General features: G+C 34.6%; 1 protein-coding gene and 1 long non-coding RNA gene across 5 annotated transcripts; one reads left to right on the top strand and one right to left on the bottom strand.

Annotated features, from left to right (window-relative positions):
* Window positions 1-4022: 4022 nt before the first annotated feature.
* LOC130046910 (uncharacterized) lies at window positions 4023-6055 on the top strand. Its single transcript, XR_008795973.1, has 2 exons — window positions 4023-5644; window positions 5840-6055. It is a non-coding gene; the product is annotated as an uncharacterized LOC130046910 (long non-coding RNA).
* Window positions 6056-26744: 20689 nt separating this feature from the next.
* Window positions 26745-42005, bottom strand: LOC125646618 (zinc finger protein 436-like). Of its 4 annotated transcripts, none has more exons than XM_048873026.2 (8): window positions 41696-42005; window positions 39113-39222; window positions 30183-30514; window positions 28589-28742; window positions 27918-28004; window positions 27617-27772; window positions 27320-27416; window positions 26745-27208 (listed from the first exon to the last, which is right to left on the bottom strand). In XM_048873026.2, the coding sequence occupies exons 3-8, from the start codon at window positions 30502-30504 to the stop codon at window positions 27197-27199; spliced, it is 828 nt and encodes a 275-aa protein (XP_048728983.1). In that variant the 5' UTR covers window positions 30505-30514; window positions 39113-39222; window positions 41696-42005; the 3' UTR covers window positions 26745-27196. The 4 variants fall into 4 exon arrangements, with proteins under 4 accessions (XP_048728983.1, XP_055996531.1, XP_048728982.1 ...); XM_056140556.1 differs by having other exon boundaries at window positions 26745-27205; XM_048873025.2 differs by lacking the exons at window positions 39113-39222; window positions 41696-42005 and adding an exon at window positions 31008-35361.
* Window positions 42006-72089: the final 30084 nt, after the last annotated feature.

The raw sequence follows: 72089 nt of genomic DNA, 5'->3' as shown, positions 1-72089 counted from the left end.
TGGCCAGGCCTTAAAAGTTGGTCTGGCCTCAAATTGGCCTTTAAAACTGTTATGGCCTCAACCAAAAAATTTTTTTTTGATTTAAAATTTCAATTGATTTCATTGATTTATTATTGGTTTTAGTTTTTCAAAGTCATAACAGATAAATAATATGTTTCTGTTGTTTTGTAAATGTGCACCTTAAAAAAGCATGAACTACCACCAGTCCGATTGATTTTCTTGAATATCGATTGATCAGTTTATTGATTAAATCATTTTCTTTTCCCCTTCATATCTGTATGCACTAGTACATACCAAAAAACGTAGACACAACTAATAAAACGATTGACATATTAACTTCTACGTGAGAAGAACAAAATTCTTGTTGTGACTTTCAATTCGACATTTAGATATATAGACGACGTTTTCTCTATTAACAATGATAACTTTCATTCATATGTCTATTGGATATATTCCTGTGAACTCGAAGACACCACAGAGTCGTCCACTTTTGCTTCATACTTATATATTTTATTGAAAGTAGATATTAACGGCAAACTAACAACTCAACCTTATGACAAACGGGATGATTTCAGCTTCTCCATCGTCATCTTCCCATATTTACGTAGCAATATTCCATTATCACCTGCATATGGTGTTTATATCTCTCAACTGATTCGATACACAAGAGCTTGTTCTGCGTATGGTCAGTTTTTAAATCGAGGCAGGCTACTGACAAACAAGTTAATGGTGCAGGGGTTTCAATAGTCTTGTTTAAAGTCAGCATTTCACAAATTCTATGGTCGTTATAACGATCTAGTTTGCCGATACAACCTATCATTGGGTCAAATGCTGCCTGACATGTTTCATACCGATTGTTAGACCGTTTTTGGCACACTGATTTTGACTACGAATAACTCCGTTTACGTGATCAAGATAAAGAGCTCACGGCGGGTGTGACCGGTCGACAGGGGATGCTTACTCCTAGACACCTGATCCCACCTCTGGTGTGTTCAGGGGTCCGTGTTTGCCCGACGTTCTACTTTGTATTGCTTATAGGAGTTATGGGATTGATCACTGTTCGTTATCTTCACCTTTCATATTGATTTTTTTTTTCTGAATTATGATTGATTTCATTGATTGGTTTGGTTTTTCAAAATTGTTTAACATGAATATGTTTCTGTTGTTTTGTAAATGTGTTTTATCATGAACTACCACAATCTGATTGATTTTCTTGAATATCTATTGATCAGTTTATTGATTAAATCATTTTCTTTTCCCTTCCTAACTTATGTACTAGTATACATAAAAAGAAAACCATACAAAACTAATGAAGTGATTGACATATTGATTTTTGTCCTAGGACAAGCTAAAAGAATTACATAATGTGGTCAATATTAACAGAGAATAATAATACAACAACAAAACTACATATAAATACACATAGCACTGCAACTACACTAATCTACATACGTATTTACTGTATATGAATAAATATAATATAGCTAATGCATGCAATTATTCAAAAAATGTTTTTTAAAATTCATTTGAATTAAAGACGTCATTCAATCAATTCATGTGCGCAACAATTTCAACACGCATTTAAAAAGATGCAATATTATTTGGGATATTTGTGATATTCTTGAAATATGTAATTCTAAGTAACATAATGTAAATAAATTTAAAAAAAAACAACCAAAGGTTACCGAGTTGAATTTAATAGGTATGGACTTCTAGAACATTTCAGACGTGTTTTCTGAAAATTTTAGATCCTCTTTTATTTTGATAGCACAGCCATATTTAGTGACCACCACTTTATAAATTGTTGATACTGCTACTTTTTTAAGGGAATTAGTCACTATTTATGTGGAACCTTGTCATATTTTTGGCGGAAGCTTATTCCAAAAAAAAATATGAAAACTGCATAATGTGGTTATGAATTATGTTTTTGATTCGCCCTTCCAATTTTCACTACACACAAATCATGATCTGCCTAAACCAACAGTACAAGATACAATAGTGTCTATGACAAAATAATCATATCTGATTAATTCATCATTGTATAATTCATATTTTGAAAAATCTATGTTTCAAAAATTTTAAAATTAAAACACATTTTTCATCTTTAAATAATAGGAATGCATTTACTTCCAAGCAGATGCATTGCTATAGTTTAATTGTAGTAATTGTAACGAAATCTTTGAAACCTACAACAGTTTTAAAAGCTTTAAGTGCAAAAAGTTATGTCCCCCCCCCCTATCCCCAGCAAACACGCTGATTCCCTGTGTCTTTCTTGATATAACAATAGATATTAAAAAATTATTTGCGAAACTACACATTTTGGTAGTGTGATACCATTCCTCATTATGTAAGTAAGCATGACCAATTGTATGCACATAAAGTAATAAACACCGTTACTGTAGTAGGTGGTCTCTCACGGACTGACATGATTATCGTTATAACATTTCACATCTGAAGCATCTTATGATAGCCTAATCTCAATGTTAAGTAGCGACTGTAGAAACTCGGCAGGACCACGGGTGATAACCAGTCATAAACCCGCCGAATCTCCTCCAACAGTTATCGTTCCTTACCTGTGTACAGTTTCCTCACTCCTTACTGTGATTAAGACTATTGACACAAGTCATAAAACTCTTTATCGTGATCAACAGTACTATTGCAATATATCGAGCATGATGCCGCATCTGTTGTGAAGGAATAAGCCCAAATCTGACGAAGAACAATTCATTGTCTTAAACTGTGGAACCGAACCCAAGCATCAGCATACACATGTAGGTATGTCACCAGTATTATCATTATGCAGAAACATTGTGTTGGTATTAAGATTTACAAGATCGTCATCACCACGCATACCAATAACCAGCGGGAGATACTCTTTTAATGAAGATCAGAACTAGAGTGACGACAGCTCCGCCCACGAAATTCGACCATTACCAACAGGTTTTCATATGAAATTTGACCATTACCAACAGGTTTTAATATGAAATTCGACCATTACCAACAGGGTTTAATACGAACTTCGACCATTACCAACAGGTTTTAACATGAAATTCGACCATTACCAATAGGTTTTAATATGAAATTTGACCATTACCAACAGGTTTTCATATGAAATTTGACCATTACCAACAGGTTTTAATATGAAATTCGACCATTACCAACAGGGTTTAATACGAAATTCGACCATTGCCAACAGGTTTTAACATGAAATTCGACCATTACCAATAGGTTTTAATATGAAATTTGACCATTACCAACAGGTTTTTATATGAAATTCGACCATTACCAACAGGTTTTAACATGAAATTCGACCATTACCAACAGGGTTTAATATGAAATTCGACCATTACCAACAGGTTTTAACATGAAATTCGACCATTACCAACAAAGTTTAATATGAAATTCGACCATTACCAACATGTTTTAATACGAAATTCGACCATTACCAACAGAGTTTAATACGAAATATTTCAATTTGTTGTCTTGCTTTTTGTTTATTTGCTTTGTTTGTTGTTTTTGTTTTTTGGGGTTGTTGTTGTTGTTGTTGTTGTTTGTTTGTTTTTCACTTTTGTCCTCAAATCTTGTTTTGATACTTGTATCTTATTTTGTTTGAATAAAACGATATTCCTGTACTATGTCTAATCTCCGATATCTCTGTACTATTTGTCTAATCTCCGATATCCCTGTACTATTTGTCTAATCTCCGATAGTCCTGTACTATTTGTCTAATCTCCGATATCCCTGTACCATTTGTCTAATCTCCGATATCCCTGTACTATTTGTCTAATCTCCGCTATCCCTGTACCATTTGTCTAATCTCTGATATCCCGGTACCATTTGTCTAATCTCCGATATCCCTGTACCATTTGTCTAATCTCCGATATTCCTGTACTATTTGTCTAATCTCCGATATCCCTGTACTATTTGTCTAATATCCGGTATCCCTGTACTATTTGTCTAATCTCCGATATCCCTGTACTATTTGTTTAATCTCCAGTATCCCTGTACTATTTGTCTAATTTCCGATATTCCTGTACTATTTGTCTAATTTCCGATATTCCTGTACTATTTGTCTAATCTCCGATATCCCTGTACTATTTGTCTAATCTCCGATATCCCTGTACTATTTGTCTAATCTCCGGTATCCCTGTACTATTTGTCTAATCTCCGATATCCCTGTACTATTTGTCTAATCTCCGATATCCCTGTACTATTTGTCTAATCTCCCGTGTGATCTTCATAAGTGCCTCTTCCTGAACATGTCCATTTGGTTTAGTCCCTGTGAATATATTGGTACATAGCGTCCACACAACAAGTTATGATTTTATAAACCGTCAGAGGTACAGAGAAAGAGAAAAAGGACCAACAATATGTCATATACATGTAGACTATTAGTTGTCATAGTGATTATTAGTTGTTATAGTCTAAGAAGGACAGGCCAATTCATATCTTTTCAAATACATGTATATACATGCTAAACGTTTTAGGTATTTTTTCTTATATGCCAAATACATGTAGAATATTAGTTGATACATGTATATTCTTCGAAGGGTAGACCAATCTATATCTTTTCAAAATTATAGATATATAAGTATTTTTTATGCTAAACTTTTAAGTATTTTTTTTCTTTTGAAGTTGATAGTATATGCTTGTGTAACCGGTCCACATGGGATGCTTACTCCTCCTAGGCATCTAATCCAATTTCTAGTATGTCCAAGGGTCTCTGTTTGGCCTACTCTCAATTTTTAGTTTCTTTTCAGGAATTATGAGATTGATCATTGTTCGTTATCTTTTTTATCCTAAACTTTGATTACGTAACTTTTATACTAGTAACCTTATGATAAAAACAAAACAATGTGTCAAATATCTTATATATGATTACCAAGGGCATTATACAGAACCGGAACATCGTTTTCCTAAACGAATGCCATTTATCATGAAATGACGACATGCTAGTCAATACATAAATGGATAAACAAAACCCATTGGAATACCTTACATCATCATAGCACAGCTTCATAAAATGTATCTAATACATACGCTATAAAACATGTATATAAACAATAGTCTCCCAATCTATAAGTAGTACTACTGTGGTCCATGATAAGTTTGTTACACAAAGTCAAAATCAGCAGCACACCAGTTTTTATGTCTACAAGAACAAGGCAGAGTTTCATGTTGATGTACAGCACATGATCCAGTCATTCTTGCTCCCGGTATTCTTTCAGTCTTTATAAATTTTCCCTGCGCCCCAATATTTCTAGACTTGACAGGACAATGTAATGCATCGCACGCTGTGGTTTGATTTTTGATGTGGTATAGTAGTAAATTCCAATCAATGACATATTTACCGCCTTCTTGATTTCACAGAAATACGCAAAACTGTGTCACTAATGTCGATAGGGTCAATAGGACGAAGTCCCCCCATTCATGCATCTGTCGGGCCCCGCAATTACTTCCCATTCTGACGGAAGTGCTTCATTTCCCAGAGTGTTGTATGAATGAGTTACTTGTAATCTGTTGAATTGGTTTGTTTTTGAATTTCAATCCACGATAAGTCAGCTGCGGTGATGTAAAGTTTTCACGATGTCCCTAGCCTTGTTGTGGAATGAAGTATGAAGTACCACCTAATTACAGATAGGAAGTATGTATTGTTTCACAGTTTTGACCTATATCAGATTTGTACGAGTAGATATCAAATCTAACAGAATTGTCATAACTTTCCCAATAATTAAATTTGGCAAAAAAGAAAAAAAAAAGATAAATGATAAAATGAATACAAAGGGCGTGGGGTTCTGCTCTGCTCTCTTCCATAGTTCTTCATTTGTGATTTTTTCAGGCCATCGGATGTTGAAGATACGCCTGAGACAGGTGTTGTAAAATGTCTGGATCTTCTGCAGGGTTGTTTTTGTCGTTCTCCATGTCTCTGCTCCATACAGCAAGAAGGACTTAACATTGGAGTTGAGGATCCGCAGTTTGGTAGTAATGCGGATGTTCTTTGAGGCCCAAATGTTCTTTAAACGTTTACCATAAAAATAAAGGTATTCAACTGTAATTTCAAAGATTTTTTTCTGAGAGAGAAAAAGAAAGTATAATCTATGGGGCATGTAAAAAAAAATTGCTATCCTTCAGGATGATACATTAAAGCTTGCGCGGGAAGAACGCGCCTTACTGTGACATCACTCTATCAAACTTTTAACTGAATCACAGAGCCAAAAGTCGCGGAATACGGCATACAACTTGTGATATTAAATTCATTTTAACTTAAAAATGAGTTTATTTCAACAACAAAATAGTTCTGCATCAATATATAAACTATAAATAGTTACACAAATACACAATGAAAATAGTTCTGCATCAAAACATAAACTGTAAATAGTTACACAAATACATAACGAACACAGTGCTATATCCAGACCTAATTTATGAATAGTTATATTAATACACAACGAACGCCTAACTATATCAATAGACAAACTGTATGAGTATCAATACACAAACTATTCATAGCTACACCAATGCACAACTTATAACTACATGTATGTCAATAAACTAACTTATATTACTGGTATATACTTACATTGATATGAAACAAACAAAGAGAACTACATCAATATACGACGAATTGATACAGAACAACATAATTAAACCAATACAAAAAGCTGTACAAAGCTACATAGATATAGATTGACCTTGTAAGGTAGAATTCCTTGTTAAAAAAATATAGGTAAACATTGTAAGGTGTATAATACAGAAAAAAGCACCTACATATAGTGTTTATAATGTCTCTCAACTGATTTGATATTCACGAGCATGTTCTACGTATGATCAGTTTTTAAATCGAAGTAGGCTACTGACAGATACGTTGATACTACAAAGATTCTACAGTCTAGTTTAACGTCAGCAATGCACACATTCTATGGTCGTTATAACTATGAAATGTGAAGATAACGAACAGTGATCAATCTATCTGATTTATAAATGCAACGTTTCATCAAGTCGAATGCTGTCTGACATGCTTCATACCAATTGTTAAGCCGTTCTTTACATACTGATTTTTCCTGATCAAGATATAGGACTCACGGCAGGTGTGGCCACCAACAGAAGATGCTTACTCCTCCTAGGCACCTGATTCCATCTCTGGTTTGTCTGAGTGTCCGTGTTTGTCCTACTCTTAATTTCATATTCCTTAGAGGAATTACGAGACTGATCACTGTTCGTTATTTCCCCTTTCATTGATACATATATTAAGGGATACGTCCTAAGGTTGAATTCACGAAAAAATATATAATTCTTACTTAGATATACCTAAACTTATTAAACGCAGATTGTACAAAGAATTTATTGTTATATAAATGTAGGAAAATCTTGTAAGGTAGACTTTAAAAAAAATAATTCATTGCTACAGAAAGATTAGTAAACATTGTAAGGTATATAACATACAAAGATTTCCTGTAAAATGCCTTTTCTTGCATATATACAGCTGAAATATCAAGCAACTATCATATCTTTTTTTTTCTATGTATTTGACGGTTATCATCAAAACGAAATTTTCTCATGATATAACATCTATTCAGATAGATGCATTCTTGAATGTTTTCCAGAATTCTACTTTAGATAATACTTTTGCCATATGTTAAGGAAATTGGATACAAAATAGAAAAAGACCAACTGTTTCCTTTAAGTGTCTTATGCACAACTCAGGACATTCTAAAAATAAAGATTATATTAATTAGATGTGGGAATAACACACACACTCTAAGACAGGTGAATTTGTTTTGTGATGACTTCTACCACACCTATATTCACATGTAATCAGAACGGCACCAATTTCCTGTATCGATGAATAGTTTTATCTGAGGACATGAAATGCCTTCTACTACCATATTTCTTCTGTGGGGAGAAATTTTGAACAAAAAACTAATTATAGACAAGTGAAGATAACGAACAGAGGCCAATTTCATAACTCTCATAAGGAGTACAAAATTAAGAGTTGGGCAAACACTGACCCCTCGACATACCAGAAGTAAAATCAGGTGCCTAGGAGGAGTACGTATCCCCTGTCGACTGGTCACATCCACCGTAATCCTTATGTATTGATTAGGTAAACGGAGTAATCTTTAGTTAAAATCAGTATGTAAAAACGGCTTATTAATAACAATTGGTATAGAACACACCAGCTAACAGTCAACCTAATGAAAGATTTCATTTGCAAATTAGATCATTATAACTACCATAGAATTTGTGAAATGCTGACTTTAAACGAAATTGTTGAAACCCATATAACATGAACTTATTTGTCAGTAGCCTGTCTGCCTCGATTTGTAAAAAATCTTGCGCAGAACATGCTCGTATCGAATCACTTGAGAGACATACATACCATATATGCAGGTGATGATGGAATATTGCTACATAAATATAGGTGCTGACGATGGAGAAGTTAAAGTCATTTATCATATAGTTGAGTTGTTAGTTTGCCTTTTAAGTCTATGTGCAATCAAATATTATTTCAAGTATTGCTTTAATATATCGAATCTACATATGAATGAAAATTATTATTGTTAATAGATAAAACGTCTTCGATATACGGTATCTAAATGTCGAGTTGAAGATCATAGCAAGAGACATATTCTTCTCATGTAAAGGCTTTTGACTAAATTCTACCTCATATGTCAGCTAATGTAAAGGAACACGATTCGTGTCATGAGAATTCCAACAGACTTTAAATTCTCTCCATGTCTTTGTTTTCCACTAAAAGGCTCGTGAATCTTTCAAACAATCTAAATCCTAACCCTAACCCTGACTATGCAGCTACATGATAATTTTTAATTAGTTAATGAAAAGTTTGCAAGTTTTATTCAACATCATGTTTTAAATCATATAATGATAGGCAGACAGAGTTTTCTATCAATAAACATCAAAAGAGCGGACAGATGGGTTCTTTCTAAAAGTGATTCTACTGATTTTGGTGCACTGGCAGATACTGTGCCCTGATTTTGCTTTATGCTGTCGTAAGGTAGTAGTCATATAGCTGTAGTCAACAAAAACAAAATTTCAAAAGAGATAGGAGTATGACTGTATATTGTTCCATTTCTTCAATCCGAAATAGAAATTAGGTAATGGAGAAGAACCCTCAGAATATGGTGCTAGTTTGATTTGATTATATGGTTTACTAGGCGGATCTGCACACACAAGAAGAATTTTCCATTTTGCACTCTTGTATAGTACGAATAGCCAAAGTACATATTTAAGAGAAAAATCTAAAAAAAAAAAAAAAAAAAAAAAAAAAAAAAAAAAAAAAAAGAACAATAAATATCAATCTATTTTGTTTATATATATATATATATATATATATATATAAATGAAAAACAAAGAAATAAATATGCCAAAGTGATATGTCAGAGCCATCTCTATTCACAGAGGTGGCAGGTCGAACAATATTGATGTAAATCTTGGCAATATGCATTTATCATGTAGTATTGAAACTTTCTAATATCCGGAAGTCAAAAGGGGGAAGTTTTTCCGCAATGCTGCATCCGTCCTTGTTGATTACTGATTAAGATACCGGCATTGAATTTAATTTTCTTTAATTTCTAAAAAACGACACTGATACTCGGAAAGACTGACAAACAGTGACGATAAGAACTTATGCTTTTATCTTATTTTTTCACAAAGTTAAAACAAAGGCTGCTAATTGAGGGTGTCCTGCTTATCTATACTTATTGTTTGCAAATATGATATTGCCTCTGTCGTTCATGCCAGTGTTAACTATCTTCTGAAGTCTCCTCTTTGAACGCAATCGACATTAATATCTACATGTTAAAGCTGTTAAAGAATGAACACCTCCCTCAACACAATTCGTTTCCAAAATTCGAAAAAAAGTCTTTTTTTTTCCCTTTTACATTTCAGACTCATCTATGTTCACAAATGACAGAGCTACGTGTGTGATACCATTCATAATGATGATTCCTACCCGCAGCATCATAATAATATCAGAATAATAATAATATAAGGGTCCAGTTGTATAAAGATGAGTTTAACTGATAGTTAATATATCTAGTTTACGCTATATAAATGTACAAGTTTAATAATGGGAAGTTACCTGTCTGTAAAAGTTAACTAGCCGTCGTGTAATAGGGTCCTGAATATTAAGTTAACTGTCTGTAAAAGTTAACTAACCGTCGTGTAATAGGGTCCTGAATATCAAGTTAACTGTCTGTAAAAGTTAACTAACCGTCGTGTAATAGGGTCCTGAATATCAAGTTAACTGTCTGTAAAAGTTAACTAACCGTCGTGTAATAGGGTCCTGAATATCAAGTTAACTGTCTGAAAAGTTAACTAACCGTCGTGTAATAGGGTCCTGAATATGAAGTTAACTGTCTGAAAAGTTAACTAACCGTCGCGTAATAGGGTCCTGAATATCAAGTTAACTGTCTGTAAAAGTTAACTAACCGTCGTGTAATAGGGTCCTGAATATGAAGTTAACTGTCTGTGAAAGTTAACTAACCGTCGTATAATAGGGTCCTGAATATTAAGTTAACTGTCTGTAAAAGTTAACTAACCATCGTGTAATAGGGTCCTGAATATGAAGTTAACTGTCTGAAAAGTTAACTAACCGTCGCGTAATAGGGTCCTGAATATGAAGTTAACTGTCTGTAAAAGTTAACTAACCGTCGTGTAATAGGGTCCTGAATATGAAGTTAACTGTCTGTGAAAGTTAACTAACCGTCGTGTGATAGGGTCTTGAATGTTAATAACAATAGAATGATAACTACACAATGATTATAAAACTAACAGTGGTAACTTTTAAACGTCATCCATAAAGAGTGTTTTGAGCAAAGATTCTAATGCAACTGAGTGATTCAAAATGACCAAGATTCGCAATTATGATATTCATAAAGATTACTTTTACCACCATCTGCGGTATTGTGATACATGTATATATATATATATATATATATATATATATATATATATATATATATATATAAAAGCACAAACAAACAATTATAACACCAGGGAAGTCGTTGTGGCCGAGTGGACTTGCGCACTGGTTTGACAATCTTGCTAGGCGGTGGGTGCCGTACGTCGCTGGTTCGACCCCGGGCTGGGGTGAAAATATATATATGTGTGTGTGTGTGTGTGTTGTGTGCTGTAACTTTTTTCGTGCAATTTTCCTTTGAAAAACCATTATGAGTGAATGCTTTTAGGTGAAGTGCTAAAGGTTTTGACCAATGCATATGACGCTCAAGGAGAAAGTGTTTCTTTAGTATCTGTTTCTGAGAACCTTTGACTTTTACTTGTAATGCCAAAATCTGGACGAACGAACAGTCACTGATTATGTTTGATGCGAAGCTTGGATCGAAAATCAAACCCCGTACTTCCGGTTGCGAAGTGAGCGCCACATAATCATATATTGAAGATGGTACTTGCAATGTAATTAAGTTTGCATCATTATAATTCGTATGTAATATCTTGTTTTACGTTATCATTCCAATGAAAAGTGAAGATAACGAACAGTGATCAATCTCATAACTCCTACAAGCAATACAAAATAGAGAGTTGGCAAACACGGACCCCTGGATATACCAGAGGTGGGATCAGGTGCCTAGGAGGAGTAAACATCCCCTGTCGAAATATTATATAGAGAATATGTCGAATTTCATCCCAGTGATTTGCGTACAAGTAGATTCTTCGTCTTCTTTGACATCGAAAAAACAAACTATCTAATCTTCTAAATAGAAGTGTTTTATTGTATGGCATGTCAAACGTTGCAATATTTGATAGTTTCCATTTCTATTGTATAGTTTTTCCTTTGTATAGTATGTTTTCCTTCTACATTGATTAATATTTCATTTGTAGTGTCTAATTTCCATTTATATTGTATAATTTTTCAATTGTATTTTACCCGAGGGATTGTTTATTTTGATTTGTTATGAAGGATTTCATTGGTCAAGTTTTAGCTTGTGTCGAGTTAAAAATGAGCGTTCAAACGTAAGATAAACTGGTCCCCTATTCCCGTGCAGTACTCGTTTAATGCGAGGTTGATAAGCGAGAAAAAGTTAAACAAAATCTACATATAGATAAAGATAGTTATGAAAAAAGATATATCCTATCATGACTTGATACATGCAATCGATTCGCGTTTTAAACCATTGAAATCCTTTGTAACAAACCAATGTAAACAGTCCTTCGGATAAAAATACAAATGAAAATTTATACAATACAACTAAAAGATCGTACACTACAAACATATGCAATACAAATGACCTTTAACAATACAAATGAATTTATACAACACAAATGAAAAAGATCAAATATTGCAATATTTGAAATGTCATATTATTGTACTCGGGGAATTTCTATTTCATAGAAGGTTTACAACTTAACATTGGCGCTTCGTGGATTATAAAGCGTAAACTTACCCCAGCTTATATCGCGCATACTACAAATTCCAAAATAAATGAAAGCAGAATGTAAATATGAGAAATAACTTTCATCTTAGAAAATATAAAAGAGTATGAACTGCTATACTACGCTTCAATGATTGGCATACTATTCAGGAACAGCGTTCGCTCTTCACAAAGTAATCAAGCCAGGGTAAAAAGACACCGTTGAGATAAATTTATTTGGGCACATCATAAATTTAATTTCATAGAATTGTAATCATAATGCACAATGTTATATCCTAAAAGTATTGAAAATGTAATGATAATTGCTTAGAAAACTTCCACACTAAAAAAATAATTTCTACAGAAAATAAGTATTTTCACATCACTTTGCGAAAGCATTTCAAAAATAATTTCAAAGTATGATAAATTATATCATATCATAAGGAAATCATCAAACTGAACAGTGTCATATTGAAACATAAGGACTAAGTGTTAAATATCCAGATTTAGCTAGGTTTTCTACCAGCATTCCGCAGTTTCCAATCATGTTCTTGTGCAAGGGCAATGTTACAGCGTTTTCCTCGTTGAAAATTTGTTTTTCCTTATTGATTTCCGTCAAAATTTGAACTTCACAACTATTTCTGTTTATAATTACTTCTACAGTACCAAGACACATTTCAATCTCTACAATATTTCCTCCTTCACGTTGAAATTATAAACCACTTACTGTGAAAATCGTATAAACTAAACTCTCACTTGCTCCGACCAACTAAGCTTGTAAAATATTAGTTTTCATGATGCTTTCAAAGTTTTAATAGTATGTAGGCATATTAAAAGAGTCATGATGTTTATTTTTTTAAAATTATTTTTAACGGTGTATGTAGTATGAGTGAAATTTTGAGCGTGTACATTATTGAAGGCGTAAATGTTGCGAATTTTCGAAATGCGTGTACGTCAAAACCAAACACAGCCTTTCATTTCACAGAAAATGCAATTGGGCAAAGAAATAGACCATGTACTCTTCTTGTGTCGAAGATTGTGAATTTTTTTTTAATTACAAAGATGATTTTTCGCTATTCTGTAAAAGGTCGGAAAATATCTTATATGCAGTAATTTCCAGAAGACGTAGGGAAATTACAAAAAATTGACTTCCCAAAGATAGTTCACTTTTTCGAAGGAGAAATCTAATTCAACAAAAAGCCACTAGATTCCCTACAAAAAGTGTATCTCTTATGGAAAATAGATTATCCTATATGAATAAAAAAGTTCGCATAGAAGTTTGTTAAAAACCTACAGCAAATCAATAAAAAAAAAATAATGGGATGTAAATCTTTAATGATGAATATACCTACCAGGTAAGATTAAAAAAACCATCTTAGAGTGGTTATTCAGTGTATGAAAAAATCTTAGAGTGGTTATTCAGTGTGAGATATATATATATATATATATATATATATATATATATATATATATATATATATATATATATATATTCAATAAATTCTTTTTTCTTGGTATCGGGGTAGAATAAAGTCAAAAAATAAAATCCAATACTCAAACTTTTATCTATAGCGCCTTCGCCCTGCGGGCTCGTCAGTAGATTTTTAAACAATGTAAACAAGTTCCATTATGACGTCATCCTCGTGACGTTATGTGGGCAACGTTAAACAATACAGTCATGATTGTGACGTCAGAACATTATACAATGTTAATGTTAGGCACTTTTAAAAATACAGACATATTTAAAACAGTTCAGTCTATAAGTCTATCGATATATATATATATATAAATATATATATATACATAAAATGTAAAGCTTCTGAAGATTTGAAATGAAAGCGCTAAAGCTTTACTAAACGTCTTCGTGTTTCATTTTTATTTTTTACCTATATATATATATATATATATATATATATATATATATATATATATATATATATATATCTCCAAATTGTGTTTTTAAAAAAATCACAGTGTCCGGTATAAAACATCCAAGACACACAAAACGTGCCATACCTTACAACCTCGCCAGAAGAATATGTACCATCGTTAGCGAAGAACCTACCAGAGAACAACGTTTAGGGGAATTAAATAGTTATTTACAAAAACAGAATTATCCAATCAAACTTATAAACGACGGAATCAAGAAAGCCAGAGAACTCCATAGAGAAAATCTTATCAATAAATAAATCCAAAATCAATCCCACAACAAATTCACACATTTTACCGTTTGTTACAACATACAACCCAAGGAACTCTAATGTTAAACCTATCGTTCGGCAACTCAACGACCTACTAAAAACAGATGAAAAAATGGGGGAAATTATGAAGAAATATACTTTTATCAACAGCAAGAGACAACCGAAAAATCTTAGGAGACTGTTATGTAAATCTAATTTTCAGGAAAAGTCCAACAAATTTTTTTTCACCGTTACCAAATGTGACGATCGGCGATGCGGAACGTGCCCATACTTAAGGGAAGGAAGTTCGTTCAAATTTAACAACAAGGAATTTACGGTAAATTCAGATATTACGTGCTCCACCAAAAATTTAATTTATGTCATAACATGTGCTGGCTGTGGAAAACATTATATCGGTGAAACTGGAACTACTCTGCGAACTCGTATACGAGTTCATAAACAACACATTTCAGCACCCGAATACAGAAAAATTAAAGTTAGTGAACATATTGATGTGTGTGGCCACGGACAATTCAGTGTATTTCCGTTTTATAAACTGTATACAGAAAATACTATTTATCGACGAGAAAAAGAAAGACACTTTATTAATGCCTCGTTTACACGAAGAATTTAATTCGCATTAAACGTAAGTTAATGCGAATTAAATCTGAACCGCGTTCACACGGAAATTTTAATGCGCATTAGTTTACTTCGAATTAAAATTGACGTCGCGATTTAATGCGAATTAAATTTACTTCGCATTAGCTCCGTGTGAACGCTAAGCGAAGCTAATTCGAATTAAATGTAGACGCATGCGTAATGGCCAATTTGGGTCACATGCATCATACCCATGGTCAGCTATATATATTAATGTTAGTTTTGTACGAAAAACTAAGCAAAATGATGATAATCACTAAAAACATGTACAAACAGCATGACATTAGATAATGTCAGACGTAAATCTGTGCTCTGCATAGGCATACTGAGTAATACATGTGGAAGGAATTGTTTTTAAATATGACAACAATGTTTTAAAATAGCGATAATATGATTTTCTTTTTTACATTTTTTAAAACATATGCCGCTCATTGTTAATTTTTATACCATATGACGTCATAGTAGACTTATAATACGTATTAGTAATTAAAAATTACGTCATAACAGTAGTCAGCGGAATGGTGAAAAAGACGTTCCGAAGTTTTAAAATTGGGCCCATGAAGAAACAATATATTGTCTAGATTGAATGCTGGTTGTGGGAGGAAATAACAAGTAATTTCTTGGGAACATATAAATAAACACGACAAAAAACTCCTTAGGTGTAGATCAGAATTATGTATGTAGGCCTAAATTGTAAACATGTAGTATACTACATGTAGGCCTATATAGCGTTTTGAACAAAGAATTCTGTATAGATCTACACAATATTCATTAAAATATCTATAAAAATAATTTTCAATAACATAGTCTATTCTTTAATTTATTTCGCGCACCCTTTAATAGAGATGCATACGAATTTAATGCGCATTAGTTTACTTCGCATTAAATATTACCGCCGTGTGAACGCTATTTAATTCGAATTAATTTAATGCGCATTATTTTACTTCGCATCAAATTTGATGCGAAGTAAAATTTAATGCGCATCCATGTGAACGAGGCATAAGACTTTAAAACCGGCTCCCAATAGCTTACTGTGAAATATGTTTACTGTTATTATCTATGACGTCATAATATGCTTAACGTAAAAACCTTTTCCCTTCATTCGTTTATGACGTCGTTATGTACGTGAAATGTTAGGACGCCTTTATGACGTCAGACCATTTCAAAACTATTTTAAAATGTAACGCCTGAGGATTATAAAATGAAAGCGCTTGCATTAAATTTTTAACTTTGTATACTGTTTATTCTATTTCTTTTAATATATATATATATATATATATATATATATATATATATATATATATATATATATATATATATATATTCTAAAAACGTCATAATGAAAAAATGTGACGTCATTTTTGCATACCCGTAAAGAAAAAGGTCATGGATACCAATCACGAGTTGGTTGTCATCTTTGATTGACTGTAATATTTTAACGACAATCAACATTGCTCTAATATTTTGAGGGATATTATCTATAGTTCATACTTTAGAACTAATATTTTTGCTAGGAACAGCTCATATGATAATCTGTTTATCTGTTATCAAACAAAAAACAAGTTCAAAATCATATATTTATATTTAAGAAATGAAACTTATAATTCTTTGTTTGATGCATGTATCAAACGAAACATTGGACGGAAAACTACATCAATGCGCGTAGTGCATTGATGAAAAAGTTTTCCGTCCAATGTTTCGTTTGATACATGCATCAAACAAAGAATTATAAGTTTCATTTCTTATCATTTAATTAGGCTATGTTTTTAAGATAGAAAAACAAATAGTTTCTCCCATCAAAAAGCTTGAATTAACGTTTCTGAAATGGCGCGTAGGAATACATATAGGCAAGAATGAAAACAAAAAACAAAACTGCATGGCTGTGCGTTCAGTATTTCAGAGAAAGCAAAGTTGCTGATACCGGTACTCTCTCTCTCTCTCTCTCTCTCTCTCTCTCTCTCTCTCTCTCTCTCTCTCTATTTCAAACTCCATGTAGATTATATGACTATTAAAGACAAATATCAAATGCGGCAGGGATAAAATATTCATATTAATATCTTGAAAAATTGACAGACCAAGGTTTTTCTGTACACAAAACAAACATGCTTATATCTTATTCCAGTTCTATTTTCAGAGTAGTTAGTGCCGTATCGGGCCTCTGAACAGAGCTGTAGTCCTTCCCCATTCCTTCCGAATACATTTCTCATTTACTACAGTTGGTACTTGGGATGTACCATTTCCTGAAATATTTCCAGGATAAATAAAACTTTTGGAGTGAGTTTAGCGCACGGGATTTTGCCAGCATTTCCTACTGGCTTGTCTAAATCAAAATTTGTAACAACAGTTGAGTGGAATGAACTTAATAAAAAAATTATTGATTTTCTCAACTAAATATCATCATTGCCCTTTAATTCTGAAAGAGTTTGATTCATTAAATAAAACATGCAATGTGAGTACTTTTAAAAAGTTGTCAATCATTTTAGAAAATACACGCATTACGAAATACTGAGAAATGATCGGGAAGATGCATTAATACATATAAAATTAGGGTCCCTACACATGTAAGTGTGTTTTGCACACATTCATCAGTATCAGTGGTATGTTTGTCCCACATACATGTACATGTATCTACTGTAAATTTAAAGACTAAAATGCAATACTGTAGTCTGATTCTTTCTATGTGTACATGCTAAACTGTCAATAACGTGATAATCTTTTTGTCTGAGTGTATAACACGTGACTGGGTGCACATATAAATATGTATATAGGTGTACATATTAACCTCAATAATATGTCATGATAAAAGACCCAGAAGACAGATCACCTGTGTAACAGGACAGGTATGTTAAGTATGTCCATCGTGAGGGAATCATAGGAAAGAAATCCTGATCGACCACTCGAACTTTTCGGGTGTCGTCCATATCTAGGACACACTTTTCTCACAAAAAAGGACGATCCGAATAACACAAAGAATTTGTATTCATATTGACTGCTTACTGTTGAACTATATATCACAAAGATAAACATGAAATGTTCGTGTATATATTTCTATACTATTCACTCATCAATAGTTTTTTCCCCTCCAGTTTTTGTCTTAAAGAAAGGGTTCTATATTTGGTCATATCGTTCTAGAGATACTAGTATCTATACTCCAACAACCTACCCCAAAAAATCAATCAAACAAACAAAAATCCACACATACACACAAACAACAACAACAACAACACTGAAATCTTTTTTCAACGTTGTCACGTATCAACTTCTTCAGACGATCAAACTCCTGCATATGGCGGCTTTAAATTAGCACGTCAGCGGCGCTGTGATCGCCGAGCTAAACATTGTCTGTTGACAGAGGACGGTTCCATTAGCTTCTTTGCCAGACAGTGTTAGCAGATTATACACCTGTACGCTACAGTGTCACCTAAAGCCAATATTTGATATTCTGGTATACACAGAAGAATGTTAAGCTGTGTTGACATTTGTTTAGGTATCTGAACAATCCGGCATGCCGTGTGTTATATTTCTAAAGGCAAAAGTCCTACAGAATCAGAGGCGCCACGTCACATCTTTCATTATCTCTGTGTAGCTTCATAAACTTGGAAAATGATTATTTTTTCCCACATATTGAAAGCAAAATATTCTGAAATATAAAAAACAAGCACGACCCATAAGCCGCATGACTTCGTGATCTGAATGTCAATATGATAAAGTTGACCAATGCTTTTATTTGGATATTTACAACCGTAACAGGGATCTGTGCGTGTATCCTGTAACATGTAAATAAAGGAGTTTTCTCCTTCTGTAGTGCACGAACAAGCATATCATCTATCTATGTTTCGCTAATCCTATAGTGTAATCTCCTCGGCTTATTTAGAACGTGTAAATCAGTGTTAGTGTGAAGACTAACACGGCGCGTTGTTGCTATCGTAATATACAAGTATGATATAAGGAAATGGCGTACAGCCTACACAATGCAATGCAGCTAGGAATCACACAAAGAAAATAGTACATGATTTATCGTTTTAATATGCTCTATAATGATGTGTGTAAATCATGAAATGTGTAGTAATTTTATTTGACTCATTATTACTTGTTCTGTATATAGTCTTTTCATTGACACTTGCTACAAATGAACTTTGTTTACAAAATTAATGATTTATATTTTTGTAAGTAAAATGAGATCAATTTACCACACGGAATTCTTATTTAAGTCCAAAACGGTAGGGACAATTTATATAGAATTATAGAGGGAGGGATGATATATTTCGACTTTTGTTTTGAACATATTTTATTGATGAAATCAAAAGGATTGGGAACAAGTTCTGACAACTTACAAGTCCCTCTTCTAAAATATTACAATATGTCATGCAAGGTAATAATTAACAGGTAAAATATACAATGATTAAACGAATCTACAAGTTTCTTCTATAAATTTATGAACAACTGAAAAAATAGTTATATTAGTTTGCAGAGGTAAATTGACATTACCGCATAATAACAATTTTGTATCAATATTAACCAAGTCAAGCATGAAAAGGCGATTAAAAAGATTATTTCTAGCTCCGGAGTAATTTTTACAAGCAAAAAAGAGATGGTATACATCTTCATTAATATGTCCACATGTACAAAACGGAAAATCTGTAATGTTTCGTTTATAAAGATCATAATTAAGTATACAATTGTATCTTAGCTTTGTATGAATAATGTTGATATATCGTTTTCCAAAAGAGTAAGATGATGGTGGTATTGTAATGTCTGTTATATTTTTGCGGAATGAATTGATTGAGATGGCTTTTCTGGCTTCTACATTTAATAAATTCCACTGTTTTACAGAGTCAGGTACAAATGATGTTTTGAATAACTCTAATCTGCATTTTGGAATGTAAAACTGATCTTTGTTTCTAGTATTATAAAGGGATATATTTTCATGTTTATGTGGAATAATTTCATTTAAATAAAACATGGTAGTCATTTTTGCAATTTAACGTCTACTTTGTAAAGTTTGTCAGTCTGTTTCTAAATAAAGGGATTCTCTAGATGCAAAATTAGGAAGACCAGTAACAATTCTAGCTGCACATAATTGTACTTTTTCAAGCTTATCAGTATCGTGAACAGAACAGCCATCCCAAACAATTGAAGCATATTCAAGAGTAGGTCTAATAAAAGCTATGTACAATTTTGACAGATGTTTTCTACCAATTTTTAAAAAGATTTATCAACTATGGAATCAATGTATAAAGACCAAATGAGGTTATGTGACAATAAGCCTAGATGACGATGGACTGGAACACACTCCAATCTATCACCTTGAAAAAATAATTTCGGTAAAGTATTTCAACTTTTAAACATCATAGAAAATTTACAAGTTCCTTATTTCTTAGGAAGTTTATATTTGCACTTATTTCAATCAAACTAATCCAAATAATGCATATTAACCAATGCATCCATTTTTTTTTCATGTATTATGTGACCTTAGATTACAAATGATATAAAAATCAATTTTCAGAAAGATTTTGGTCATTGTAATTCTCTGTAATTATATCTATGAAGCACTAGATTCCAATAACACTCGATACCTGAAAGTGTCGGATCCACACAGTGAATACAAGCTCACATACAAAAATTATATAAAGGACTAAATTGACCAAAGACACTTAGAAAATTAGATCGTCATATTTTTAGATGACCTGTCCCTTCCTCAGAACAAACGCAAAGATTTACGCAAGTAATTCAAAGATAGTAAAGAATTTACAAAAAAAAAAAAAAAAAAAAAAATGGAAAAAATAAACACACACACAAAACAAATAAAAAACTAACAAATAAACACCCACCCACCCCAAAAACCCTAGCACTAAATCTACAAACGTATTTTACATTTCGAATTACATGTTTATTGTTTTTGGCCTGGTAATCAATAAGCTTTCCCGGACACGACCACGACCTACCAGTCTGAGGGACTGATCCATGATGTGCGAAGAGACAATGAATGACGTAATTTTGCTCAAGGAGGACGAGTTACATGTAATTATTTGTACATGTATATTGTAATCGGTGCAGAAATCAACTGGTACCCAGTAAGATCCCTTATGGATTGCAATGAGTAAAAAAGACAAAAGAAAATTTAAACAAAGAAATTCAAATAGTCTTCAGCTATCCCCCTATTGATCATGATTTGGGCAGAAGGATAGATTAGACTATTTTCAAATCACATAAAAATGGTCAAAGAGTTTTGGTTAATTGAGTATGCTTGACTGGTATTTCTTTTCTGATCTGAATAAGTAACTGAAAACTAGTCTAATATACTCAAACGACTTTGTGATATTTTTATCATATAGATAGATAGATAAATAAATAGATAGATAAATAAATAAATACATGTAGATAGATAGATAGATAGATAAATAAATAGATAGATAAATTCATATAGATAGAGAGATAAATAAATAGATAGATAAATACATGTAGATATATATTTTAAGTAATTACATCCGTTCAGTTTACTCATTGCATATACTTAAGTAATTGAATCCGTTCAATTTACTCAGTATAAAGAAAAACTTGAATAAATCTAAAAAAAATATTGGGTACTTTAAGAACAATAAGTAACTACATAAAGAACGCGTGCATCGTATTGAGAGCCTGGTGGGCGAGTATTCATCGATATCATATTAAGATAGGAAAGTCCCCATAAACTAAACAGAAAGACTAGATAATAAGATACATGTATAAACGGAAGTAGTTTTTGTCATAACTTTTAGCTGGGTTTTTTTTAATCACGTGTGGTGTGTAACACTGAACGGCTACCCTGGGTTTTTATACTCTGCTTCACGTGCTGCTGAACCAAGACTCTCCGCCCCCGCTCAACTTACATGTTGTGTCTACAACTTTCTGAAAATGCGTGCATTATCAAAAACAAAAGTAGAATTGCAAGTCCGACAGTTCGGAATAACTTCAATAAATCAAATATATGGTTCTACAAACATTGTACATCTATTTCATAGGCAACATCAAGCAATTCAGTATATTTGTATTTCTTTACATCAGTTGATTTGATACACATTTATTTCATTTGGAAATAAAATAAGCCCGAAAACGAAATTAAAAGCAAAAAATAGTTATGAATTTGATGAATAAATAAATATTGAAATTATGGGTTTAAAAAAATTAAGATAAAAAGATAACGTAGTAGTTTATATTCATCAAATATTTCTATAGTCCTACGAGCATTGACCACAACTGCAGCACGTTCAAGGGGAAATGCCCATCATTAAAATTTGTAAAGATATTAAAAACAAAGTTTTAAAAAAATGGAAATATGAATACATGTATATGTATTACATTATAAGCTATTTTTGCTGAGGAGGGTTTCCATTTCATGTCTCCCCTAGTTTCCTTTTATAACTTGATCAGCGGCCGTTGTTCCCTTGTTGGATCATCTCATTTCCACCGACAGTCGCTTTAAAGAGGCAGCTGTCTGGCATACTAATGCAGCAGAGTATTCTAAGTATTATTTATCACGTGCACTCATCATCATGAATACAAATAGATATTTGATGTTCAAAAATATTAAAATACCATTGAACACAAGTGGTCAAAGCCTGCTTTCGCGAAACAACAATAAGTAACAACCCATTGAATATACAGATTTTAATGACTTTATCAATAACACTGCAATTTGTTTTATTTCCGCATTGAATTGCAGTTCCCTCAACTTGAGCTGTACTTTTCAACTTAGGGGCGGAAATAGGTTTTAAGAAAATCAAGAAAGCCCAAAGATGATGTATTAGTCGGTATGGTAACCCAAAACGTTCACATATCTTTCTCAAATTTACTCCGCTAGGTGTCTTAAACTGTCAACGTTTGGTTCATTTGAGCAAAGGAAAATAAAATAGCACAGTCTGTTGAAAGCTGTATATGAATATGTAACTTGGTTTGCATGTGGTATCTGTATCTGGTATTTATGTATTTCTTCTCTACTTATGACGCTTAAAAAAATATATTGTTAATGGTATTTGTTGTGGCATGTCAAAAATTGATACAAGTTGGAATGAAACATCATTACATGGAGGGGAAATTTGGCATGAGGTAGTTTATAACGTCTACGTTTATGGGTAATGACACGAGTTTCTGTCTACGATCAAATAAGTCTTAAATGCCTAATTTTACTTAACGCCGCTTCATATACACTTATAATACCAACCCTGAACAATTTAAAAACTATGATTTTCATCTTCTTTGTAGGACGAACACCCAATATCATGTTGTTACAGGACAGAGATGTGTTATATGTATGACTTTGTTACAGGACAGAGATGTGGTATATGTATGACTTTCGGTAGTAAAGCACTAGACACCTCGAGTGTCGTCAATCTTCTTTAAAGCCACGAGCTGGTACAAGCAGCTACTTGTGTGCATTATGAAATATGTCATGTCATTCGCCCGGTCACTTCAGTCGTTTAAGGCGAACAACTGATTACACTTTAGCACGCACCGCACTCACTGGGTAAAGCGCACATCTGAGGATGTAGAAGAGTCTTTTGTCTATTTAAGACTGGCGGTGTTAAGTCCAAAATATAGGAGGTCTCTCCGATTCAAATTCAACTGAAGTCGGCAGCGTCAAGAGCCTCTTCGAAGATATAAAACAGAAGTTGAATTGGAGTGGACTTTTCATGTCTTTTTAGATCATGCCCCTGTGCAATTCGTCCTTATTTTCATTTTAGAAGTATGTAAAAACTAGCTTTCAAGTCCAAATCTCTCTTTACTCAAGCTATCTGTTGAGAGTTTTCATTTATGATTAGCACGTTTTATTTCCAGGGCTTTGTATTTTTGTTTAATACACTTATCCATCAGACGGAGGAGGATCACCATATTAATAAGAGAATCTATATCACTTAAGTTTTCCATTAATGAGGAATTACCTTTTGGTTGAAATCTCTTTCATTTTCAATGACTTGAGATTATCTGAAGGCGCACTTATTTATCATATAATACCATTTACCCAAATTCTGATGTTCATTTCGATCGGTATCTTTCGGGTGCTTTATTAAACGCCTTATCAAAATATGTAAATTTTGACGAAGGGAATTCTTTTAAAATGACAATAGTCGGAACCGCTTCTGAAGAAGTGATTTCATTTTATGATGGTTTGAAGAGAAAACGCGTGTAATTTTGATAAGGTATCGGATAATTGGCTACTTAAATTAGATAATTCTTTGGGTTCATGTTTGCTTCTTGGGGAAAATTTTAGATGACATCTTTTAGTTCTGAGATTCAATTTGTTCTGTCATATTTGGCAAACATCGTACATTTCCGCTTCAAAATATTAACAGTGATTAGCATGATACGGAAATCTTCCGTGGGCGACATCCTCGCTTGACGCCATACTACATGTACAGTTTTAAAAGTTTCAAGATTTGATCACGTTGTGGAAGAATAAATAAAATGGTATTCAATTTATCAGAATATATAAACTGCAATACAAATCAATTATTTAAGAGGCATTGGACTGTGGTCGTCTACTGAATATTTCTTTATGGACTTTACATTAACTATTCGGCCTCCTCAATTTTCCTGATAAGCGACGATCATAGAGGACTGAATGGGTTTCGTTTTTCTTTAATTTTTGTACATATGTATCGTTTTCAAGTGGACAAGATAACAGCGTAATGTGTAATCCTTGTAGACGTAGCTCACATCCGGTAATACAGTGTATTTGAATGTACAAGCGACCCCCGGATGTAGTTTTGGAAACTGTATTGGGCTTTTCTTTTGTCTTAAGTATTTCCTGTCACCGTCGGCCACTCCAGACCAAATTGAATGATCTTTGTGAAAACCAATAGATCGGATTATGTGTCTATTCAGATGCGCGGTACATGCATGTACAAGACGTTAGTTCCTAGCCAAACGTATATTTTCAGGGACGGATCTAGAAAAATTTCCAAGGGATACCACCTTAGATATTTTTTCCGCTCAAAAGAGGAAGAAAAAATCAAATGAGGTGTAAACAATTACCCCAACTCTTGAGCTGCCAATTTGCTTGTAACCGACTTCGTCTCAGGTTAACAGTCACACGACTTTTACATACCGTGGCTTCAAAGTCAGAAGTATGTTGCCGTAAACTTCTAGCTCTCTGTAATCACTTATTCTAGGGACAGTTTTGGAACTACATCGAGTTGAAATGATTTCATCAAATTTTGTTAGACGATAACTGTCCCCGCTGTACCCAACTAAATTTTTTTTTTTTTAATTTGATATGATTCGACTTTTTTGTCAGTAAACCTGCACTTCAACCCCAGGCACTTAATTCATACATAGATCACCCCCTCCTTACTAATACCAGTAAGGAGGGGGTGACCCATGTATTAAACAAGTGCCTGTGACTGCGAAGGAATATACATGTACAACATATGTGTACTGTTGGATAAAGCGAAGAAGAAATTTCTCAAGTTATCTAGACTGTGCATGATGATATACTGAGAGACAATTATATTAACATCCACTTTACTGTATTATCTTTAAATCTTTCAAACCATGCACTGGACATGTAAACCCTTGAATTCATTTTCTGATAGACATTCCCAGAGCTATAAATAAAGACTTGTTTTATCTGAAGTACATTTTGTCGTGTTTTAGGTATGTCAAAATACTCGTATAACCAAGTGCTAGGCTTTGTTTTACCTTAAAATTCCTTAAATCGCGTGTCAAGGCTCTGTTCTGTCTGAGGAGGGCCTTAGTATTCTTATATTTACATTCCCAACTGTATTATTGAACCTCCAATATGTTAATTTCCTGCATATACATCAGCATGTAAATTTCTCACTGGCATGCAAATCATGACGTCAGTGGGCGGGACTATGGAAATTATCATGGAAAGCCATTTGTATATCAATTTTAATTTCTATTAGGCAGTATTATTGATATGTCAATTTCATTTTCATTTTTATTTCAAATATAGATAAAGAAGGAATTACCGTCTAGTTTGTTTGATATGCGAGGTGATGGAAAACGTGACAATCTACATAATTTCTTAGCCGTTATGCTGATATGCAAATTAGCACGTTTTCCATCGCAGTTAATCATCTCTCATACCCAACAAACTAATTCCTTAATTGATAAATCATCTCGGCCTTCTTTTAAGTTTGGTACTGTTCCTAATTGCACAATAGGTCTAGGATGTTTGTCATTGTGTTGAGTATTTATATTATACCCCCTTTAAAACAGTTCTAGACTTTGATTGGTCTTCTGTAGGCCGATGTTCAAAAGTTAGCAACACCTCTAGAAATTTGTTTCATCTGAAGCCTGCGTTACCTGTCTAGAATTTGTGTTGTACTATAGGTATTTACTTACATGATTCCTGTACTCACATGATTAGCCTGTTATGATTGCAGTATAGGACTCGTGATAATCACTTGTCTAGCTATGCTTGAATATCTCTTAAGCCGCGTGGTGTAAGCCAAATTTTCAAAATCGATTGGTTTAGGACATTTTCTATCCCCCAAACAAATAGAATAAATGATATGCTTTTAGAATTTAATTCATTGTTTGTATGTACAATCTCTCTCTCTCTCTCTCTCTCTCTCTCTCTCTCTCTCTCTCTCTCTCTCTCTCTCTCTCTCTCGGAATGTTTTGTATGTAAATCGCATATGAATGAATATGCCATAGACAAGTAGTTCAAAATGATATATTACATATTTATAAAAAACCAACAAAGATGCACTAACAACTTTACCAACAATAAAGTCTCCAACTATAACATAACAAAATTAAGCAGCACAATCCCTTCGGTCTCCACGTCCTGTGTTTTCACGAACTCGGAGATAATTCGCCCAACTGTTTCTGATACTCAGTTTGTAGGAACAGACCGTTTTCTTGCACGAAAGGAAGTTTGAGTCTTCCCGCGCTGAGAAATATTTGAGCACGTGACACCAGAAGCACCAATGAATCCAAGTAATGTATTCCTTCAAGCCTTTATGAGCCCTGCTAAAATTAAATTATAATGGATTGTAGTTTATTTTTTGAATAGGGTATATTGTTTATTTATAAACATTCTTATTAGTCAAAGACCAAACAAAGAAAGAAAGAAAAAATCACCTCGTGCGTCTGTTTGTGCACAGCTAACGTTCTAGCTTGACAAAATCCTTTTCCACACGTAACACATTTAAAGGGTTTTTCCTTGGAGTGAATGTACCTGTAAATTAGGGTAAACTTGAAAACTTCCCTTATATAATTAGACAATTTTTTTCTTCCAATTTCTTTCATCGATTTTGTCCAAAAAGTCAAAAATACAAGATTCTAAATAAATATAGGCACTAGTACTGGAATCAAGAAAGTTAAAAATACAAGATTCTAAATAAATATAGGCACTAGTACTGGAATCAAGAAAGTTACCTGTGATCCCTTAGGTGATCCTGGCGCCGGAAGGCCTTGCCACAGATGTCGCACGGGAAAGGTCTCTCGTCCGTATGCGTCCGTTCATGGATCAAAAGATTGTAGGACTTGGAGAAATGGCGACCACAGTATTTACAAATATACTCCTTCTTTTGCCTGGTAAACAATAAAACAAAAATAAATCTCAAAATCCGTAACCTTCTCGTCACAAAAAAAGGTTTGGGGTCAGACAAATTTAATAGTACAATGCCTTTTCCATGGATTTGTAAATTTGATGCATTGCATGGACATTGTGTCTTACTTCTTGTGACGTCTGCCCCGGCGCTCTGGGATGGAACCACATTTGGATAGTTGAAGAGGAAACTTCATTGGCATGTAAGAGCGCAGTCTGAAACATACAGATCACATTAATGGACAATCTGTGTGTACCATCTTCTTTCATCTTTTTTCTTTTGTTTTGTTTTTGGAATTATACTACTTATAATATTGTTTTCACTCTGCTTTCGTACAGCTAAACCTTTTTTCGTCGATTCATAAAACTTGCCGGATCAATATATTCACCGCATGTGAAAACATGATGCGGAAAGTTTGAAGTGCGTCGGTAGTCACATGGGAAAGCCGCGAATTTAGAGTCGATTTTACCACAAGATATTGCGTGTAGCGAGTAAATACATGATGTATATTACTTCCTTTAAACAGATTACAAAAAGTGCTTGAAATCAAGAGAAGGTAACTCTAAATTTGTTTACGTTTCAACAGTAGTCAAGATCCAGAATACAAAATATTCCAAACAATAAATTTTAAAACTTGCAAGATAACTATTTTAATGATATTTTTCAAGCCCGTACGCGTTGATATATTATATGAAATATGTTACCCTGCATTTTAACAAATCAAGAAACAATATTTCTATTCATTTGAATATCATTACAAATGAAAATGATTTTATTCAATATTGAACAAGAAGCAAACCTTGCTTGCTCCAGATATGAAATGTACTCCAGGGCGTGACTGATGATGAGAGGGTCCTTGTTGACGGGGGATCTGTCTCCAGTTTCCTCTTCTTCTCTTATTACTGACTCTGCCATGTGGTGAAAGTCAAAGGGCTTAGAAGTCTTTTTCTCCTCTGTGAAGGAAACATGACCAAGCGATGTGATTAGATACCTAATATGACATGAAGGTGTTTTAGCAAAGGTCGGTAGAAAATAATGTATGCATACATATTGAAGTTTCGAAAATATTTTGAATTTGGAGGAATTATTTTAGAGATATCAAAGTATTTGGTTCGTCTTGAGTATTGACACATTTTTGCCTGTGACAGAAAAGTTGAAGAAGTAAGTGTTTAATATGCTGAAGCATCTAATGTGAATGCTACTTTATTTCTATGAAAACCAAAGCAACAAGGCTGCAACATGAACTATGTCCCTCTCTCTCTCCCTCTCTCTCTCTCTCTCTCTCTCTCTCTCTCTCTCTCTCTTTTTTACAGACATTTCAATGGCGGATCTAATGTATCTCAATGGACGTATTTGCCAGCGTTGCAAGTAAAGCTTGAATTCCCAGCGGAGCAAGAGTGCATGACACAGAATCACATACAATGAATACTTGTCTCTCTGCTTGACAAGTTTCCCTCATTCAAAATAATTTCCTATGAATACATTAAAATTCTTCTCCCATGTCCGCTGGTAGTCCTTATCTTTAGTAAAAATATTGTTATCAAGTTGTAACATAAACCGCAAACAATTATGCAGGTGTCCGTCACTTTAAATCAGAATTTATAATTATTCTCATTGGTTGTTATTTTTAATATTTTAAGCTTACATTTACAAGAAATTATGTAGCCGCCATCTTGAACTCAGAGGGGGTATGCTCCTTTAAACTAGCTTTTTGGAAAATTTACACTTAAGAAAGTATTTATGACAAGGAAGTTGATTAACACACTCAATTATCTTTAAGGAAAACAAAAAAGATTGGAATTAGATATGTAGAAAATGGTCATTTTCGGCAAAAACTTAGCGCTGTTTTGTTATTTGCCGCCATCTTTAAAGCATGTTAGGAGGAGGAGCATTGAAGATGGCTTCCATAATCACTTAATGATTAAATCTGATCTTTCCTGGGGTGACATCAAACTTAAATATCGGAAACATACCAAGTACCCGCGATAACCAAGATTTTGTAATTTCACAAAATATTGCTACTGACGTTCTGACTGTGTGAAAATTAATTAACTACATGTAAACACAAGCCAAAAAGCATTTTTATCAAACAAAATGTCATAATTCATATCAGGGATATTATTATACATTTCCATCCGCTTTTCTAAATTTAGTAATTTTGATTTTTGTTTTACCATCAATCTATATTTCCATTTTCTATTAGATAAATTTACATGTACAGTGTATTTTGCCCAATACAGTTTATTTCGTGTATGTTTTATATGTTATTCTGTGTAGTTTGAGACCAAGCATTACGTGATTAAATAAATGTTATTTTTGCTGGAATATGTTCTTGTTTCGCATGATGATTTGAATTTTCGTGTACTGCAAACACATGAATAGACCTTTCTTACCTTCAATCGTCATGTCCGAAAAAGAGCGCTTTCCTGGCGAGAGGTTGTCGTCTGATAGTGAGCTGGAGGAAGAGCAGGAGAGATCGAGACCTGTCGTCTGTTGACTCGGTACTCCCAGCATCACGCGCTCCGGGATGAGACAGGAATTGTAGTAGTTGCTGTAGAGGGCATGGTATGTGTTGTAGGGATAATATTTCCACATGTCTCGGGAATAGGAAAGCGGGTGTGTCATGGAGTACAGAGGCCGTGTTGGTGGGGTGTCCTCCAAATGGCGCATGTCGAACAGGCTGGAGTACGGTACGCTGCTCACTGGACTACTCATACTGAATAATCTAAACAGAAAATTTCAATGATAAAGTTGTGTTTCATAAAATGACGCAAGTCTTAAGTTGTGTCCTTGCATTTGTATAGATTTGAAAATCACTAATCCCCGCTTCGCCGCATATCATCTTACTAATTTTTAGAGTCTTTTCAAATTACAAAGTTATTGATTTCTTAAATTTCATTTGCATATCATATTCATAAAAATATCATAAAATATTTTTGTAAAACTGTTTTGATTTGAAAATCTCAAATAAATTCTGGAAATTCAAATATAGATGTAAGATTTCGATAAATTATTTGTGAAAATTAAAAACACGCTAGAGAACAAGAAACTGCCCGGTAAAAGGCATTTAACTCTTTATTTATTAATGCAAGAAGCCCAAAATCAAATTTCAAAAGTTCCTGGAAATATGATTGGTTTATTAAATTATATATATGCAGATATAAGTAAAGTATAATCAAAGGCATTTTTAAACGTAAGATTGAAAAAAAAACACTTACCAAAATTACAAAGTTCAATAAAAGTATATCCTTGCTTATTTTGCTATATAAAACAAGTTAAGTATAATGTTTTAATATAACTGTTTGTCCTCTTCAAGTGAGTGAGTAAGTAAGTAGGAAAGTGTAAAACTGGAAATATATACACAGGCCTATAGGGGGCGTGGATATATCGCATCTCAATGATACTTCCGCTATTATCGCCGAGCGTCGCCTGGTGGCGCAACAAAAAACTTCAGCAGCAACACCAGTTAAAAAAGTTCGGAACGTCTTTTATGTTCGTTTACAAATGTGCTTCAGTAGATTTTGATCCATTATATGATTACCAGATGAATGTTGATCTATAGTACTTATTGGGTGGATAGAAGGTCGTTAATAGAATACCGCGTTAATCTTACTGTTAGCCAATGAGCTGATGAGTCAACAACAGGTCTAACACCTAACCATAAATACAGGTGATAGATTTTGTCTTGATACATTCAGTAAAGTGGCTGTAAACATCTTTAGACAAATTGATGCTTTGACAACAATTGGACAAGAGGATTCGCATTCCACTCCAAGGACAGCGTTATCGCGCAAGTGAAAGGGGCTTTTGTTCAATGCAAATATTGCACTAAATTAGCGCCTAATGAGAGGGGAGTTATCACAGAGTGCCGCCCCTCCATGGCGAGACTGCTCAAATGGTGAAGTTAATCTATTATTAATCGGGATATCAAGACTCTAATCTTGGTACAAGTGTGCAATGCGCTTGTAGAATTTGTATACAAATTAAATGATAAGTTTATCATCGTACATGAACGATGGGACGCGTGCACGTGCTTTATTATCAACAACGAAGATTTTGATACATGTTAATGAAACCCGCCAAACAAGGAACCAACTATGTCCGACTGTCTTTGTTCTAGAATAGTTCGGAGACTTACTCCTTATTGGGAAATCTTTATACTTAAGATTTCCCCTCTTCCCGATATTTCAATCCCTTGCAATATGATTACTAAATACACTTACAAACCTTTTGAAAATTACATAGATCTTAAAATATTATCGAGGCATCGAATTTCTGTTATATAAGATATATATAATAATCCATTCCAGACGACAATAGTTACGTCGATAGTTAGGCAAGTAAATATACAAGAAATAAGTGTTCTAGATTTTCTGTTCGTTCAGTAATATCTTCCATTTTTGTTAATCTGTTGCAGGTATCAAGTTTTGTTATTTTTTGGTTTTGTTTTTAGAAGATGCTGTCTTGACCATCATATAAAATTGAGGTCAAGTAAGACGCTTTCTTTTACACACGAATCATAGCACATTATAAACTTTTTAAATTAAAAATAGTTTATTGCACAGGTGTCGATGATGTTCACGTCATTTTAGAATTCACCAAGTAATTTTTCTAGGCGTAAATAACTCTACATTTGTATGCATATGAATAGCATGTGACTTGGTTACACAATTCCCGTGTCACGAAAAGTAATTGAAATTTATTTCCTCGTGTAACAAATCATTAATCAAATAGTCATTGGTGATTGATTTTCTGAAGGAGGAGTAAGCTTAGACCATAAACCAAACATTTCTTAAGTAGGAAATTTTAAACTTAGATTATTTTATACCTGTTTGTATTTTCCGATCATGGTTAACCCGCTATTTGAAGCATGATTCAGATGATGCATGGGTCTCCCTAAAGATTGAACAGTAATAGTATAGTCTTTACTCTAATCAATTTTCCGGGTTTTTTTTTCTCAGGTCAGAAGTTTTACAGGCAGTTTGTTCAACTAAACAATTCACTTTTACACAGTTCATATGACCTATATGTATTATTATTTGTGAATGTACTTTATAATATTATGACAAGGTTTTCAATACAACATACAACATATACACTTTTTTTTTATTTTACTACAAAGGATATACTATAAAATATTTTCTCATGCTTTTAAATTAAAAAAAAATGTTTAATTAATTATCTAACTATTGATTTCGGAGAGAAAATCATTGGTTACTATGCATTTCGAATTTAGGAAATTATACTTGTTTAAGGACATAATTGGGATTTCATTTGCTACATGTAATATAAAGCACCGAGATTCGGTTTTTCTTTTATATGATTTACAATATGTTAGCTTTAAAACTCCTAATACGGTAATGCTAATTAGTTTTAGATTTTAAAATCTGACATTATAAGATTCATCCAAAATGATACTTTATTCAGTATTTTTCTTTATTCAGTGTTTTTCTTTATTCAGTATTTTCACTTTATTCAGTATTTTTTCCCCTTCACTTTATTCAGTATTTTTTTCACTTTAGGCAGTATTTTCATTTTAGACAGTCTTTTCACTTTAGACAGTCTTTTCACTTCAGACAATATTTTCTTTGAAATCATATAATTTAATGAAGTTTGGAAGATTAAGATGTGAGCATGTTTTAACAAAATAAGACAGATATTAGGGGGGAAACCCCCCACGATGTACAAGGCGTATAAGTTTGCAACAATATGCAGTGTTGGAGTCAAGGTACGACTGTAGTGACGTAACTTGTGGAGTCATACGGATATAATCGACCATATAGACCAAAACACATTGAGGTCTGCAATATTCTCAACCTCGTAAAATCAACCATTGCAAATTAGTTTAGAAATTTTTGCAATCATCGGTCTAAAATATCCCTAAGTATTACCAGTACTGATATTTTTGGCTGTTGGAGTTACCGATACTGATATTTTTGGTTCATTTCGATGAAATTGCACTCTTCGTTTTCTTTTTGAGGTTAATTTCAGTATTTTGTTTATAAACTCTGAAGAAATCGTTTCCATGTCTTAGTGTTCAGTTCAAGTTCTTTATTATCCTTCAGCCAAACGGTTCAATGACTGGGATTACATGGTGGATCAGCTCACGTTAACGCTTCCATTTGACTCTATCAACTCTTTGATAAAGCGACTGAGGAAGAAGACCCTCGATTTATTTTGAGCAAAATCGCGAGAAAAGGGAAATATTTAGAATTGTCGGCACTTGCAGCTTAAATGCGTTGTTTCCGAAATCCTCCTAATTGAAAGTCAACAGCTGCTATATTGTATGTCACGACGTAGAATCACATTTTTTGTCATATATTTCTGGGATTTGACGAGCTCGAACGACGGCTATTGTTTCGAAGTAGTTTAGGCTATTTTTAGCAATTTTCTACATAGTCACAATGGTGAATTTCTTACGCAATATTCAAGTAAAAGTGATTTTTGAAAAAGTAAAGAGGAATATATAAAAACATAGGTACTTTTTTAGATGCTTTGTACGCATATTACTCATTGAAATAAATATTTTTTCTCTAGGTTTAATCTTTCCACTGAAAATAAAAAAGTTTGTACACAGGACTGAATCATAACATTTGTATTATATCTTAAGGTTTCTAATACAACATATGTATCAGCGTGATATAGATAATTTGTATTATATCTTAAGGTTTCTAATATAACTGATTGGATTTAACGAATGTCTATTACTTCTTTATTATTTTGTTTTATCTTATGGCATATCAGAAGAAGAAAAAAACAACCAATTAGTGAGATGTGTATAGCTACCATATTATATGATAATATACAGTTATTGGTATTGTTGATGTCCATATATACGATGCCTTAGTAACCGGAGAAGTACAATATTTACTGAGCCCGGAAGGCTCGGTGAATATAATATTTCGAGGGTAGTTGAAGCATGATATTTACTGTGAATAATTGTTTTATCATTTGATTGCTTAACAATTCTAATTCGGCCATCTTTGTTTACAGCCGGTGTGCAAAATCTAGCCGAACGTGATTAGAGATTTGAGTTTTCATTGGATGACCAAAACATTATAATCAACCTATAAAATAGCTTATAGATAATTTCCTATTTATTTTTTATCCGATTTTGGTAAACTTAATTGTTATATTCACCTCGATTGCACGTAGGGGTGAATATAATATTTTATTCTTACTATTTTGTTAGGATCTCAGCCAGTCAGAAAGCTAGGAAATATTCAATCATATCATAATATTTATGTTTTGATTAAAAAAAAAACCCACCAATATTTTATTAAAAAATGAATAGGATTGGGCAACAGACACAGTCTATTTTAGCCCTCTCCCTACATCAAGGTCAGAATGGAAGTGGAACACAAAAATAGTTATATATATATAAACATACAAACACATACACACATATATGCATACATACATACATGTACATATACACACATACAAGTCATATACATTTAAATATAGAGAAGGCAAACAAACAGACAGATGTACATAATGAAAGAGAACAAAACAAGAAAGATATTAACAAAGTCTAACAGAAAAGAGCAGAATCGGTAAAAAACAAAAACAAAAAACAACCAAATAATTATAATAATTGCATTATTGGCAAGTGTATTCAACTGTATATAATAAGCACTTATAAGAACTTTTTGGCATCTATAATCTACTTTTGAACAATTTCAAAAACTTTTTCATATCTTTAAAACGTAGACATTTTTCACCATACAAAATAAAGGAATAGCAAGTTGCATTTCATTGATATATGTGATTAAATCAAATCTATAATCTGCAAACTCAGGACATTTGAAGAAAACAATGATAAGCATTTTCAGTATGGTGACCACACATATCACAAATAGAATCATCTCGTAAGAAGTGGTCTTTAAGATCTGCATTTAGATTGCTTGCATTGTTTTTAAGTTGACAATACAAATTATCAATTTCCTTTGCGTTTACCATAATCAGAAAGTTTATTAGGTTGTATGCGATACAATTCTTAAGGCAGTTTTAAATGATGAATGTGAAGGAAGATTTCTAATGTGTATAGGCAGATCATTCCCTAATCTAATGGTGGACGGTAGGAAGCTATTCATATAAGATGTAAACCTAACTTGAGGAAGAATGAATTTAAGATTATCATAATTTCTTAGAGTATATGCATGTTGGGGAGGTATGTTTGGTAGCAGTAGGTCCTGTAAATATTGGGGGGTTGGGGGGGGGGGTTGGGGGGGGGGGGGCAATGCCGTATACTATTTTGTAAAATAAGGTTAGTTTTTTAATTTTTCGTCGACATGATAAGATATCCCATCCCAATTCATGATAAAGTGCTGATGTGGAAGAGTTAATCCTCAGTCCGGTAATTATTCGTGTTGCAGAGACTTCCAATAAGTTGGATTCTCTCATTGTACAGTTACCCCACACTACATTAGCATATTCCAAGACGGGGCGAATAAAGGAGTAATATATTTTAACTAAGTATTGACGGTTAAGTGGATATGTTAGCATGCGCAATATGTTTAATCGACTTGATGCTTTTTCATGTACATGTGTATTTAATATGTGAGTTTTCCAACCATCATCTGACTGAAAACTAATTCTTAAATGAGTATGATTATTGACACTATTGACTATTGAACCACTAATAAAAAATCTTGGTATTGGATAAGTAACCTGTTTCCTTGTTAAGTCTAAATTTATTGCTTTATTAGGGTTGAAATCCATGGCCCATTTTTTTTTTTTACCATTGATGTACAGTCTCAAGGTCATTAGTTAGTGAGTTTGCTGAACTAATGATATCATCATCCACAATAACATGAAGGGATGTGTCATCTGCAAATAGTCTAACATGATTTTGTAGATTTTCGGAGATGTCATTGACATATAGTAGGAACAAAAATGGCCCCAAGACAAATCCCTGACGAACACCTGAATTTGTGTCAGAGACTACAGACCAACCTCTAACAAAAACTTTCGCTTCACGAAGCAACGTTTGTCTCTGTGATTTGGATGTTATATTTTCATATTTCTCTATCGTTCCCTCAATATTTTGATATTGTAAAGAATTCCTAACAATTTTTTTTTATACCTGAGCCAAGACATACTTTCAAACATTTATCATTTAATTAAAGTCCCATTCCAACCGAAATAAGGGAGATAACTTCCAACCGAAGACTAAAGTCCCATTCCAACCGAAGACTAACAGCTTAAATTTAAACATTTATTATTTAAAGTCCCATTCCAACCGAAGGCTAACAGCTTCAAAAAAGTTCTCATGTTCAATTTAAACCTTGTTGATTATATTACAATTGTTCGAGCTTCCAACATTTTGATTTTCAGTGTTTATGTTATCTTAAATTATTTAAACTATAGCTTTTCTAGATTATGGGTGTTGAAAATTAATTCTGGTATCATCTAATACTATCTTTCTTTCTCTCTATCTCCCTCACCCAACCGACCCTCCCCTTCGCACACACACGTGTGTGTATGTGTCTGCTATTATTTTCAAACCTCTTTAGACAAGTATGGAATTATTTCACACCAAATTCCTAAAGAAAAGGGTTAGCAAATACGAGTATTCAGCTGAGCGTTTCTGATCGTAAGTAGAGAGTGAAAGTATTGAAACTTACGAATAAATAATGAGGATTCGAACAGACGACACAAACTTGTGGAGCTACTGTACATACCTGTAAACTATACCTGCAGGGTTTTTTTAGTTGAAAGTTTTCAGTTGGAATAAGGTGACACAAGCGTGATGGGGAATTGTGAAAGGAATCTTTTTTTTTTTTTTTTTAGAATTAAAATCTTCAGATACTGAGTTATAACACCTGAATCGTCACAGAAAAAAAATGTTACGTAAACCATGGATCTGAAACTCTCTGATCTACATCATTTTCTCCCTAGAGCTACAGTTCTCAAACTATCCTTCGATAAATTATACTGTACATGTAGATATGTAACGTCTGTGTGTGTACTACATATAGTATAAGTTAGCCTGTGGTGATGTTTCGTTCCATTCAACAACCTATCTTTCTCTCTCTCTCATTATCGTCCTAATAAACTCATTTCGGACCAACTGTTTGATAGTTCCGAGTCTAAATCTACATCAAATATAGCATTATCTCATTCTAAAACGAAAGTGATTAGATAAATAAACAAGTGATAAAAGTAATTGGTGTAATAAAGTTAAGATGTAGTTTATCGGTAACAGGCATAAAATATCATTATTTAACAATAGGTTACAAAACAACCAACAAAAGATGGTGCAAATTGCTGTCCAATCAAACACGCCTTTGATGTATAGAGGACAAAGGTGGGTTGGATTGCCGAATTTTACGTTAATCAAATACTACTTACACTTACAATGTGTTAGACTACGGTAATTGTCGTATTCGAATGGCAAATATTTTGTAAAATTATCAGTTCTTTAAAGCAGTAGAATTGATATCGCATGCATGCTCGATAAATCTTTTGTTTCATCCTATCATATGCCATCGCTAGTTTCTCAGCATTGAAAATTCACATCGTCTAGACCAGGGGATTCTTCGCTCATTGGGAATATACATTTACAATGTTTATTGGGACTATGACACTCCCGAGACACGATGTAAGTGTGTTAATTAGCATAAAATTATCATTACGTCCATGAGTGACTTTCTCACCAGATACAAAAATCGGATACTAATATTTGATGAGCTTTGAAGTAGATTATGCTCCATGCATATACAATGTACATTTAATCGTGGGTAAATTCAAAATACATAAGTGGCGTATAGTCACACGGACTGTGACTATGGGCAGCTGCTAAAATTCAACAGGTGCGCTGTCAGAATAAACAATCAATTGGGTATCATAGAAACTTGAAAAACATACGCAGTTGGCATCAACCATTGTGTATTGGAAGGGACCGTTCAGTTTTCCATTAGTTAATATTGTTGGCATTGTTCACACTAATATCATATCATCATGACTAACATTACCAGTTTTGTTTGTTTGTATAATTGTATTTATGTATATGATATCCAATGAGCCTGGGGCTCACGGAAATAAAGAATCTGAAAAAAAAATTGGTGCTCCCTTCATCTCTCTCTCTCTCTCTCTCTCTCTCTCTCTCTCTCTCTCTCTCTCTATCTCTCCCTTATATTGTATATTATAATAAATCGTTATGATAAAATCATCAACAAAAAGTGAAAATTGGAACACACATCCACATAAAAACAACGTAGTCCACGTTTCTATAGCTATCATCATCCTACAATTTTCTTTCTTTAAAAAATTATCAATTACAAATAAGATAAAATTTCAAAACTAACTAATTACATACCTTTGATGCTATAGGATGTTCTCGGTATGAAATTCTCAATAAGAATGGTGGCTGTTGATGGACGTTTAACATAGAATGACACCTGGGGGTATGGGGTGCCCAGGGTGTACCTAGAGAGCCATTAAAACAAAAGTGTAGGTCAATGACAGTCAAAACAGTAGCAAGGGGACAAGGCTGTATAAAACAATAGACAGGGGGTTCTCTGCTACCCATCGGAGTTTGGTGTTTTGGTTACAATTTGAGAAATCGTGTGTACCGCCAATAAACAAGACTCTGTGGCTTCTGTTAATTAACACTGGACAATTTTTTTTGGAGGGTTTGCTTTGAAAAAAAATGATGAATTTAATTTTACTGAAAGGGAATTCTAATTTTACCGTCGACTACTAAAGAATTATGGCTTCCATTGATCAAAGGTAAAATGAAAGTCCAACAGGTGTCTCAAACGATTAGGCATTTTTATTCTTTGATGTGCCATCTTTTTGCTGTATTCTTTATGTAGGCCTAGTTTTTATTTTTGTGCATGCAGTATATATTGTACATCTGTAATTTTAGGGCATCAACATATTGAAATACCAGTTTGCATTGTGTGATTAGCTGTTAGTCTGACCCCCTATTATGGTTTATACACACACCCACATACGCGCATACACACACACATTTTGAAATATAGAAAAATAACATAAAAGAAACAGAAGAAAAAAGAAAGAAACTACATAAACTTGCTTCAATGGAGTTATGATCCAAATCTTGAAAATCATTAGTATCGCAATAATATATATATATATATAAAAAAAAAAAAAAAAAACCTGCGAATTTATATTTTAAAAAATCTGTTGAATGTTTTTTTTTTTTTTTTTTTTTTGGTTGGTTTTGCTTTTGTTGGTTGGTTTTTTTTTTTTTTTTTTTTTGGACGATTTTATTCACAGTGTAATATAATTTCCTTCTACCGATTTCACTATAGCGTGTTGAATTGCGTGAAGAGCATATGCGTCTCTAGTACGTCCTTAGTATAGGTTTTTACCTCTCCTTCAAATAGAATATTTCAAAGAGTTAATTCTGAAAATAGTAGTCCCATTGCTTTTTAATGTGAATTTATATAATATCACTTTAGAAATATTTCATACTTTCAAAATGAATTTTCTGAAACTTCAGTAAAGATGTTAGTGCGATTGCAGCACAGCGCACAGCTCTTGTTCGAAAAAAAAAAGATAATTGCGGAAGTAAGTATCATACACTAACAGGGTTGGAAAATAGTATATATTGTAGTTTTAACAAAAATGCGGAAATATTTGTTGATATGATCATATGACCAAATCAAACTGATTATTTTAACAGTATTTTCCATCCTAATAACGTGTTCAAAGCAATGTTTTATAGCACAGAAATCATTCGTTGTTCAACTTAAGATCAATCAGAAAAATGATAATGATAAAATGTTACTGTTCTATTTTTATTTATTTTTAAAATCTACTCTAAGTTTCTTTCCATTCTATTTGATCATTGAATTAATAAATAAATGGTTTATATATAAGTTTAGTTAGGAAACTAATCATGTTTACATTTGTACTACTAAACAGAGTACTTTAGAGTACGCTGTTAAAATTTCATAATTTAATGCAATTTAATTGGGTTTTTTTTGTATGTACACCACTTAAATAAACTAGATTAAAATATAATATTGCAATATTTGTCAAAAGTATTTGTTGTTGGTTTTTTTTTTTTGGTTGTTGTTGTTGATATTTTGATCCCAATTATCAGTATTTTGTTCGGAGAAAAAATTGAGCGATGTGACATATTACATCAGTAATTAATTTCATGTAGAATTAACACTAATCGGAATTCATGGTCTTTAATATTCTTGTTTTCTTTTCCTTTTTGTTGTTTTTGGGAGTTGTGTCTTTTTTTTTAACACCCCCCCCCTTTTTAGTTCATCGATTTATTTTATGTTTTGTTTCTTTGTCCTCCGTCCAATTATTTAAATCAATTAAGTGATCGCTAGTTTTAAAAAAAAAAACCCACACACATCCAGTGTTCATTTAAAATGACAACGGTAGCCTACCATAAAAGAAAACCCACAATTACTTAGTCATCTTCATAATTCTTTCATTTTTATTAAATTCCAAATGATAATGATTTATTTTCAAGGAACTCACTCTTCAGTTGACAATATAAAGACTTAATATTTAAAAAATAAAATAAAGGCATAACCTTGGAAATAAAAATGCAATACGCTAATATTTTATGTAAATATGTAGTTAAATTTGATCAGGATCAAACGGTAAACTGTAATTGAAAATAATTCCTAAAATAATGAAAACAAACACAATATATTCCAGATTTAAGTAGGTTAAACTAAAGTAAGAACACCTAAGAACGGCGGTTAAATTGCATTAAATTCTGAAATTTTACCAGCGTACTCTAAAATACTCTATCGTACTCTGTTTAGTAGGACCGTGTTTACATTACAGCATTTATCATTTTGAAATAAGAAAAAAAAAATTTTGTACAAGTAATATACATGTATATCTTTTTGCATGATTTAGAATGGAAAATAAATTTTAAAAAAACTCAAGTCAAACTTACCAATCTTGACCAAACTTAGAAAGTGACTGTTTTTGGAAAAGTGGTGTACAAAGTTATCAGAATGGTGACTTTGCCCCTCCCCAATTCATCCAGGTAATTAGCATATTGGCTGATAAATCACCTGAGCGCGTACATGTATTGACCGTCCTTTGACACCGGTAAAGAGACTACAAGATAAGAAAACCACTAATAAACCATCATGACTCAAATACTGTGGAAATGAAACAAAGAACAAAATATTTTCCATTTTTTCTTTCGGTAAATTACTGTGATAAGTGAAAGTCAAAATTAGAAAAGTGTAAGAATTAATAGATTTAGAAATGAAGATTTCAGTTTTATTCAGCTGGCTCACGGAAACTTTTTGTACAAGGCAGAGATGGTTATAATAGTTCCGAAATTTCATGATTTGAGACATTGATTAATTTTCCAATATATTTTCAGAATATGAAGATGCTTTGTCGGATTTGGAATAGTGATAATTTTCCAACATTTCCGCTTTAAGATGGGACATTTTTTTCCGCCTTGAGCATTGTGCCAGGGCAAAACAAATACGAAGAATCCTCAAATTAAAAAAATGTTCCCTATAGTTTTGTAAAATATACTGGTATATCTATCTCTCTGGAGCTTCCTCCAGGAAAGCAACAATCCAGGCATGTCCTTGTGTGCATTAATTTTAGTCTCATAAAAATCTTTTTGCTCTATTTTTTATCATCTGCATCTTTTATTATCATTTAACAAACCACATCAGACTATTTTGTTTTAATGGAAGTCGGCGACGCAAATGCAAAAGTGAAACAAAAAATTGGGAGACTGATTGATTAAGATGAGGTTATCAAACTTGTTCCCTACATCTTTAGAGTGCAGAAAATTTCTGATATTTAAATAAAATACATTTATAGGTTACACCATTTTAAGCAAGGTGAAAAAACGAGGGGAAAAATTGAAAATATAAATAAATGTACATACTGTATAATTACATGTATATACCTCGTATAAAAAAAACCTGAAGCGGCATTTTTTTTTCACATTTCAAATTCATTTAATGAAATAGAATAATGGTTTACAGTTATATTCAATCGGGGAAAGACAGAGTCTTTTTTCGAACATTGTTTCAGATCATGAGTTCCGAACAAAAATAACTTCCAGTATGACAGATGCAATGGAAAAGCTTTTTTTATCGAAGTATTTGATAGCTAAAAATAGATTATACAAGAGGCAAAATGGAAAAGCAAATTTTACTTTGCACCACGGACAATATAATAATAATAATATATTATTATGTGTATTAAGTATCAGTGAATGAAATTACATTTGAAGTATCTGAACCAAAACAACAACAACAAACAAACAAACAAAAACGCACACACTCTGTAATATTGGACTTGATATGTAGCATAACAAACTCATCTTGCGTATTGTACATAGGAGTTTTAGCTATCCACAAATCCATCCAAAACAATTGGAAGTCGATATTGATACAACAAGAGATGTACTTTAGAATACCGAAGGAGGCAGATGATAATAGATATCATCAAGTATTGTTTTCCCGATTTTATAAATATTTCTCGTATACAATGGAAGAATTGATTGTCAAGTGTGTGACACAAAGATTGATCTCAAGTGCCTTGAAAGTTCACATTTATTTTGATTTTTTGTTTAACAAACAATTTGAAACAAAGTTAAACAGAAACATACATTTGGAAGAAATGCTCTCTCTCTCTCTCTCTCTCTCTCTCTCTCTCTCTCTCTCTCTCTCTCTCTCTCTCTCTATATATATATGTGTGTGTGTGTGTGTGTTTATAGGTGCGCCATTGTTTTATTATACGAGAAGTCTATACGTCATTATGGAAGAATTACAGGCAGTCCAAGCATGTTGACTCAGTAGATTAGGTTAAGATGGCAGTGCGTAACATGTCGGCTGCTACCCGTCTTGTCGTCCGCTACCCTCAACTAATGGAGAGGCCGGTCAACATTGACTCATGTTCGTTCAACTTTAATAAGGTGAAATATTTATGATAATAAACAATCTCTCCCCACATCTTTGCAACCTCTCTCTCTCTCTCTCTCTCTCTCTCTCTCTCAAGATTTCTACTAAGTTATGGATATTGAAAACGTAAACTCAAAGGATACGTTTATCCTTTTCAAAGGCATAGGGTCTAAAATATTGGTAAAATTTTGCATGTTCCAAAACGGTGGCGAAATTAAAGATCATTACTAGAAAATCACAAAAAGTTCTTCAGAATGTTTACAAACACATTGGATACGATAGTAATTACAAAACAATTCCCTGTTCTCATTTTGCCTAAACTGGTACCCTGTTGACCGCATCTCTAAATGTGTGTGTGTCAGCGGGGTACCAGTTTAACATATTGTACTCCAGACAAACATGTTATGAAGGGCTAAAATGTCAAAATGACTTCAATTTCAAAGCGTTGCAGCTATAGATAAATTATAATTAATATTACAGATTTGTTTTTGGAGTTCTTGTAAAATATTGTGATGTCATTTTTGAGATAAAAGATAGACCCTATGCCTTTAAATGTTTTGTACAAAAAAGGGAGATATGTTTCAAAACAAAGTACACGTGCACGAGTGTTCGTTGAATTTCCCTATTTACGTTTTTCCCAAATTTATTCCCCATTCAACGTTATAAAACCTATCCATGATAAGTCAATACGAAATTCGAAATAAATGATATCTCTATCCTCTTGTGTATAAGCGTAAATACACTAGATATATTTAAACCACCATCCACTAAAAGTGCGACTGTCATCTGGGAAAAGAATGATAAGGAATCTCTAAATAATTTTATCATCAGATTTGTGATCATTTTTATCATAGATATAAACAATGTCCCAGTGTCATTCCGGACTCTGTGAGAAATTGATGGCTATCACAGCACAGACAACACCGAGGAAACAGATCGTATCAGCTTCCGAGATGAGTGCTCCAGATATTGAGGGGATTTTAATTTGAATGACAAACATATATTTCCACATTTTCTAAAATATTTACAAATTAGGATTTCGACAATAGAAATGTGAACACTAAAATTTAGCTTTATGATATAAGGAGAGAGAGAGAGAGAGAGAGAGAGAGAGAGAGAGAGAGAGAGAGAGAGAGAGATTATACTTCGGTATGATCCAAATCAATTCAATAGCATTTATGCATCTCATGATTTAAAATCCTCCTCAGTCACAGCATCTGTCACGGACCAGTCCAAACCAATCACATACCTACCCTGATATATCTGTCACAGACCAGTCCAAACCAATCACAGACCTACCCTGATATATCTGTCACAGACCAGTCAAAACCAATCACAGACCTACCCTGATATATCTGTCACAGACCAGTCCTAACCAATTACAGACCTACCCTGATTTATCCGTCACAGACTAGTCCTAACTAATCACAGATCTACCCTGATATATCTGTCACAAACCAGTCCTAACCAATTACAGGTCTACCCTGATATATCTGTCACAGATCAGTCCTAACCAATCACAGGTTTACCCTGATTTATCTGTCACATACCAGTCTTAACCAACCACAGGTCTACCCTGATTTATCCGTCACATACCAGTCTTAACTAACCACAGACCTACCCTGATATATCTGTCACAGACCGGTCCTAACCAATCACAGGTCTATCCTGATATATCTGTCACAGACCGGTCCTAACCAATCACAGGTCTATCCTGATTTATCCGTCACAGACCAGTCCTAACCAATCATAGGTCTACCCTGATAAATCTGTCACAGACTAGTCCTAACCAATTACAGACCAACCCTGATATATCTGTTACAGACCAGTCCTAACCAATTACAGACCAACCCTGATATATCTGTCACAGACCAGTCAAAACCAATCACAGACCTACCCTGATATATCTGTCACAGACCAGTCCTAACCAATCACAGGTCTACCATAATTTATCTGTCACAGACCAGTCCTAACCAATCACAGGTCTACCCTGATTTATCCGTCACATACCAGTCCTAACCAACCACAGACCTACCCTGATATATCTGTCACAGACCAGTCCTAACCAATCACAGGTCTACCTTGATTTATCTGTCACAGATCAGTCCTAACGAATCACAGGTCTACCCTGATTTATCCGTCACAGACCAGTCCTAACCAACCACAGACCTACCCTGATATATCTGTCACAGACCAGTCCTAACTAATCACAGATATACCCTGATATGTCTGTCACATACCAGTCCTAACCGATCACAGGTCTACCTTGATTTATCTGTCACAGACCAGTCCTAACGAATCACAGACCTACCCTGATATATCTGTCACAGACCAGTCCTAACCAATTACAGACCTACCCTGATTTATCCGTCACATACTAGTCCTAACTAACCACAGACCTACCCTGATATATCTGTCACAGACCAGTCATAACCAATTACAGACCTACCCCGATTTATCTGTCACAGACCAGTCCTAACCAATCACAGTTCTACCTTGATTTATCTGTCACAGACCAGTCCTAATCAATCACAGACCTACCCCGATTTATCTGTCACAGACCAGTCCCAACCAATCACAGGTCTACCCTGATATATCTGTCACAGATATATCTCTCTATCGATGTATAAAGAGATATCTCTTTAAATTTTCAAAAAGAGATATCTCTTTAATATAAAGAGATATCTCTTTAGATCCCCCCCCCCCCCACCCGGTGATCATAATGACTTCTCCCTGTTGCATTGTCAGTGAAATGATGTAACCCTATTTTTTAACCACGCAAAATACTTCTAGCCTACAAATGGCGGGAAAGGTTGAAGAGGTGGTTGGGGTAATATTGTCAAGAAATCTAGTCTAGCTCGCATATTTCATCAATTTATTCGGCCGATCTATTTGTGATTGTGTTAGAAAGTGCGCATGGGGAAATGAGACGTTATTTTTCCTGTTTCAATAGAATGATATTTTATTAATTACAGTCATAAAAGTCATGAATAAGATATTTTAAAATTGTTCTATATTGAGTCTTACTTGATTTTTAAAAACCTATTTTATTTTTTTCTTAACGTTCATAAGATGTTAATTAATGATTCTATTGAAGTTTTTTATTACAATAAATGCTCCCCAGGTGAGGAGTGTGCAAGATATAAAAGCAACTCGTTATGAATATGAGTTTCCGGATAGTAATTCAGTAAAATAAGACAAAAGTTAGTAAAAAAAAAAAAGAAGATATGTTCAGTTTAAATTCACTTTTTTGTCTTTGTTTTCTGTTACCTGTACATATATACATTTCACATGCGGTAAAAAGCAAAATCTTCCCACGGGATTGCAGCCATCAGGGTGTTGCTAAAACGCGGAACGGAAAACGAAACGGAACAGAATTTAAGAATTAGAATGATTAATGTAGATAAGATAACGGTAAAAATCAGGGGTGGGGGGGGGGGTCCATTTTGATTAAAATCAACAATTTGGGAATTGTTTACAAGCGATAAAACAACTTTATATTAAAATTTTGCATTATAAATTGATTAATCGAATTTAGTTAAACGTTAGTATAAGAATTTACAAGGCATTTTACAAGAATTTCTAAATTTTGGCAATGACAGGGGTGTTAGCGAGCAGCGACACCTAACCTATGGGTAGAGAATGAAAAGAACACACGTGGTTTATCCCCCCCCCCCGGTGGCAAAACGTCATTAACGCACATGTACATGTATTTACACATAATACCGTGTATGTGTGTACTTACAACAAGGAGTGTGATATGTATAAAACAATAATAATTCATGATCTTATTTAGTCAACAAGTTAAATATCTTTTGTCTGATTTATCATTTTTTTAACTAACAGGAGACTTAGTAACCGCAACACTCCAATCCTAAATAGTGAGGACTTCTGGAAGTTAATTTTTAAACTAAATACTTGTATAGCTTAACATTTGGATTAAGAATGAGATGACTTTTAATTCCATTCAAGTATAAATTCTGTGTTAGGTTTTTAGCTACTTCATATATTATGAAATAAATCTTTTAATTCCTCTTACGATTGGTCGTAAACTTCACCCTAGTTAACATTGGTTTTGTTTCAATCTTTCTTTCCTGCTGTATCTCTTAAGTTTCAACACTAATCCGCATGATATCGGTAAATGTACGAACTTTCGCATAGATTCATCCCAAATGAGGCAAAACTTGTTTCTTCACCGGACTCGTTCGCTTTAAAATTTGATTTGATACATAAATGTATATTGTACCAGGTGTAGAACTAAATTCAAATTCAGTTATCTTAAACATATGTAGTTCGATTAAAAGCACGTTCGATTTAAAAAGGCTATGTTTAGGGGAAATTGTTCAAAGAATTATTTTATCAATCACAGGTCTACCCTGATATATCTGTCACAGACCAGTCCTAACCAATCACAGGTCTACCCTGATATATCTGTCACAGATCAGTCCTAACCAATCACAGGTCTACCCTGATATGTCTGTCACAGACCAGTCCTAACCAATCACAGGTCTACCCTGATTTATACGTCACAGTTCAGTCCTAACTAATCACAGGTCTACCCTGATATATCTGTCACAGACCAGTCCTAACCAATCACAGATCTACCATAATTTATCTGTCACAGTTCAGTCCTAACTAATCACAGGTCTACCGTGATATATCTGTCACAGACCAGTCCTAACCAACCAGACCTACCCTGATATAACTGTCACAGACCAATCCTAACCAATCACAGGTCTACCCTGATATATCTGTCACAGTCCAGTCCTAACGAATCACATACCTACCCTGATATATCTGTCACAGACCAGTCCTAACCAATTACAGACCAACCCTGATATATCTGTCACAGACCAGTCCTAACTAATCACAGATATACTCTGATATATCTGTCACAGACCAGTCCTAACCAATCACAGGTCTATCCTGATTTATCCGTCACAGACCAGTCCTAACCAATCACAGACCTACCCTGATATATCTGTCACAGACCAGTCCTAACCAATTACAGACCAACCCTGATATATCTGTCACAAACCAGTCCTAACTAATCACAGATATACTCTGATATATCTGTCACAGACCAGTCCTAACTAATCACAGACCTACCCTGATATATCTGTCACAGACCAGTCCTAACCAATTACAGACCTACCCTGATATATCTGTCACAAACCAGTCCTAACCAACCACAGACCTACCCTGATATATCTGTCACAGACCAGTCCTAACTAAGCACAGATATACCCTGATATATCTGTCACAGACCAGTCCTAACCAATCACAGACCTACCCTGATATATCTGTCACAGACCAGTCCTAACCAATCACAGACCTACCCTAATTTATCTGTCACAGACCAGTCCTAACCAATCACAGACCTACCCTGATAATTCAAAGAGATATCTTATTTTTCGAATAAATAGTAAAAGGGCTTGCCATAAGTTCTGGCTTATTTTTTTTCATACGCGATAGATTAATGCGCAATGATAAAAATCTTTTATTGATGGGTAGTAGAATGTATGTTGTAGAGAAGAAGACAGATCAGTAGGAGGACACAAGTTGACGGGTCGACAGGCTGATAGGTCCAAAATGTGTCATTACTAATCGGGCTACAAGCGTATAGATATCAAGGAAAGAAACGGTACTCAATACGTTCACCCGCATATGTTTGGAACAAAGTGCGAGCAGTTTCCGATTCAAAAGGTATGGAATATAGTACGATCGAACAGTTTCCGATTCAACTAAAAAGTTCTAAAGTTCAAAACGACAATAAACATTCACCCACGCAAAAAAGCTGTCTATGTAGAGCAGAGTATCACCAGATATGTTGTTACGGTTGACCTGCCCACGAATGATGAGTAGGAAAGCAAAACCAACCTTTGGCATCATGTTTGCAAACACATCAAGTGCCGCTCAGTGCAAGAGCGATAACTCCAACACTGTGCAATGTTTGGTCCTTCCATATTCGTATTCGCGCTTACTAATAGAAAACTATTTTTATACATGTATATATAATTTAATTCTTATCGTATCCTTGTCTCTGATTGGTCAAATTCCAATTGAGGAACGCAGGTTATTTTTGTATAACCTGATCTGGTATAGGGACACATCCCCTTGACAACCAGAAGCCGGAACTATTTTTTTCTCTCTCTAAATTTAAATCGCAGCACTGTTTTCAGCCTTCTATGGAATAGAAAGTCAGCGTGTATAAAAAGATAATTCGGTTTGATACACATACTGTTTTTTCGTTGTCAATTAACATCTATTTGTAAGCTAGGCCCCCTAATCAATGTTGCTAAATCATCTTTCTCTGTATGATGATCGAATAATTTTAAAATAAATTAAAACAAAGATATTATATTTGAATTAATCAAGATTATTTGATACAAATCAAATAGTCCACAATTAATTAAGATTGGCTAATACAGTTCGTACCGTTTACGAAATAAACCTGGTTCGAACTATCTTGCCTCTTACAATTCCGCCTAACGGGGAATGAGTTAACTTTTCATTCTGCTCAAACCTTAGATTCAACACATTGTGAAAAAGGATTTTCTTAATAACAGTCCATTGCCATCGAGCTAATTTATTAACATCGTGCAATCGTATACGCAGCCAAACAATCCTTTACCAGTGCAGCAATAGGATGAAGCCAAAATTAAAAAAAAAAAAAAAAAGAGGGACAGATAGAAGCAATACCGATCGATTGGTTTTTGATTTGTTTTGTCCATGGTGAAGATAACGAACTGTGATCTCTCTAATTCCTATAAGCAATACAATTAAACATCTCTTCCAACAATGGAATCGTCACCACTGTCGGCGATGGGTTACTAAACTTTGGCCTGAGTTAGGCGTTTTCTCGGCCCTCAACCTCAGCGATTTTTATCGTGCCACCTGTGACTCGGACCCACGGTTTAATTTGACGACCTGTTACAACTGCGATGGGTGCTGTGGACCTTTCTATCCTGGATCCCCACGGGACTTGAGTCCGAGACTAGGAGGACAAGGCAGTGAATCACGGCAACGTTATGGTCACCCCCTCTTTTAAATGCAGGAGGTACTCATTCAGCCGGTGATTGAGGTGTAATCTCGGGCGAACGCTACTCGCCTTTCTCAAGGTCAACATGAATAGAATCGTCACCACTGTCGGCGATTGGTTTCCAAATTTTGGCCTGTGCTCGGCCGCTTTGTGGGGAGCGATTTTTATCGTGCCACCACACACGGACCTTTCTAACCGGGATCTCCACGAGACTGGAGCTCGAGACAAGGACGGCATACCAGCCAGGCAGTGAAGCACGACAACGCTGGTCCTCCCCCTCCCCTGAAGGCAGGAGGTACCTATTCAGCCGGCGATAGTCGTCTAATCTCTGACGAAGGCTACCATCCCTTCTCAAGGTCAACATGGTGAGTCGCTGCATTTATTTGATATTCCTTAATATTCACTTAGTTCAAATTCTACCGGCTGTCGTAAAGCACTCACACAACATAGCCCATAGGGCGATACCATACTCCGACTTAGTTTCTGTATGTATCTTCTGGCAGCCGCCATATGTAAATTCATATCCTGGTCATGTCCTACACCACCTAATATACCTAGCATTGCCGGTGCTCTATTATTATGTATCCCTATGGCACAATTTTGATTGTATCTATTTGTATCCATTCATGATTCAAGGTACTTGGTTAACGTAGGTTTCATGACCTTTCATAGGCATGGCTAGCGAGTCGGTCAAGCAAAGGGCACCAGATAGTCAAATCATGCTACAAATTTCAAGGCTTGCTTACTCTTAATTCGTCCCATTCTGTAATCAGTTCATTATGTCGCGTTACTTGTATTTATTCAATTACATGTCATACACAGATGAACCTGGATAACGTTCAGGTATTCCTGATTGTGCCATGTCGGCACTGCGTAGACCAGGGGCTCGAACCTCAACCTACCACGAGGTTCAATTTGCAATGTGGCCAACCACTACATTATCTCGTTAGGTTTACTTGCTAGGCATTATTGGGCCCAAGTTTCAGGGTAGGCATTGCTATTCACGGCCACAGGGGTTCACGGGTTTTTACTACGCACGATCACAATTTTAGGTACCAAGGACCTCACCGGTCAATTTATGCAGAGTTATTAACTTCATAGTACTTATCTATTATTAACATCCCTATGCAATTACGTGGTATTCTTGCTATTTCAGCAATTTGCCTCTTTTTATTGGGAGTTGAACTATGTTCAATCTCCCTGGGTCATCACGCACTTTTCTGCGCAGTAATTTGTATTGATTTGTATAGTGGTCGTCAGCGGGGGTTCTGTGTCAGCTGATTTACTCCTAGGTAAATCAACATAAACTTTTATAAACATCTGCCATTAAATAATCCATGTAACTTTTCTGAATTAATCTAATTTTGATAATTGACATGTAAATAAATGCAATGATATTGTATTCAAATCAATTTGAATACAAGATTTCGATCAAATTGATACTGATATACATAGAAAAATAAAAGATAAGGTTGAAAATTGTCCTTTGTAGCGCAGCGTCACCTATAAACATTGATAGGGAAACGAACGACAACTGCACACAAGCCCTATTGACACCGTGGCGCTAAATATTGAATATGGTGCGAAACCTCAGAAAATTTATAAGAAATAACTCTACAACATTGTGTATGTGTATATATTTGGGTTTTTTTTTTAATGTGATATCAAAAATGCTTGATGTTACATGTAGATTGAATTAAAACACGTAATTCCCAGCCAACAACTTTCGATTGGGATCGGAATACGAAATAAAATTTCTTATATCCGGTGGCAAAGTGAAACTTCTTCATGCTTCAAGTTATTGAATTACGTAGTAATTGCACGTTATACATTAGAGAACTGTTCCTTTTAATAAAGAAAGTCACAAAATAGATACAAAATGAGTGTACCTTATTCATTACTGTTACCGAGCTTTCGTCGACTATAATCTCGAAATGGCGTGTTTCGCTGCGCTTGATGACGGTAAGGTCCACATTTTCTACGTGAGTAGTGTGATATTTGGTTATGAATTTTTTGCGCATACATGGTATGTCTCGGCTAGGAATAATGGAAACTTTCTCACCTATGTATGTAAAGACATATTAATCTCTATTTTTAAAAATGTAGAACACTTTTATCAAATGACAATGTTTGAAAACGCTTAGAGCCCCGATGTCAGAATTTCCTTTTCCAAGACATCAATATGTCAAATTCATTATCCTTTTTGAATAGTATGTACCATATTTTGTACCAGTTATCCATTTTGAATCCCCTATTACAATGGAATTTTGCTGCACTCTGTAATGTTTGAGTGGATGTCATGAGTGTGTGTCAAACAGAAATTTTAAGAGCATGGGATAAGGTGCTGCCATGTATTACTTCACTATCAAAGTTTAACCCAGTTGCCACAATGTTGAATTTATGCTGCAAAATGGATTGGAAATTGCTCTGGTCAAAACACATTGTTTATTTGTCTACAGATGAAAGAGACATGAGGATTCTCCCTCACAAACTGAAAAAAAAATAGTTATGGATCTTGTACATGTATAGTTTATTAATCACTATAGATTTCCAGCATCACAAGTCTGATTCCACTATATGCTTTCCATACTGTCAGGTTCATTCACCCCCTGTTTGAGCCACAGTATAATATCCCAAATACCTTGGCAATAAATAACATTATTTGACTAGTGTTTCATTTTTAGCGGAGTTGCGATGAAGTCGAACTCGGCTTATGATCTGATGAAGTGCCTTTGGGCGGGCACGCATCAACATTTCATTTCCGCACCATAGCTCTTGAGCAAATTATAGGATCTCATTCAAACTTAGATGGATTGTCACCGTCAGTAAGATGAGGAAGCCTATCGATTCTGGGGTCACTAGGTCAAAGGTCAAGGTCACTGGCTGTAAATAGACTGGAATTTGGAGAAAATTTTGTTTTCCGCACCATAGCTCTTGAACGAATTATAGGATCTCAATCAAACTTAGATCGATTAAGTAAGACAAGAAGCCTATCGATTCCGGGGTCACAAGGTCAAAGTCACAGTGGCTATAAATAGACTGAAATTTGGAGAAAATTTTGTTTTCTGCACTATAATTTTTTAACAAATTATAGGATCTCAATTAAACTTAGATGGATTATCGCCCTTGATGAGACAAAGAAGCCTATTGATTTTGGTCAAGGGTTAAAGGTCAAGGTCACAAAGGATTTAAGTCGGCTGAAATTTATGTACGCAAAATTTTGCTCCCTGCTTGATAATTCTTGAAAACTTTTCTGCCGGTTCCCTCTATGCCCATTCCTTGCGCAACTCGGCTTGTGCATTTCCGATGCCCGACAATTTTTAATTTTTTTGCATTTCATTTATTTTGAGTTATTATACAATTATTTACCATTCCATTGATCCTCTACAGGACTGTAGTATACTCAGGTGACAGTTTAGCATATTGGACTACCTATTCAAGTAATGAATCCTTAGAATTAGCTATAACTAGGATTAAACTTGAATGTATATATACAGGGATTTCATGAGAATATAAAGGGGTGAAATTCTAGAAAACAACAACACGACTTCAGTTACTCGAGGAGCGTTGTGGCCCATGGGCCTTCCATTATCCATGTTTGCTGTTGTAACGCTTTGAAAAACAACAACAGTTGATTTGTATCTAAAATCATGATAATATTCAGTTATTTATCCCCCTACCCTTCCAGTACTATCTTTTCTAACTGAATTTCCACAATGTTCAACTCCCACGAGTACTTTAAGTACTTTGATTTTATGTAGTTTACAGATGATTCCGACAACGTACGTGACGTAGAGCGCTATATGCTATTTCGTACACACAGTTTTCAGGTTTGTGCTAGAACCAGCATCACAGCGTACGAGTCGCAGTATATTCTCACCTTGTCGTTCTTTGGATATTTAGCAATTTCCATAGCACAGAGACCCTAGTTCCATATCATTAGTTGCATTTAATTGCAGATTTTGTTTCCGATAATTGTCCACAATCTCAATTTAAGTTCGGACTTGCAGATTGTTGATCGGTTCGTTGTTGTTTATTCTCAATGTCAAGTCTAACCAAAAGTTATTGTTTGGTTAACTTTAAGTCAATCACATTCCATTCCATTTTCATGTAAATAATTGACTGGTTTTGTCTCGGATGTATTCGGCGTTAATTTTTCTTTCCATAATTCATTCAATAGGCATTTATTGGAGTTTGTATGGTTCCAGCAGTCAAGAAACCACGTCAAGAAATGTCATGTTTTGTTTAATATCCCAACTTTTTCCGAGGAGGCGTGGTTTTGAGGGTAGAGGCTTAGGGGTGTTGATGGGCTGGGTAATTTTCGTATATTGGCTCGAGTAATCGGTCTTAATTTTAATTCTTAGCTGAGTTTGGGTTAATTCTCACTGGCTCTGGAACGTTTGGATTAGTTTGACGAATTTATGAGGAATTTCCGGTCGAAAAAGTTTGATCCATTACAGTTTATTGTTATGGCGTCGAGCTTTGCTCGAACGGCATCTAGTCAGCGTGTACGACTGAATCAGCTGAAAAGTTTACGCTACCGAAGGTGTCAGACTATCGATGCTTCCGCGGAAAAATCCCGCGCTTTTTGTAATGGCGTATGAATATCTGTACTGTTTAATGATTTACGACATTTTAAAGTTGTTAATGAGAAACAAATGAAAATTATCACATTGATTTACTTTAACATATAAAAACTTTCACAAAAAATAAAAACAAATCAAATAAAAATTCCAATTTCAATGCGAACTACATTTGCAAAGTCACGTGATGTCTGAAACGATAGCGTGTCTAGACGAAAGATAGCGTGGGTTTTGTTTGTAAACATTGCGTGCTGTTGGCGAAATTTAAACTGAGAAATAGTGTATCGCGGATTATTTATGGTCATTATATTTTAGGGTAGGTAATGTTTATTTGACTGTAGCATTCTCAGTAGAGTATTAACGCATCTGTAGGTTTGCAAATCATTGGTCAACTCGGTATATAAACACTGGCACGTGTTAATGTTATTGTAAACAAACCAAGCGCGGAAGCATTCATTATTATAAGGCTTTCAAGTAAAGGTTTTTGTGGAGGTAAAAGTTATTGAATTAACAAAATTTTTTTTTAATCTGACTAGATTTTCATCTCTTGAGATGCTAGCAGTGATATATACTACAAATGGTCCATTGTTGCACATATTTCTTATTAAAATTTTGGTTTAAAACTTATTTCTTGTTTTTATTATGTTATCAACAAGTACATGCAATGCTGCCCTTTACAACTATTAAAAGGAGAGTTCTCACAACAGTTGACTTTTTCACTAAATATCTTAATGCACAAATTTTCAGTTCTTTGTGAATTACATCTGTGCCAAGGATTGTAGAGTACTCCCTTGGCTAGCAAAGATGTGTGAATAATTGAGAGCAATGGTTGATCACAAAAATCTTCATTATTTAATAACATTAGATATTGTAAATAATCCTTTGAAAAATATTCTGAAGAAATGAATGGAATTGTAAAAAAATATATCTGTAATTGAATTTTTTTGTTAAAAGAGCTACTGTACAGATGTATTAGAAGCATTATTCCTGTATGAAGGATAAATATTCTTGGTATTGCTTGAATTCAAAGCTGTATGTGTGTTTTTAATACATGTACAGCTAATCTTCGTTATCGGGAATATGTAAATAGAGTTGCCAGTCCAAACCACTTCTTTTTTGTGTGTGTGTTATCCTTGTTATCGCAAATCCTTGGATATCTCAAATTTAATTTCAGTCCTGTTGAATTTGCAATAACAAGGTGTGACTGTAGTCAATGTCATCAAAATATTCACAGGTAGAAGACTCTCCATTGAGATTTATATAAAGCTATATCTACTCTGTGTACATACAATAAGGGATGAAGCATTGATAAACTGGACAGTACATAGTTTCATTATAATCTTTGCTTTCTTAGCACGACGCCATTGTGGCCCTTCAGGCCTTTGATTTTATCTTAGGAATCGTCGAAAATGGTATTTAGCAATGTGCCACTCTGCTATCATTACCTTAGTTTTTACGGAAGTATTTGGGACTTGTAGTTGGATCTTTTTTGACGGAATTCAGAATTCAAAATTATTCTAGAATTTTCTGCTGAAACTCTTCAGAATCAATCGGAATCCTTTAGAGGTATACCAGTTTCAGTTATGGGGCGTAATTTTCCTCCAGTAGGACTGGGAGATGGTTTGCTAATATTTGTCAAATTTTTGCTTTCCATCATAGGAGTTATTCAGAGCTGACAAGTCTTATAGTCCGCCTGAACTGCGACCACTTTGTTGTTAATCTTACGTCACCTTTGAGATTACACATTTTGAAATGGTCATTTCAGAATTCAGTCTAATTTTGGTCAGGAATCCTGAAGTTTTAGCTATTCCCTTGAAAAATCCAGGAAATTCAAATAATTTACAACTTTCATAATCACTATCAAAATGTGTCAATTTGGTGATACCAGTGACCTCTTGGTTAAGTCACCATTGCTCGAGAGTACGCAAGGGGGTTCGAAGGGGTAGCATAGAGATAAACGCTCTCCCATTGTGCCTCCAGGGGGCCTGGGTGACGTCGCCCACCCCGCAGAATTGAGATGACCTTGTTAATTTATTACCTTCGAGGTTACACTTTTTGCAATGATCAACTTCAGAATTCAATCTAATTACTGGTCGAAATCCTGAAAGTTTTAGATATTCCCACGAAAATTACAGGAAATGCAGGTAATCTTCAAGTTGAGAGCGATTACCGAAATGTGTCAATTTGGTGATAACTTGGTCTTAGTAACCATTGCTTGAGAGTGCACAGGGGGTTCGGAGAGCGTAGAGATAAATGCTCTCCCCTCGCGCCTGCGGGCCCTGGGCGACGACGAGGGTGCACGTCACCCACCCCACTGTTTAAGTGCCTCCAATTTCAAGTATGCATGAAGAAAAAAAACAAGCAAACATACAAATACAAATTTTTGTGGGGGACATTGGAATGTTCCAATGTCTGTGGCGGACTGGGGAGTGCGTTGGGGTAGTTGATCACTAATCCTGCGCCAAAACCGGCTCTCCTCCCACCTATTACTAAAGCAGGGGGCAGGTATTTCACGTGTACCCTCCAGACGACCATTAAACTAGGTCAAGGGTCAGTGGATATTCATAGAAAATACTAATTTCTTGCATAAGTTGCTAAAGTTTAATTCGTGGGGCTCTCAGCTAGTTCATAGCTGGGGCCACATCCACCTCCTACTAAGGGAGGGGATGCTACAGGCTGGTGCATGTTGCGACAACTGTAGGAGGGTCTACAAGCTTGCTCTGCACTTACTAATTAAACCAGGTAGCACGCAGGAGACCGGTGAGATGCGCAGAGATCTCTACCTCCCTTAGAACGTGGGGACTCGTTCAGGTTCGGGCACTTATGTCCACATAGGGCCCCCTGTGTTGCCCCTACTTTGGTAGTCAAACTGGCCGCCTCCCCAGTTCCCCACAAAAAGTTTGGATGCGACCCTCTCCACCGTATTTGTAAATTTGCATCCTGTTTCTGATCCAATTAATAAATATTAAACTTGTATCACTCTTGTCATTGCAGCTGCTAAGCAGCCTATGAGGGATTACAGGGCAGCCAGTTAAGCTTCAACACACCTACTGGTCTATTCAGATATTAGGTTAAGGTCACTATTCAATTCGGGTAGTAGGTCAGATGTCTTGCGGCTGGTTGTGCTGTATATTAAGTTTATTTTAGCACAATGGCTTCTCTAGGTAACTTTAACATACTCTAGGTCAGGTCATGGTCATAAAGCCAATTCTTTTATTAATCAAGATTATTTGATACATATCAAATAGTCCACAATTAATTAAGATTGGCTAATACAGCTCGTACCGTTTACGAAATAAACCTGGTTCGAACTATCTTGCCTCTTACAATTCCGCCTAACGGGGAACGAGTTAACTTTTCATTCTGCTCAAACCTTAGATTCAACACATTGTGAAAAATACCCACCCACCCAAACCCATTTTCTTGTATCATCAAATTGATTTGTGTTTACGTGTGCTGCTGCTTTGTTCTTTATTTTCCAGATTCCTTTCCATGTCACCATCGATAACATGTCTGTTTTCAGATCGATGCCAGCTGTCTCCAGGATGCTGTCAAACTACTACATGCACTAATTTGGGCAATTTTTCTTTCTTAATTGTCGCATCTTTCTAGGGGGGTTCGGGACTGGGGAGTGCGTTGGGGTAGTTGATCACTAATTCTGCGCCAAAACCGGCTCTCCTCCCACCTATTACTAAAGCAGGGGGCAGGTATTTCACGTGTACCCTCCAGATGACCATTAAAGGACACATCTCATGTTTTCAAAGTATACAATATTACATGCATTTTGTCTTCTTTATGCTTATAGTAATTAATTCTGATAGTTCGTTCGCCGAAATTTTGCGATAATTAACCACAATACAGACTTAAATCTAAGCCCCGATTTCAAAAAGTCAAGTTAATTAGGTAGGTAGTCACGTGGTACAGTGACGTCACATGCGCCCTTCGGATTGTGAAAGTACTGCGAGATATTATTAAAGACTCAACTTTTAGGGGCCTAATTAATTTACCATGGATAACATTTAAATCGATGTTGATAAATTGTCCGAGTTTTATATGTGTTCGCCACCAGTGCACACAAATAACGATGTAAATACCCAAATATAGCGAGTAAAGCTTGTATGAAATCGGCAAAATTGTGAGTAAATAATGTTTATATGGGTCGCTGTCTACAAACTGTTTGGGGATGTTATTCCTTTATACATCTGTAATTGGCGCTGTTTTTCTAAAATAAACAGTGCAATCATTATTTATTTTTGAATTAGACAAATTATGATACGTTAAATTGTTGACAACTAGGCCCTATGCCAAGCTATTGTCACGCGTGCATTTCGGAAAGAAAGAAAAAGACAACACACACACAAATCAATAAAAATATTCAAATTTAAAGTGGTAATCACATTATTTTATTTTGATAAAGCAATCTTATTACTATTTTTGAATTGTGATCTGCACGTCTTTAGGAAGTACGAAGTGGGAGCACGGCGTTATAGCATACTGACGCACTCAAGATGCTACGAGTTCAATAAAGAAATAATTTTATAATTCAATTTAAAGTTAGGAAATACAATATTCTATTATTTGTAAAATTAAAAGTTCAATTATTTTGTATCTTTATTTTTTGTTGTTGTGAATCTACCAGTTGGTAGAAGTTACATTGTATCGTCGATATGTTGTTACAAGGTGAAGGTCAGTTGATCCGAGTGTGTATTGAATTTGAAGAGCAAAACAGAATGTATGCTATAGGCCTACCAGTGCTTATGGCTTCGATATATCCATTTTCTCGCAGTTTATCAGGGTCTCTGTCCAAGCGATGTTTGAAAAGGTGACTGGGTGTGTTTTTTAAGGTAAAGTTCTTGCTCCAACAAAAAAATTATCCACGTCTTTTTTCTCGTACCTTCCTTCGAAAAATACTCAGTCTAAATCCTTTCTACCGACAACTAGTACACCCGAGCACGGCACAAAACATCTTAATGCATTATTATTTACAAGCCGTTAACGTGACAATTGGTTTTTTGTCGATTAAATCTAATCTGTTTATGAAATGGCTAATAGATGTTTTCAAACCCGAGGGCGCATATGACGTCACACAAAATGGCGCGTAAACTAGAGACAGAAAATATGCATATCGCAAGATTTGAATTTCATCGCTTTCAAACTCGAAAACTACACAAAATATTTCATTTAAAACACATTTAAAGTAGTTTTAGGCATAAAAAGAGTTACTTTTGCTGAAAAAATGAAAAACTTTAGAAACATGCGTTGTGTCCTTTAAACTAGGTCAAGGGTCAGTGGATATTCATAGAAAATACTAATTTCTTGCATAAGTTGCTAAAGTTTAATTCGTGGGGCTCTCAGCTAGTTCATAGCTGGGGCCACATCCACCTCCTACTAAGGGAGGGGATGCTACAGGCTGGTGCATGTTGCGACAACTGTAGGGGGGTCTACAAGCTTGCTTCGCACTTGCTAATTAAACCAGGTAGCACGCAGGAGACCGGTGAGATGCGCAGAGATCTCTACCTCCCTTAGAACGTGGGGACTCGTTCAGGTTCGGGCACTTATGTCCACATAGGGCCCCCTGTGTTGCCCCTACTTTGGTAGTCAAACTGGCACACTGGCCGCCTCCCCAGTTCCCCACAAAAAGTTTGGATGCGACCCTTTCCACCATATATGTAAATTTGCATCCTGTTTCTGATCCAATTAATAAATATTAAACTTGTATCACTCTTGTCATTGAAGCTGCTAAGCAGCCTATGAGGGATTACAGGACAGCCAGTTAAGCTTCGACATACCTACTGGTCTATTCAGATATTAGGTTAAGGTCACTATTCAATTCGGGTAGTAGGTCAGATGTCTTGCGGCTGGTTGTGCAGTATATTAAGTTTATTTTAGCACAATGGCTTCTCTAGGTAAATTTAACATACCCTAGGTCAGGTCATGGTCATAAAGCCAATTCTTTTATTAATGATTTACCAAGTAAGCAATGTCCTGTTCATTTCCAAATACATTTCTCACTGGGGAAAGGGGTGGGGTGGGGTTTTCCATTGCTGATCCACCTTTCAACAAATAAAAAATCATACGTCACATGTGGTGACAACTTTGCATGCAAGGTTAAGTTTTCATGTAGAATTTTTCACAGGGTTAAAAGCCGCAAATTATTAATTTTCGGATATTTGAAGACTTACTTTGGGTAGATCTAGGCCTAAACAATGCGGCAATTTCCCGTATTTTCTCAATCTGTCAGAGATGAGCGACTCCAAAGTCGATCTATAAAGGGCAACGAAATACGCATTGCATGCATAGTCTACACATATTTTCTGTCATGACAAAACTTCACCTTCGATACAATAATTTAATAAATAGGCTAGGCTCTGTTGAACTAAGACAAATTGACAACGAGTTAAGATGGCGACCTTCTATAGCTACAAGTATAGTAGACGCTTCTCGTTGTTAATAAGTGAATCATTGCGCGGCTCAGTTGACTTGTATTGTTCCGAGTTTATATACATTTTGATAAACGAAGGTTAGTATCTTTGTCTCCTGCATTAAATTACAAGGAATGACTTTGATTCTGGGGCAAGTTATACGAGTATAACCTGGTTTTGGGTCAGTTTACACTTTTTTATAATCCGCTTCGCGGATTATAAATCGTAAACTGACCCAAACCAGGTTATACTCGTATAATTTGCCCCAGAATTAAAGTCATTCCTTAAATATAAATGCTCACTGAGTGACGTCCTCATCTAATGAAGCATTTACTAAACAGCTCAGATCAAAGTTTGCAATAACCACGCTGTATTCTCATTATATCACTTCCATTCAATGTATGTAAGGGATACAAGACGAAGATGGTCTATTATGTCAGATACGGGACTGGCACGAGCCGCGTAGCAGCGAGTGATCAGTCCCGTATCTGACACAATAGACCATCGGAGTCTTGTATCTTACTTAAAACATTGTTCTATCTAAAAACAAATGCATTTAAACGCACACAACAAAAAAAAAAAAAACGTACAAATAATCATTGGTATAGACAAATATATTTACACCTTTCGTTTCTGATTTGTTTTTAATAATTTTGATATATCAGGAATTCATAAACTTTAATGGCACACAAGGTCAAATCTTGTCTTTAATTCACAAAAAACTGTTAGCTCATCATTTCAATTGTCATGATACGGTACTCCTCAAAACAGGGTTTTGTTCTTCATGGAAAGCGATTCGAACGCTTCTATTGTCTGAAGACTGTACTCAACAAAACAGGTTTTCTTTTTTGGGTGAATGAGGGGACGTAAAGGGTGTTCGGAAAGAATGTTTTAGATAAAACAAAACATTGATTTCCTACGTTCCTTTCTGGGAACCCTCATAATATGATACTGACACGTAGGCTTATAACTGGTATAAAAACAGAAGCCGCATCCCTCTTTTAGCATTTAGTCCGGGTGCCTTGAAGAAATGGACTCAGATGATGACTACCCTCTTACTCAAAATAAATTTCGCTATACTACTACGGATTTAGCAGACGAGAATTCTGATGCTATTTTGAATGATATTCTGGATTTAGAGGAAGAAAGAAGGAAGAAACCAAATTTTAAATTGAACTTTGACCTTAAAAGTGACTGTTTTTCTGATATATCAGATGCAGACAATGACCTCTTAGTTCAGGCCTCACAGGAAATAGAGAAAGTGGACAATTTCGAGCGATTTGCATTGCCTTTTCAGGAACACGATGTACAAGACTTTGTTTTGAACTCCAAACCTGTCAATACCATTAACAAGACACGTTGGGCAGTGAGCGTCTTTAATTCTTGGGAAAACGCGCGGAAATGGCACGGCGAACTTCTGACTATGTCAAATGAACATTTGAATTCGGCATTGAAATTCTTTATTCTTGAAGTACGAAATAAGGAGGAAAAGAGTACTATATCACTGCAGCATCATTTGAGAGCAAATAAAAGATTCGTCAGGTCATCTGCGATTCGCAACTACAAACGCACCTCCGATGATCAATTACAGAATGTTAGTGATTTAATTCAGAAACCGTTCACAGTGTCCCCGCCGGAGCCGAAAAAAGTGAAGCTCAATGAAAGTGTTTCCTTTGGATCGAGAAAAGAAATAAACATCACTGCCCGGGATGTAACAGTGAATTTGCGACTTTAATGTGCATGTGTTTAAATTAATGATTGTGACATGGATTTATAACTGTGGTGCCTTAACGATTTCATATCCGGATTATATCGGATTATTCAAGAAACACTCATTTCGTATAATTTACTGGAATATTTCATGCCTTGAATATTGTATTTGATAAATAAATATGTTTTCTCGAACAACAAAGAGTGGTCTTTGTTCCTGGTTTTTACTGTCAGTCCAGTATTTCTCATAATATTGGCCTGCTCTTAATAATACTGGACTGCTCTTAATAATACTGGACTATGTTCAGTACAGTATGAAAAGTAAAGTACTGTCAAAACAATGAACTGACGTCACAACAATGTTTTAAAAATAGATATAGTGTATTTATTCACTCGGCAAGCCTTGCGAATAAATACAGCATATCAAATTGTTGGATAAAGCAAATAGCAAAACACGCAATACAGATGTTCTATTTATCTCATACGTCTTTTTTCGCTTCATTCTGAGATGATCTCCAGTATGGTAAAAACAGCTGATTGAATTTGTTTTGAATCCGTGGCTCAGACGCTTCCGTACGCGAAAAAAAAAAATAGTGCGCTTATAATCGATTCATATAATCATCAAGGGCATTTTCATAAAAGAAACCATGGATGAAAATTGTTTTTAGAATGCATTATAATTTTATGATTAATAATAGTTTTGCCATTCCAACAAAATAACTATTGACTGCAGGGGCGGATCAAGGAATTGCGGTTACGGGAGCGTCACTTCTGAGGCAGGGGGTCTGGGGGCCGCCTTGAGGCGAAGCCCTGGTGGGGGTCCAGGGGGCGAAGCCCCCGGAAGCTTCTGGATTTTACAGATTTTATAGAGCTTGAAATATGTTTCCTATTTAGTCATTTGTACTATTTTCTATCATTTTTTATAAGGTGAAATTAATAAAATTACGCAAATTTAAAGGGTTTTTGGAAAAAACAAAGTTCTCCTAATAAAGTAATTCAAGAAATTAAAAGATTTTGTCATTTATTTCTCCGGGAGTTGAAGAAATCATTGCTTCCTTTATCGTTTAATACATTTTTCTAAACAAGATAGCCCGATTTACCTTAAATTTGAAAATCTGCCACTGGATCGAGTATTTATTTTTTAACGTAGGCCTGACCTGATGGAGGTTTGTTGTCGCCGTCTTTTTTAAATAAACAGGAATAACAACGATTAATGATTTCAAGTAATATTTCAATGCCACCTGATTAGAAAGTTGAACAGTTTACAATGAAAAGTAGAAGTGTTTGTGTATATGGATTTTATCCACGTGGTCTCTTTAAATCTGAGGGCGAGAAGAATTCCTGACAAGTTCTGTGAGGCACTTCGGTGAATAAAGATATTGAGATCTGTTACATTCAATACGGCTCCAGATAAAAGAGACTGTGCTTGTTGAATGCTTGGTACCGCAACATGTCGAGGTACTGTCGATGAGACCTGTCCAGTAGGCGGTCGATTTCTTGTCGATGATCATAGTGTGGACATCTCTTTTTGTTTTGGGATCGTAATTTGTGAGTAGGCCTAGTATATGTTGATCGAGTTGACATTTTTATGGCCGGTAACTTGCATTATATGTCAGTGGGCGCAATATCATTTTAATTTTGCTATAAAAGAAATTCTCAATAAATACAGAATAATAGGTTATACGCTTTATTTCATGTATCGATACGCATTAACACAGAAAATAGGTCATCCAAGCGGGGACATTGTCAAAAGTAGTTCGGACCGGAAGTGCTATATATCAAACGGGCGTGTGATAAAGTTAATGCATCATCTCACTTGCAATATACACCAAATGTATGAGATGAATTTACATTTCTAATGTTTCTTTACAAATTGTAACAAAAAAACTTATTGACACAGGTGCAACTTCTTGGAAACCATCGAGGCTATTTCATAAACATATAACTAGGTTTACATTCTAACAAATACTCTTGCCTAACACATTAAAGCCTATTCATACCATGTACATATGTAAAGCAAACCATTTAGAGGGGAAGGGCTTATATAGGCTAAGCCTGCTGCCCAATCCCATCAAATTATTTGAATAAATATTGTTTAAACAAACCATTTAGAAAATTTGGTATGAATAGGCTTTTACAAATATTGTTCTGTATAATGTATGTACGTATAATACAACCAAAAATTACTTTCCCGAGATGTGTACATATTTTAGGGGGCTATACTGTAAATGCACACATAGGGTATTGCATGTAGCAATATTTTGTTATATTTGATAGGTAAGTAAGTAATTTATTATAGTACATGTGTTTTACAGTAACGCATCATTTTACAAAGTAGATAAATGAACCCCCGGCCCAAACTAACCTATATAATTATGTCACTTTGAATCAATATATGTATTATAACAATGTCTATATAATGCGAACGGAGATTTCTCCGCAATATTTGCTTCCTGATCCTGTAGAAATTGAATATGAAATTTGCCGTCAGTCGAGGATAATTAATAAATTACATGTACAAAGTAATCAATCAAATTAAAGTATTCAGGTACTTGTATTCTAATGAAGAAATCCTTTCTTAACCTATCATTTAAAGAGCAGTATAACTAAAAGGGTTTCATTTCGGTTACACAGAACACATAGCCTGTCCTCATTTGGTTCACCATTACATAAGTGTTAATTCTCGGAGGTCAAACTCAACATCTAAACATTGTCATAGTCATGTTTTTAGGGATGTCCATAGCTTCACATCTTTTTAGACACTGTATTGAGTTTTAAAGGGAGTTTAGGTTCTGAATTTGGGAATATTTTGGAGCCAATAAACCAAGGATTGTTGACGTAATGTGGCGACGTAATGTGGCGTCGTTGGCTTCAAGATGACGTGCTTATTGAGTCAAGTGGTGTTGTCATATCTAATGAATCCAATATGGCCTTCACATGGAAGGTCCAGTTTGACTAACTGCAATAATGCAACCCTCTACGATTTTTTTTGTAGGTGAGAGGGCTACAACTCCTTAAGATATCCATAATGGGGCAAATGCAAGAGTGACCGGTCAACAGGGGATGCTTACTCCTCCTAGGCACCTGATCCCACCTCTGGTGTGTCCAGGGTCCGTGTTTGCCTGACTGTCTATTTTGTATTGCTTATAGGAGTTATGAGATTGATCACTGTTCGTTATCTTCACAAAAGTTGAAGACCACTGAAAGAAAAAGAAGTGATTTAATGAGTTCCATGTAGTGTATCGAATGTGCTGACCAGAATATTATCTAACTGTAGCCCCCCCCCCCCCCCCCTCCGATCAAGCATGCAATGTCATACATGTATCTGAAATCAATACTTATAAAAATTAATTAAAATTAAAATGTTCAAATCTACAATCTTGTTACACATCTCCTATATTTTTCACTACGATAACTTTGAATTTTTAATAAGCGCGTCCTTTTGTCCACAAACTTTTAACAACCCCTCATAAACAATTTACAAATATGATATCAGAAATAATAATCTAAAAACAGTATCCTGTTGTTCATAGATGCCATCAACATTAAGAGTATAACAAATAACAAAAGCTCTCCTAGCTGACATTGTCCCATTCTGAAAGAAATGAGGTGCTTATACCCCCAAAGGCAGGGGGTTACCCAGAATTGTGTCTAGAGAGAGAGGAATAATATATTTATGGAATTAACCAAAAAAAAATTGTTATAAATTTTATAAAAAAAATTATCTATGAATTCATGTTAAAAAATTGGTCATGGTAGCTCAGTGGTAACAGGATCAAGAAATCATGGTTGTACTTTATTTAGGGTGAAAATGTAGGTAGTGAGGTGAATGCTCCATCATCATATTTAGCATTCAAAAGAGAAAGTTGCTGGTCTTTCAGATGAGACCTTTAAACACCACATGCATGCGTCTAAATGTGTGGCACTTTATATTACTGAAATATTCTCTACAAGTATTATACTAAAATCAAACATACATATACATGTATAATCATACATGTTAAAAATCTTAATTATCATTTTAGATTTTCTTCTTCTGACAAAATGATGCGCAAGTACATAAATGGAAGCTATGCCACTATATGTCATGACACTGTACAGTTGATACATCACATAAACAGTCACAGATGTAAACAATCAAGAAATACTCAGTACACAACATCATCCCTTAATTTTGAATTGCAGCTGAAGATCCTTCTGCCAAGATCGAAATGCAGCTTGGCAATGATTAGCGAGGGTTGTATTATTCTTAAAAAGTAGATTGAAAGCAAAAGTTAACTGCCAAATTTACCAGGAGACAATAATCCATACATCTTTCGTAAAGTAAAGTAAAGTGCACGTGTAAACCACGCGTGTGACACCACAGCCCGACAGGCTACATTGTAAACAAGTAAAATGCATTCAGAGTAATAGTTTTACGTATCATATTCTGTTTGGTTTATAGTCTTAGTAGTTACATACCTATGCGGTAGTACACCTGTACCATGTAGTTTACTGCAAGCAGTGCGGCGTAATGTACACATGCAGCCTCGGGGATTTCAACCCGGACAAAGTGGAACATGCCAATTCGAATACATATATATCGTTCGTTTTAATTTTTGCATTTTGTTTATTTATCTATTTATGTCATGGCGTTGGAAAAAACTTCAAAGTAGGAAGACAGATGAAAAGGGGGATACGGTCCAATCATCAAAAAAAAAGTGCCGTGTGGAGGGGTGGGGTTGGGTTGATTCCTAAGGACTTGGCGCATATCTGTTTTAATTGAACACCACCATTTTCGTGTTCCTTTGACCGACCCCGTGTTGATTTACACGTGTGCCTTCTTATCCACTGGGTCAGTTGACAGGGTTCCCTTACCAAAATGTAAAGTTTGCTGCAAATTTGCCGCAAGTTTGCGGCAAACAAATCAGTGTGCCAGAGCTGTTTGCCAGAAGTGTGCAGCTAATGCTGCTAGCGGCATACAGTGTGCCACTAGCAGCATACAGTGTGCCAGAAGTGCGCCACAACTTTTCCTAAATGAAACAGTGTGCCAGAAGTGCACCACAACTTTTTCTTTGGTATTCAGAATCAAAACTGTGTGCCAGAAGTGCACCACAACTTTTTCTTTAGTATTCAGAATCAAAACTGTGTGCCAGATTAGTGCACCACAACTTTTTCTTTGGTATTCAGAATCGTGTGCCGGAAGTTCACAACTTTTTCCTTAAAATTTTAGAACTGAAACAGCAAGGGCACCAAAGTTCACGACTTTTCTTGAATATTTAGAATAAAAGAGCCATTTCAATATATCCATCACAACATTTTCTATAATAGAACATATATGAAACATTTCTTGCATACCCCTTCCATCTTCTTGTCTTAATGGGAATTAGCGGTCATTTTGTCACCAAATATTGAATTCAATGAAAGTTGCCCTTTAATAGTTATTATATATTAAAGTAATAATTACACTTGTATTTAATTATTTCAAATACCTTTTAACCTCTTGAAAATGAATATGTGATTTTGGTGATTGAATACTATTGTCTTGCAAGACAGTATAATTATTCTTTAGTTACCTTTGCATGCTGTCAGCAAAATGTAAATGCTGTTTTTGTTTTTATTTGAGAAATGATTTGATTTGGGTGCAGTGAATACATCTTTCGTATATATTTCTTTACATTAAAAGCGGTTATCTAACGTAGTTTTATTAGGGTTAATTCTCTTGTTTTTGTACATAATAAAAAATAAATGTTCTTATTAGTCATCAATATGTATTTCAATATCATCGAGAGATTTTGAAAAAAAGAAAATGGTTGTCATCACTTTCACAGCTAATGCCCCTTTAAAATAAGATGTAAGTGCACAGTTATCTGAATTTTAATCTATTATTAGAAGAAAAAAAAGTGAAGAAAAAATATCTATATATAAATCAATGGGGAGAGAGAGAGACAGAGAGAGAGAGAGAGAGAGAGAGAGAGAGAGAGAGAGAGAGAGAGAGAGAGAGAGAGAGAGATTTCTTTTCTTTTCTTTATTTACATGTATATCTGAACATTGATTACAATTCAGATACTGGATTTGTGAGTTGAAATTAATCAAATGAGAGTGGTAAAAATTCACCTTTATATCGTATAATTTATCCAGGTACGTTATTCTGGTGTGTGGAATGCTAATTGATACTAAGTTAGAATAATCTAAGCTGTATACCAAAGTAGGTCTTCATGGAGCTTTACGGTTCTATGCATCGCAAATAGAGATCGGGTTCAATGCGTCGGGTGTGGGATTCACTCAATATTATATGCTGAGCGCGAAAGTTGATATCAACAGACGCCATGATGTTATACCGGTAAACATCTTGAACATGAATCGAGAACAGGAGTTGATGCAAATATTCTGAGGAGAATCTTCCAATCATTGAGTAAGTGATTTACTGTGTATCTTATAGTTAATATGTATACGGTGTGACCGTTGGACCGAGCGAAGCATGTAATGGTCATTGGAGTGCCCCAAGTGGTAATCATAATTCCATTAAGTACGGTAGATTATGATTCAATTAAAAATATATATTTTTAATGAAATTTTCCTTGCGCTAAAAACCCAGTAAGATCTCAATATTCAAGGGGTTTATATGAGAATAACAGTTTTACAGGATCCGCCTATTCATTGAACGCGGGAAATAAAACGCAAGGCGACGTCAACTGTGCATTGTGACGTCACATTTAGCGTCGACTTTTTCTCTTTTTCAAAGCAAACAATTATAAACAACAATAATACATTCCGTATGCAATGAAAAAGGCCGTTATAAAACTAAACAAAATTAACCAATAATTTCAAAATGGTAAAAAAGTAACCGTAATTTTATCGTATATTCTCATTCAAAGAAACTCATGAACTCGTTCATCTATTTAGTCGTATTGCGGTTTTATATGTAATTATTTGCTAAAACCTGTTATAATGATAATTATACTATTCACTTTGAACAAACTGAGTGTTTAAATTACGAATTGCACGTCAGAGTCTTCTATTATTGGCATTCAAAATAAAACACGAATAACTGTTGAAGCAAGTAATGAAAAAATAAATGGCGGCGCCCATATGGATCACGAAAATTTCTGTGAACGTATATAGAGAAAACTCTGTAATATATTGTTCAAACCGAAACTGACCATCGCTCATTGTATGTTGTTGCGTCAAATCTTAAGTCAGTGTTTACGTTTATAAATTTACATTCTTCATTCAATTCTTTGAAATTATGTGGAATTTATTATTTTTTTTTTTTAATTTCCTTTGTATGAGAATAGATTATACTCCTTCTAGTTGCATTATCGTAGCCATCGCGGATTTTTTCTTCTTATACATTTGGACAGGACCATATAGGCACTTAAAAAAAATGGAAAGAGAGGGGAAAAGGCCGAAAAACAAACAAATAATTAGGCCTATTTCCGTAATAATTATGCTATTTTTTGTTTACTTTCTACTCGGGTTATATTTGCAAAACTGAATAGTTTATTCAGTAAATGGTGTTTTTTAATGAATGGTTGATTATTTTTTTTATTCAAATGCTTATGATTTGAACCCAGATGTCCAGTTAGAATAGTTAAACTGCATTATGATCAGGGATATGACCTCCAGAATCTCAATTTTGTCACTCCATCAATGCATATACGTTATTAAAATGGATTGAAGATCTTGTCTTGGCAATAAAGTTAATTTGTACGTAAAGTCTGGTCAGCATGATATTAACAGTTGTACATCAAATATTGCATTTATTAGCCCAATGGGCTAATATGTATACGGTGTGACCGTTGGACCAAGCGAAGCATGTACGTAACTCCGTGTCCCGAGTGGTAATCATAATTCCTAAGTACGGTAGATTATGATTCATTTATAAATATATATTTTGAATGAAATTTCCTTGCGCTAAACACCCAGTAACATTTCAATATTAAAGGAGTTTATATGGGGACAACAGTTTTACATGATCCGCCTATTCATTGAATGTGGGAAATAAAACGCAAGGCGACGTAAACTGTGCATTGTGACGTCATATTTAGCCTCGACTTTTTTCTCTTTTTCAAAGCAAACAATTATAAACAAAAATAATACATTCCGTATGCAATGACAAAGGCCGTTAAAACTAAACAAAATTAATCAATAAATTCAAAATGGTAAAAAAGTCACCGTAATTTTATCGTATATTCTTATTCAAAGAAACTCATGAACTCGTTCATCTATTTAGTCGTATTGCGGTTTTATATGTATTTGTTTGCTAAAACCTGTTACAATGATAATTATACTATTCACTTTGAACAAACTGAGTGTTTAAATTACGAATTGCACGTCAGAGTCTCCTGTTATAGGCATTCAAAATAAAACACGAATAACTGTTGAAGCAGGTAATGAAAAAATAAATGGCGGCGCCCATATGGATCACGAAAATTTCAGTGAACGTATATAGAGATTATCTCTTTTTCTTTTGCTGATTTTGACTTTTTTTCTTTTACATACGTGTTACCTTTAGAGCCTTGCTTCTCGGACGGGCCTTCGGCCCGTCCGAGCTTCGCTCGGTATAAAGCAACATTGATTATTTCTCGGCTTTGAAAATCGGTGGCCCCAGGTGTCGGGCGACGGTAATTACATGTACACACCCCTGAATGATTCCTCCTATGTTAGA

The sequence above is a fragment of the Ostrea edulis genome, chromosome 6, assembly GCF_947568905.1.
Source record: "Ostrea edulis chromosome 6, xbOstEdul1.1, whole genome shotgun sequence".
In the NCBI taxonomy this organism is placed as follows: domain Eukaryota; kingdom Metazoa; phylum Mollusca; class Bivalvia; order Ostreida; family Ostreidae; genus Ostrea; species Ostrea edulis.
This window is presented reverse-complemented; position numbering and strand designations above follow the sequence as displayed.

Excerpts from the sequence above, each read along its gene's own strand:
- LOC125646618 (XM_048873026.2), bottom strand. The coding sequence starts at position 30,504 with ATGAGTAGTCCAGTGAGCAGCGTACCGTACTCCAGCCTGTTCGACATG. Across the intron at positions 28,005-28,588 it reads TCATATCTGGAGCAAGCAAG|ACTGCGCTCTTACATGCCAA; the intron begins GTTTGCTTCTTG and ends TGTATGTTTCAG. Across the intron at positions 27,417-27,616 it reads GATCACCTAAGGGATCACAG|GTACATTCACTCCAAGGAAA; the intron begins GTAACTTTCTTG and ends CCTAATTTACAG.